Here is a 72,089-nt window from a genome sequence, read left to right as displayed (position 1 = left end):
GCTCTATTTCAATATAACAACAACCTCTCTCGTTTCGTTATTTTCATCCAATTAAAAATTCAATCCCAATCCACTTTAGTCAAATAAAAACGTCAATCTGAAAAAGAAAACCGAGTGGGATATCTGAACTAAATTCGGGTAGGTTTCGGACAGTGAATTAATCAGTTTTTAATCCCTGTGTTTGATGATGAAATTACCGTGGAATAAAGGTCATTTTCGGCCCGATTGTAAAAATCGGTAGTTCAAAGCAGAAATCGCAGTAAACGCAATTTGAAATAACGTAATTACAGTCATAAAAGGCCCTTTGTTTCGGTTGTAACAGCATATGTGCGGAAAAATGAATAATTCATTAACCAAATCAGCAAGTAAACTTCTGAGGAATAAAATGCGGGTGGTAAATTAAGTTTAACGAGCTTCAAAATTCAACATTTCTCCTGCAAAACAAGTGAGTTTTACCGTTTCGGTCAAAGCCAGAAATTGGATATTTATTTTTCCAAAATTGACTAAAACGACTGCGGCATTTGTCCCGATATTGTGCTTTCGGGCCGAAAGCAATATCGGCCGGAAACGGCCGTTAACATAAATTTTGCACGAGTTCTGCCTCCAGAAACTTCGGGTTTCTGCTTAATTTTGACGCGGAAATACGAGGCCGCCTTTATGTTTTATGTATTTAAAGTCGAAATTAAGTTTCTAGCGAAATTGTACCCAGCTCGTAAATTTTACCCGGACTCATTTGCCCCGCCCTCAAAAGAATTTTAGAAAAATTTGTTAGAGTACGGGACAAAATTTGGAACCTAAACTAAAAATTAGGTTGAAATTGACTAGAAACTACTATAAAAATTTTACAAAACTTTGAAATGTTTGATACATATGGCTCTCCTGGCTGAAAATTTATAAATCACTGCACTTTTCATGCACCCCCTGTATAGTAGCGGTACTGACGGACTGCAAAACTTCCAAAAATGAGTTTAGTAGTTCCTTACAAATATTTTTGCTTTCATTTAAATTTTTCGTAACTTTCACCGTTTCTGAGTTTTTTAGCAAAAACTGATTTGATGCGACAAATTTTCAAATCAGTTCAAATTGTGGTTCGAAATTTGAGAACCCTGTAACTCGGTTATTTTTTGGGACTTCGGGGAGGTTGAACCACTCAAATTAACCGTCTTGAGCTTCTCTTTCCAGTGGTGAAGAGTAAAAAATTCTATCTTAAAAATTGCGTATAGGGGTGACAAAAATAGTAATACACCTTACTTTTCTTGCACACCTTGTATACAGGAAACAAAAACGGACTTGCAAATTAACGGTGCTGAGTTAAGGAGTTGATTAGAAACCTTTATGATCTCATGTTAATTTTTTTTAACTTTCACCGTTTCTGAGTTTTTTAGCAAAAACTGGTTTGATGCAACAAATTTTCCAATCAGTTGAAATTTGAACACGGTTTAGGACAGTCAGGGACAAAATTGCCGGTAAAACCCACTTGGAATTGGAAAATTACTGTTTTAAGCACATTTTTGAAATCCCCAATAAATTTCCTATCTAATAACCTGAAAAATCACTACAAAATTTAGTACAGTCAGGGAAAAAAGCTGTGTCAACAGTTGAACTGCCAGAAACACAGTTTAAATGAACAGTCGGAGACAAAATCGCCTGTAAATCCACTTGGAGTGAGAAAATGACTGTTTTAAGCACATTTTTGGAATCCTCATTAAATTTTCTATTAACAAACCTGAATAAACACTACAAAATTTGGTACAGTCAGGGAGAAAAACAATATCAAAGTTTAAACTAAGAAACACGTAGTAATTTACCTATCACAAGATAAAAATCACAGGTTAGTTACAACTTAAACGAGTACGACACACACTTTTTTAAAAGAATATAACTTGATTGTTATACTCTTGCCAATTTTCTTTTTTGTTCTAGATTGCCCGCATCCACTCAATCAGAATGTTTTTAATATAATGATCACCCAATTATCGTCAGTGCTCCTCCTGGGAATTTTGGTTTCTTCAACCTTCGTCCAAGCTTGTCCAACTTTCTGCATCTGTAAATGGCGAAACGGCAAACAAACCGTGGAATGTTTGGGTGGAAATTTGCTAAGAATCCCTTTGGAAATCGACACGGCCACCCAAGTGCTCGACGTTTCAGGTAACAACCTCCAGCGCCTCGTAAAAGAGAATTTCCTTCGTCTCGGCCTGATTAACCTGCAGAAACTATTCCTGAGCCGGTGCTCGATTATAATCGTCGACGACGACGCCTTCAAAGGTTTAACCAACCTGGTGGAATTGGATTTGTCCGAAAATTTGCTGACTATGTCGCCGATTGCCGCTCTATTGAGCTGTCCGTCTCTAATGAGGCTCAGTTTAAGTAAAAACCCAATAGAATTGCTGGAGCGATTGGCTTTTAACCATTTGAGTTTCCTGACCACGTTGGATTTGAGCCAATGTCAGATTAGCGAAGTGGACGAGGCCGCTTTTAAGAGCTTGTACAGTTTGGAGTGGCTGGATTTGTCCGGAAATCGAATCAAAACTTTCCCAGATATGCGACTGTTTCCGATCAAACTGAAAGGAGTTCAATTGCACGACAATCCATGGCAATGCGACTGTAATATTCGTGTGTTCAACGACTGGTTACGAAGAGATGTTGTGCCAATTTTGATGCAGCCAGTGTGCTCTGAACCTCCAAGATTGAGGGCAGTACAAGTAAGAAGCTTGGAGGAGCAAGACTTGGCTTGCAGCCCCGAATTGAGCCCTGCAAGTTTCTACTTTGAGTCCGAAGAAGGCAGAAACGTTACTTTGATTTGTCAGGCAAGTGCTAATCATCTTAAATTTTATCCATATTTACGTAAATCGTTGCTAATTTGTGATTGGTCAAAAAAGCAGCCAGATGAAAACTGCTTTTTTTAACCAATCACAAACTGCCTACTGTCTTGCTCCTCCTACTCCAATTAAGCCAATTTGTAATGGTAAATACACTAATTAAGTCGCATAACAAGTAAATCACTTTTATTGTTACGATTTTAAATTTCAGGTCAAATCTCAGCCTCAGGCTACCATAACCTGGAAATTTAACAACCAAGACGTGAATCAGGACCATACCATTGAAACCAATCCCCAAACCCAGGAAAGTACCCTATTCATTTACAATATAACCAATCAGAGCAACGGTACCTTCCACTGCATAGCCAAAAACCCAGCTGGTACTACCTGGGCAAACTACACCATCTCAGTCAGAACCAAAACTGTCAAAACCACTCGACAACCAATCAGAATCCAGGAAAATCATGATACACCGTTTGATTGGTTGTCCCTAGTTTTGGCAGCAGCGTTAGTGTGCGCGTGTCTGTGTTTGGTGGCGCTGGTGATGGCGATAGTTAAGTGTAAATCACAGTCTAAACGGCGTGAACTGGACAATAAAGATGGAATTGTACCAGTGACTGTGCCGAGAAAGTCGATTTTAAAAAAGAGTGGAGGTGGGGGTGATGTGTTGGGGGGTGAAATTGGACACGCGCAACTTAATCCGGACATTTTGAAAGGGATAGGACGGTTTAGTGGACAGTCCACTGTGAATTTAAGACAGGTAATAATCATTACAATTACAATATCAGAAAACACAATTTGGCGCTATAATTTGGATGTTTGGGCAGTTACGACCCCGAAACTTTAACTGAGATTAGTAAATTTAACCTTAAAACCAGGGCTGTACTGGAAAATGTTTAGAAAAAATGTTAGTTTTGGTTAAACTGGAACAACCAAACAGAAAATAGCAAAAAACATACTAAACTGTCATGATATACAATTTGACTCATAATTTGGGTATTAGAGACTAGTAAATTGAACCTAAATTCAAATTCAAAACTCTTAACCTAGAATCTTTTAAGTATTTTTTTTTTAGCAGCCTGTACCCATCATGGTAACCCCGGCCAACTTAAGTAGAAGAACAGGCCACCATCAGCAACCATACCTAAAACCGACCTTAACCTCCAAGTGCCGCCCAGTGTCTGCCCCAACTTTCGAAAGGTACGTGGAGGACAGGCGATACACTGCAGATGGTTACCTCCAAACAAAACATTTCGGCTTGGGGTACTACTCGGAGAAGTCAACTCCAAGGAGGAATACTCGATTTCGTGACGAAGACTTAGTAGATGATGTATTGTTGTGAATAACCTCAATAGATTATCTTTTGTTTAATTTGAGGTTTGATTTTTATGAGTGAGTGAAATGCAATCTTTTAAAGAAATATTTATTAATTGAAAACCAACTTTGTTTCAAAAAGTAATAACTTTCAGGAAGTTTGATTGACCGAAATTGTTAATTATTTTCTTTGGAACTGTCCAACTTTCGAAACGAACTTTTTTTAGGAAAAAACATCTCCGAGAGGCCGTTAAATATAATTAATCGTGGAATTCCCGGTCGTCAGACGCAGATGTTTGAAACAAAAACTATTTCAATAGAAATAAAACGTCGCCTCACTTTGACGACAGTTATTTAATAAGACTTTTCACTTGAAAAGGCCCTTTTAGAGCTCGAAAGCCCTTTAAGTAAGTCTGAAAATGGGGCCAATATTAGAATAAATATTTTCAGTATTGCCAGCTCTTCAACTCAAGCAGAAAAACACTTTAAGGCTAATAAATTAATAGCATTCCCCCTACCCCTCACTCTGTTGGAACAGGGTGGTTTATTCAATCAGGGGTGGGCAATTTAGAGCGGCAAACTTTTCTGCTAGTAAAACTGGAGCGAGAGAGGGGGGATTAATAATTAACGAAGGTAGAATAAAAGCTGGAAACTTTTAAAATTTATGGAACCTCACTTTAAACCGGTATTTAGCTAACAAAATTTCTTTATTACCTTACTATTTCATTAACAGTTAGTTTTATGGGTTGGTAAATCACCCCCCACTTTATCATTAGCGTGGTTAGAAGGGAGAGTTTTTCTTCCTTCAAATTGATGATCTGCTTGTGATAAATCTGTTGTATGAATTGGGCATAAACATGCCAGTCAGGCTGATATAATCGATCGATAGGTTTGCGTTTGCCAAGACTTTATTCGTGTTTTTATTTATACAACAATTCAAGATGTTCCAGTGGAAAGCACTTTATTCACTACCATAAATTTATCGAATCTTAAAAGTTATCAGGGCTTTAATATCTAACGTCAAACATTTTCCTGTTAGGGCTCTAACGTTACAAGAAAGGTAATTATAACAGTTCAGGAAGCTTGAAAATAAATCTCCCAACGTCGGCAGATTCTTTAATCCAAAATGATTAATAACCTATAAGTTATTTTTTGGTTACTTTTCAAGCCACTAAGCCTAGAGCTGGCAAGAATTTTTATATTCTGCGTAATTTGGTGATAATTTAAAAATGTTACAGTGATGACACTAAAGAGATTGAAACGTATTATAAAACAATAATTTAAATCTTGGACATAAAGCCTCAGTGTGTTAAGCTCCTCCAACATGACTCTGTCCAGTACAAGCAATTTTAAACGATTGTTTAAGAGCCTTTTAAACTGTTTATATAATTTTGGGAATATGGGATAATTAAAAAACCCTACTTTAGACACCTTTGGACATTTTTAGACACTTCCAAAAATGGCCCAAAAGTATTTCAAGACGTTTGAGGAATACTACCCCGAAACTTTGGTACAATATTTCAAATATTTTATTTGCAAATTTCTATTGGTTTTCATTATGTTTTGTGATGGATTTACGTTTTAAAAAACAAAGTTACAAGTATCTTAAGGTTTTTTTGGAATAAATATGCCTTTGGAACCTTTTGGAGCAAAAAAAATAAAAATTTTCATAAAAATGTAATTTTTTCAATTTTCGAAAGGTTCAGAGTGGTTATTTCACCTAATTTAAGGTCCTTTGGTGTAAATATACCCTTTGCTGTGGTATGAGACTATTGTTCTGTGTGTGTGAACTATATTTTTTTATATAATATTATTTTTTATTTTATTATAATTTGCTGTATAAACCACACGTGATTTAAATCAGAAACTAAAAAATAAATGAGTGATTTTAATGGAAAGTGTTCTTGCCAAGAAACTTAATGGAGACTTTAACTTATAAGGAAAGGTTTAATGGTCCGTATAATAGAGGCCTTTTGGTAACCTCATTCCTAATTTTTCCACATCCAAATAATAAGACAAACGAACCGAAAGTGGGTTGTAATAAATTTAGGTGAGTTTCATTATGATAATCATAGATAATCTGCCTAAAAAATTTAAAATGATATAATGGGCGTCATCACTCTTTCAGGTTTTTCTAGCGGATTTCAACATTAAAACGTGTACGGCGCTGTTTTTCTAAGGCTGCAACAAATGACCTGAAAGGAAAACACAAAAGAACGTTTAAGCTAAACAACCCCCATATATTTCAGTTACGTCCCCCAGGGAAAAGGTTATGTTCGTTTTGCAAAAATATATATAAAAATTTGTTTTGAACGATCGATTCTTACAAGCTAGGGGGGATAATGTTGTCGTAATAATTACTGTACAGGGTGTCTCGTAAATTTAAGAGACTGACTCATTAAGTCACCCATTAACCGTTATTCTTGTGCTGTAAATTCCAACTTTTTTCCCGTTTAAGGAAGAGGTGGGTGAAATAAATTACTTTCGAAACAATCAACTTTAGAATTCGAAGATCGATACTTGAGCCGCGTTTTCCAAACTTGCTAATACACTTTAACCTTAAATTAAACTTTTCAGAGTAAGAATGATGGCTTTTTGGTTTCGAGTTTCTTCATCCCCTTCCCCATTTCGCACTTGCTCTTAAACGTAATGAATGTTGACTGTACGTTACTCGTCAAAAGCCGCAAATTTACATGCTCTCACTCGACCAAACATCAGTTTAAAATTCGGGCTCTCTCACTGACATTTCGGTGCCTTGATGCGGCCTTGTTTACCGAAATTGCAAATTCAATTTCGAACATGTCCGTTTCGGTTCGATTGCCATCACGAAACGCCCGCTTATAACGGAATTTAATTCCTCGATTTCACCAGTGAACCGGTTTTGGCCTCTTTTTCCAAAAAAAAAAAACAACTAGACCGCTTTAAATCATTTTAACGCCTCAATGTTTAGAAATAAATGCTTTCCAATTGTGTACATCATTAATGGTAAGTCCATATTTGCAGTACTGTTCCTAGTTTTTGTGAAACGATACTATAAATTGGCATTAATATGATATGTAACTGATTGTATTGATTTCAAGCCAGTTATGGTATTTTATAGGTTCTTGGAGAAGATTTTGACAGTTTTCAAGTTCTTGGCAGATTGCACTGCACTTAAAATAGACAGATACACGTCACAACTGTCCAAATTTGACTCATAAAACTATAAATTGACATTAATATGATCTGTAACTGATTGTGCTGGTTTCAAGTTAGTTTAGGCATTTTATAGGTTCATGGAGAGGATTTTGATAGTTTCCAAGTTTAAGACAGATTGAAAAAACAGATACACGTCACAACTATCCAAATTCGACTCATGAAACTATAAAATGCAATTAACCTAATTCAAACTGATTTTAATGCTGTTCATGTAGGTTTGTGTTGCTTTTAACGAAACAAAAGATATCTGAGTGTGTCGTACAAACGTCACAACTGTCAAAACTCTACTCATGACGCTATAAAATGGATTTGATACTGTTTACACTGATTTTACTAGACTCTATCCAATATTTTCCAGTTTTATAGTTTCATGGAGAGAAAATATCCACTTTGATCAATAGGGATAATGTTCTTAAAGCAGATGCAGGAGAATTGTTTTGCATTATAAAACTAAACACTTTCTTGTCCTAACTGGACAAAAAATGAAGGGTTTAGATGTGATTAATCCCGTCAGGGCTATGCTGAATTGTCATAAAAGCAAAACAGAAATGGCGATAAAAATGTGATAAATGATGCTCTTTAGGAACAACAAAATCTTTTTGTATCTTGGAAAAAATCCCGAAAGGGCTATTTAATTAGATCGAATTGACAGACCGAAATGAAATCCCAAGGACCAGATTTACACTGGAAAATAATGTGGGAAGTCGATTTAGCGGGTCTTAAACACACACACCTGAGACTCGTTCCAAACCGAACGCGATATATTTATTTACAAAAGGGCTTACGTAAGGTCGTTTTTCTTTTGCTCGTCGATATTGATCTGATCTAACTCGAGGTCCTTTTCCCAGGTTCTTCGAGGCAAATTGTTTCCACATACACGCAAACCGGAGCGAAAGATTAGACAGTAAACTGAGTCAATAACGCCGCAATGAAAGCCTTAAAGCTCTTGTTGCAACAAGATTTACAGTCCCTTAGTTGCAACATAAGCCTGTTGGGAAACAAGCTTCGGATTCCATAATTAATTGCCGTGATTAAAGAACAGCCAACTTAATTTCCTATTAACCTGCAGACGGTAAATTGCGACCGAAATTATACACTTCAATTACGCCAATATTAGTATACATAACCTAACTCAAACAGAATTGCAATGACGTCACTGTTGAATTAAAAGATATTGTGTAAAATAATGAATTCCTTTTTCACTGAACGAGAAAAATATGCAGCTTAGCAAACATCAGCGACTTAAAACTAGAACTGCTCCATTTTATAGAGCAAGCTTCGGCAAACACGAAAACTCATAAACAACCGTAATGCGCTCTTATTCAAATAGAACGGTGAAATCAAATAAAAGGGCTGAAACTTCATTTTTAAGGCAAAAACATATTTACCGGTACCACGAAGGGCGTATGAATCACCGGCTCGAATATATGTGACTCATTATGGTTGTGAGTAGGACTGGAGTGTTAAAACAGTGCGAGGGAAAGTTGAAGTAGGTGAAAATGATGGAACAATGGACGTATTAGGTGGATTTTTATGCTTGGCACGTAAAGGAATTTTTTTCCATAAAGGCCCAAACACGATTTTGGTTTTTGAAGTTTCGCTCGAGTTGTATGGGTTTTGAATGATAGGGCTTTCAACTGTTTTAGCTGATAATGTTATAGATTTATATGGTTCGTGATGATGGAGTGTACAGAAACGTGTTTCACTCAAGTTCAATGTTGGTCATAATTTTGGTGGATACGATGGCCATTTCACACACCAAATTGTTTGTTAATTGCGTCTCTGACATTTCCTACCTAAATGTGATACGAATTGAGTTATCCAAGCTTCCAGACAGTATCCTAACTCATCCCCGGACATTTTCCTACTAAAGTCTGGACGTAATTCCCTTTTAAGCGAGAAATTCCCCTAGGCAGGATCTCATTATCTCGCGGAATTGAAAGTGTATGGGTAGCTCATCAAAACCGCAAAATTAGAACGACAGTCCGGGATCTTTATGATTTATGAACTATTCTTAAGTTGGCTAAAAATATTCAAGTGGATTAAAAAGCTAAAACTAGCTTAACAAGACCTTTAATATTTGATGTTAAACACAAAGAGCACATCCGAAGGTAAATTGAGTTTAAATGCAACACCCAACAATTTTGAGCTAAACTTTCCGGCTCTAAAACACCACAAGGGAGCTTTAAAATAATTACCTTTGCGTATCTAGTCAACCAAAATGTGTTCGGGGATATTTTACCGCCCTGGAAAGAAAAACCAGCTTATGGAGACCGTTTAAATGCGAATTTAGGATGGTTTTCCCGATCACGTCTCCTCAGATATATAAATTTTAGATAAACCTTACGTGTGACAAGATTTGTTCCGAAAAGATATTTCAAATGTTGCCTGTTTCGGGGAAAAAGGGTTCGAACCTTCCCGAGCCCTTTTCGAAACATTAATAATTCACTAGATTGATATGTGTATGGACCTTTAGTAATTTATGTTTACTCTCCTACTGACCCTAGGGAAATAAAACTAACAAACACTGGAATGTTTTGTTTGATTATTATTAGAAAGCTTAATTGCAAAAAAATGTTTAACATAAATGTGAGTAAGTGACTATTTTACTTTTTTCACTGTTTTACTTAACAGATCATATTTAATATACACTTTTTCCGTCATTTAAAGAATGTTTTGAATAGATAATAATAACCATTACCTACCCGTGAGTAATGAGTCATTACTTCCTGGTTCGGTCCACCAGTAGACATCACCGATATAAAGCAAAAATCAAAGTAAAATGGAGTGACGTAACAGTGATTGATTTTCTCTCTGTTTTTTTTCTGTCACAGTAAATCCCATAGAGGTACAAAACAACGAAACAGACTTGAAAAATTGTGAATACTTCTCATAGTCGTATTCTACACGCATGTAATACCTATTACTCTCTCAATGATTTAAACTTTATTTTCGTGAGTAATAGATAATGCATGATTATAATTTGGTCCGATTTAATAAAGTCCGTAATTAGTATCAAACAATGTAACTTTTAATTGAAACGCATTTGTGCACTCTGACCGTGTGAAATCAATAATTATGTAAATTAGTAATAATTGTCCGGCAGGAAACAACTAAATGAGTGTCGTACATTTTGAAATTGTGGAATAATTTATCATTAAATATCGTGCATTCAGGTCGAATTTATCTATAGTCTTAAAGACGTCCGTAAAAATAAAATAAATAACCCCCGAGGGCATCAGATCTATTTAAGACGGTTTATTTTCAGGATCCGACGAGCGAAGCCATTACAGCTAAGCCGGGAACGTATAACATCGAAACGGCTACATCACTTCTGCACTATTAGTGTTACACTACACGATAATGCCCGAAAGATTTATCAACGGTCGACCTTATATAGACGAAAAAGAAGGGAAAACGTTATTGAAGGGACGTAGACAATCTGATTTTCAAATGAAAATGTCACGTTGGTATTAACTGTAATCGCATTAGTGGGAGAGATCTGTGACCTGGAATAATTTACTTAAAAGTTTTTTGTTAAGCTGGGTTTTGTTGAGAAAATTACGTAACGAAACGTAATCTTGTTATGGATAATTTAAAGAAAAATTACCATCGTACTGTCTTAAATTATGTGTGATTTCGTTTAAGGGTTAATTACGAAAACGTGTATGTCTCAACGTGCCTATCATTCGAAAATAGACACGCTAAAGCCATTAACCCTTTTCTTGGTGATCTAATTTTGAAAACGTGTTTTCAACTCACCCCTTTCTACAAAGTACCAGGCTGTTTATCTTTGAAATTTAATATACGACAAGTAGTGTAATATATTGCCAATCTGTTTGTTGTAGCTGATATAAATGGCTGTCAAAACGGTTTTCTTTATACCACCAACTGAAAGAATGTTATGATGGATCAGATGTCAAAAGAAGGCCATTTTAAGAAGTATAATACACATTGAACAAGATTAAACAGAAGGCGGTTTTTGTTTGTTATTTATTGTTTTAGAGAATTCAACTTTTTGTCACTTTTCTTATTATCTCATGTTCCAATTTTGACAAATCTGAAGATATTATTATTTAAACAATTTATAATTTACATTTTACAAACTGACAATTCGAAAACTGTTAAACTGTAATTCTTGCAAATTCTAGGCCAATTTTGACATTAGTGACAGATATCACGTGATTTTTGGAAGATAATTTAGCTAAGCAGTCACGTGACCAACGTCAAAATAATTGTCATAAATGTCAGAAACACGTTTCGTATCAAATACTGCAAGAAAACTTTTCTAAATCCTGATGAGCACAGTTGGACAGTGAGAGACAAAATTGCTTCTCAAATCCACATGGAGTAAGAAAATTACTGTTTTAAGCACATTTTTGGAATCATCATCAAAAAAACACTACAAAATTTGGTACAGGGAGAAAAGCTGTCAAATTTTCCTGGTAAAATAAAATATTTACCTTACCGGTATCACTACTTATAGTTAAGCAAACTTTCACTTTAACTCTGTAACACAAAGCTTCGGGGTATATTTCTATAACTGTGCAAAGACGTAACAGATTGAGGTTATAAATATGGTAAATGGCGAGTCGTATCCATACAAATTATGGATCAATGAAAATAAATTTGGTGGGCCTCAAGCCATTTTTCCTGTTCGCCGTAAAATTGAAAGGTAAATCAAGCCGGACTTTAACGCATCCCTTTAAGGGCGATCTATTTGGTTTGTCAGGCGTTTGGTGCAAACACGAACGGCAATTTTACCGTTACGAAACTTAAATAATGACCGCAATTTTACTTCCGGATGTACGAGATTTCTGCCATTTTTCCACGCCCGTTTAAACCAGCTAAGCTTTTAATAAAATACACTATCCGATCGGATAACGAGATTAACTCTATTTTTTCCACTTTTTGTGTCAAATTTCAGTTAATTGACCGAAAGAGTTCAGTTCTAATTTTTTACAAGATTAACTGAAGGTTATTTCATTTCAGGCAACAGTTGAAATATTTTCAACACGTTCTGTTTGCACCTGCCTGAAATTTTGCATTTCTTGAAACAAAGAAAATATGAACATATTTCCTGGCGGTGAAAAAGGAAAAAAGCTTCGTATATTCTTCCATTGTCAAGAATTTTTAACTCTGGAAAGCGTATCCTTTCATATGGAAGAAAAATAAATCTTTATTAGGGAGAGAGAGGAAAATGATTTATTTTTTTCTTCCCATTCCTCTCCGCGTCAGGTTTTGCTACGACGACTGCAAAAATAACTCTGTACTCCTTGATCCCCTTTTAGGTGATTTATAAATTTTCGTTCGACATAATGGAGAGGAAGGAGAGAGTGATATATAATCTAATTTAATTCAATTTGCGATTTGCGAGAATATTCCCAGTTTGAACGGCAAATATTATTCATCGGGGGAACATCAAAATGCTGAACAAACAGTGAAACGTAAACATCGTTATTCTATTTGAAAATCGCGTGACATATTTTCCTTTCGTGCGTATATATATTTACTACGGTAAAATAAAAATTTCCGTAATTGGCGCCAGCACAACATGAATTTTAATGTGCTGTGATGATTTTTTTTGATGGTTTAATCGTTGTGGCTAAATTGATAGTGAAATAACCCTCAGGGTTAAACAAACAGACATTCAATCTATCAACAATACAATAAAACCAGTAATTTTTACATGGAGGTTTTAAATAAAAAATCAGTTTTTAACAATAAAATGTTTGTCATACTTTAATAAATTATGTGGTAGTGAATTTGTTGCTCAAAAGCTTTTATTTCATAATTTGTTCAGATATGATACACACTTTGCTATTTAAACAATTTTAGGATTGTTTAGGTAAGTTACGTTTTTTCAGTTCACATTTGCGTAAATTACAATAAAAAACACATTACATACTAATAATTATTACAATTTTGTGTTAAAATTATAGAGCCTGTTTTGTCTTGTTGTTTGCTTGAATTTAATTAAGTCAGTAAACTAGAGCCTATTGTATTGTGGAAATTTAATATAGCCAGCTAAAGCTGTTTATCACCCTTTTCTTAGTGTCGCTGAGGTTGAATTTCATAACCTTCAACTTGTTTATATTTCATAATTTGACTGCCATTTTTAGTATATTAATCAAACCAGTGCTTCGAAGACGTATTAATTGGAGTTTAACCTAAGAAAGTTTCTTCTAAAAGTCCAGACTGGATTGATTAATAATCATTCAAAGAAGTTAGATTGAATCCAACTTTTCGAAAACAAACTGGAATATTAATTATTATTCTCACTGTTTCGAGCGCCTCTCAAGGCAAAAGTTAAAAACTTTTACAGACTAGGAAAGTTTTATAATTACCATTAAAATTAGTTGCATCAGCTACTACCTTCAGATTAATTATTGTTTTTTCTAGAATAGTAACTAACTATAGGTATACTTTATCTCAGGAGAACCATTTCTGCGTTTCTGAGATATTAAAAAAAATTAGAGTCAAATTTGACGCCCTCTAGTGGCCAAACGATACAACTTAGCTTTGTCCGGTTAACGTCACGTGATAGCCCCATTCATTAGCTTTCTTTAGTCATCTGGTGTGTCTATACTGAATGTTTTAAATAAGCGAGTTAATAAGAATTTTTTGAATAATTGCACAAAAATTTACTTGAAAATTAGTTTTTCTGAGACCGCGTGCTTTACTGGATAACCGTCGCCAATTTGGTACTATTGCAGAAATTCAAAATACAGAGAAAAAAAAAATCGAGAAAATGACTTCACAACGGTCACGTGACACTGGTTTGCTTTTTAAATATGTTGATCAGATGACACATTATCAAATTACGGACGTTTAAATTAATGACGAATTTAAAAATTTTAAACTGACATTCATTTCACATGTAATAGAAAAGGTACGAGAATTATTACGTCACTAGCCTTTTGGGAAGAACTTTATTCTCAATTAATCTATTGCATTATAACCACACGATCCATTGTTACCAAAACGGGGCAGACGAATGCATTAAACTAATGAAAAGAGAAGAAAAAAGCGTCGAGACGCCGAGGCGTCCCGAACTACGTTTCCTCCAAACCTCCATTATAAAAAGTTCTCTCCTTTTCAAATTGCAACCGCTGAATTAAGATGTATGGAGGTAAAAAAGGAGTGCGTTCTTTTCTCTCTCAACTTTCCGAGCTACCGCTATAATGGCCAAGTTTGTTCTATTAGTTTCGCGGAGATAAAACACGTTAATAAGAAAGGATTTTACGTCGGGAAAATACAGAGAGAGCACCAGGTGACAACCTATAAGTTATTCAGTAAATAAGCCTTGGATTTTTATCGACCCTGTCCAGTTTAAGCTCTAATTTAACGACAAAAACGTGGTTTTGTTTTAAAAGCCAGATTAACAGATTAAAGTCCTTTCCAGCGTTTTTGCAATATACATTGGATAACTCATAACTTCAGTGTTTACGATGGTCACATTTTCATTGGTTACAATCATATACACCATGATTGTGAAATTTTATTTATTATCAAGGTACCTATTTTACGCAATTATACATCGTTTTGTGATGTATTTATCTTTGTCTCCTTTGTGCGTAATAAAGAAACCCTCATCTACCCTAAATGGGAACACAAAAGAAAACAAATAAGGGTGTATTGTAAAAGGGGTTCAAAAAATTTCTCAACCCACTTTGGCGGTCGCCGACAAAAGTTTACCAATTTAAATATGGAAATTCTTGATTAAACTTTGTTGTTTACCGAGCCTTTGAAATAACAAACGATTTCAAAAATTTAGTTAGAACTGCGGTGAAGCTGATAGGGTTAAAAAGTGGGTGGAAAACTTCGATTGCCTCCAAGGGTGCTGTTTAAGATATTGAAATTTACTTTTACAGTCATTTTAGCGCGTACTTTATAAGTAAATTCCACGTTGAAACAAAGTTTAAGAAGATTATAGGAAAATTCAGGAAGCGTGTCGGGGAAAAACTTCCAAGGCTCAAGCCCCTGGAAAACTAATTACGTGCCCGAACGGACATGGACGTATTTAAAATTTATTTGACAGGCGTCTTTTCTGATATCGTTAACATCTTCCCCTCCCAAAAACCTTTTAATTCCAAAAAAAAATTAAAAATCAAGTCAGGACAGGACTTCCGTTTGAGAAAGTACATTAATCAGAAAATGGTCCGTAAGTCTCCGGAGATATGGTTTTTTTCTTTTTTAGAACTTTCCGTTTGCCAAGCACGAAAATCAGACTTTTGCCAACTCGGCGGCCAAAGTTTTAAATACGAACCCTGAAAAGTCGAATTGTTAAGCTAAGAACTTTGCGTATTTGCTTAACGGGATAGCAATTTAATGAAAACTACCCTCTGAAGAAAAATGCTTTGGGGTTCACAATTTGATAGTGTACGATGCTCATGTTTTTAGTAATATAGTTGGCTGGGTAAAACGAAGACAAAAAATTGGAAAATAAGTAGTTTATATTGTAAAAACCTATCAACACTGGAAAACAAATTTAAAAACATAAATTTTCTACAATTTTTGCTAGTTTTAGTACTGATATTTTTGTATAACAAGTACCCTCCCCTAATGAGTTATCTACTAACATTTATGTGCGATATACATATTATTCTTAAATGTTAGGGTAACTACTGATAATACACTAATGACGTACAATCGGAAACGTCATCTCAAGATGTATTGTAATATAAAGATTATTGCTTGAGGGTTGTCTAGACAAGTTGATTTTGTTCTATTCAGCTACAATTTTTACAATGTTAGAGTACATTTATGTAGGACCCTGTTGTGATTTTGTTCTTATATGTACACGTTACATAACCGCACTCTTTTAAGTCATTTGAGGCAATTTACTACGAAGAACACTGATTGCCCTCTCACTTCACTAGAAAACGTAATCAAAGGCAGTGGAAGAAGGGTTTTTGTCCTAAGAATTAAGGATTTGCGTCCAATGCTTTTAACCAAAGATAAAGGAGTTTCGGCAACAGTTTTGCCAAACAAAAAAAAAATAGAAACCTCCAAACCCCTCAGGACGCAATTTAACAATGGTGGCTGAATCCATAAGGGATTAAAGTGCTCGCAACTTTCTTGTCGCTTAGGGAACTTCGAGTTCTCCACAGTTTTAATTTTGATAAACGGCCTTATAAACTTTGATCGGTTTAGTTCCACTACACTACAGAGGGCTCTCCTTCGTAGCCTTCATCTGGACTTTCAGTCAAAACGTCGTTAGCAATCTCCAAAGGGGCATTAACACTCGCGCTCTCACTTTTCTGTACACTTATGCTAACGCTATCGCACTCGTCCTCGGTGTCGGTTTGAGCGCTGGCGCACTTTTTTGACACACCCGGTATATTGGTGGCTGGCATACACGGTGGCCAATTCACCGAGCAACAGGGCATCGAAGGGGGCGGCGCACCCTGCGTCATTAAAATTGGTGATGGTACCTGTCTTGGTACTGGATAACCATCGGCGGTGTACCTGAAATGTATGTTCATAATTAAATTAATTGCTTTTGAACTGGAATAGAAAGAGGGCTCTGCCGTCAACTGTCAAAAACTTGTTCAGAGGTTACCCTAAGAGAAATGAATCCTTGATTGAATTTCAAACAAGACTTTTTTGACTTGCAGCAATGTTTTCTTATCTCATTGCTCGATTACACTAAAAAGACCATTCGGGCAGTGAATAACGGTTTCCAATGCAATTTTTCGACTCTTCCAGCACTAAAACCCGATCCAAATGAAAAGGGATAATTTAATAAAATATTTTTCCATTCCGTTTTAAATTGGTTTTCGGCCAGTTTGTTTTTATTGCCGGCGGCACTTCAATTACGCGCTATTTCGCACCAACGAGCGGAATTTAATATCAAAATTTTACGATTTACCTGAAGGAATTAACACTCGAAATTCCGAAAAACTTAAAAAAAATTACCGAACGTCAGTGGCGTGGTAGTGATCGTAGGGGGTGTCCACGCTCCTGGACAAAAACTCCACCTCCCTGGAATACCTTTTCAATGGATTGGCGGCCGAATGACGTTTGAGGCGGTTGCACGGTAGAGTTCTATAGTAGGCCTCGCTGCAAGTGGCCCTGCAGGGCATTTTGGGTAGGCCGTAGTCCACTGGGTACCCTTGAGCATCAACCACGTGACGTAAGCCTGAAAACCAAAAAAATAATAAATGACAAATAATCTAATAATCACTAACTTGAAAATCCTTGTTTGTAAGACTATAAGCTTCTAGAATATTTTAGTAGTTTTTAACTGCTTTTTAAACCTTCTACAAGTTTTTAAAACTTTTCAGGTACTTCTGGAACCTTCCAAGATTTTCTAGAGTGATTAGGAAGGTTCTGTAAGCTTCTAAAATATTCTAGTAGTTTTCAACAGCTTTTAACACCTTCTATAAGTTTCTAAAGCTTTCCAGGTATTTCTAAAACCTTCCCAATTCTTTTAAAATGACTAGGAAGGTTCTGTAAGCTTCTAGTAGTTCTTAACAGCTTTCAAAACGTTCTAAAAGTTTCTAAACCCTTCCAGTTACTTCTGAAACCTGCCAAATTTTTCTAGAGGGGCTAAAAAGGTTCTGAAAGGTTCTAGAATATTTTACTGGTTTTCAACAGCTTTTAAAACCTTCTATAAGTTTTTAAAACTTTCCAGGTACTTCTGGAACCTTCCAAGATCTTCCAGAGTGATTAGGAAGGTTCTGTAAGCTTCTAAAATATTCTAGTAGTTTTCAACAGCTTTTAAAACCTTCTACAAGTTTCTAAAACGTTCCAGGTACTTCTGAAACGACATTTAAAACGTTTTAATGTTCAATGGAAATAAATATTTTCCTAAAACATAATCCAGTTAAAACGAGGTGTACGAAAATAAATTTGCTACATTTCCGTCAATTTCAACTAGTAAAATCAGCAAAAACTGGCTCTTAAAATTCGATGAAAGCATATCGAGCACGTCATAAAGTAATAAACGTGAAAAATGAAGCCGGTCCCGTCCATAAAGTACGCCCTGGGCTTTGACCCATTTCCATTGATCCTTTCCAAGGCCCTAAGGGCTCGCTTTATAGAGCCGGCTTTATATGGACAGGGGTTTGAAAAGATATTGTTGTATGTTTCCGGCTAAACATATGTTGCTTTCTGTCAGCATTTTGTCCCACCAAATCCAGAAAAAGTTGCATCAAACGACTTAAGTTGTGGAAAACAAACTCCAAACAGTTTAAGTTCACGGATTAGCATATATGAAAACTTATTAGAACTTTATCAAGTCATTAAACTTGGTAGTTTCGTGTAGTCAAATATTTCCGGCAACCACCTGGGGGATTCTCAGAATCTGGCTTTGAGGGGATTATAAAGGTAAGATAATTGCTTAGATACACCCTGAAAAGGGGTTAGAAGGAGCGAAAAACAAAGAGGTGGGGTTTATTAGAACGAATTGGAAATTTAAAAACAAAACTACTGGAGGCGGGCTTAACTATGTTTGGAAAGTTTCGGGAAGAGTGATAAAACTTGAAGGAAATGCAAATTGGCCCAAAGGCGAAATGAGCAATGTTTCTACTAATCCGCTTATCAAACTACCGAGGAGGGGCGTAAAATAATTTGGTCGCTATAAATTGGGAAAACTCTGAAGATTTTGCTTAAATTTATCTCCTCTGCTAGTCGACATAAAGGAGAAGCTTATCCTGTAGCTAACTAGAATATCAAACCAAATATATAAAAGAAAAACAGATGATTTTTGTGCCTGGAAGTACATTCACAAAATGTTAAATTATTCGCTCCCCTTTGGCTTAAATAATAAGAAATTACCCTCTGCCCTTAATTCGACTTAAACATCATCCCCAAAGACGTAATCCGACTTGATGTATACTTTTTTCACGGGGCCACGACTAAAATTCGGACCTTTTTCCCTTATTGCTTTATCGACCTCAACCTTCCTCCCAAAATGAGAGGAAAAAAAAACGAAGAAAATAAGCGGAATACCAATGAAATATATAAGCCGCTTTGTGCGCTAAAACTGGAAGGTTAATAAGAACAGGACAAGAAAGAGGAAGGGAGTTGCAATTTCCACAACCTGCAAAATGAGGGTTGGTTCTTTATATTAAACCTTCGAGGGTGAACAATTCGGTTAATATGTTTGCTTAATTGCGTCTCAACAAGCGACTAGGGCTCCCGGAAAGTTTACGCTTTCCTCAGATTAGCCCTTTGGGCTGTATACAAGGTGTCGTTTGTGTTGACGCTCGAAAGTGTAATAAAGTTGAGTCCTGTAGGCAATAGAGCTTAAAATAGAAACAAATAAGTTTTTAGGGTAAACTCTTCTATTATCACAAAAGCAATTAACAATAACTAAAAATTTAACTTACCTATACTATTTGGATCAGCAGCATAAAACTCCCCCCCGCTTCGAATACATGCCACTCCAGGACCTAAATTCTCCTCCTCTCCCACCAGTTGCATTCCATCTTCTCCATCACCAGCCCTTCGACACCCTATACTTTCAGTACCGTTGATTAAGTCAGGGTTTTGCTCGATTTGGTATCTGAAAACCACATCCCTTCATTAATATTATCCTTCAAGGGTGTACAACTAGAAATGTGAAACCTTCTTAAAGACAAAGGACTGACAGCTTGGTTTCTACTGACTGACTGATTTCTCATGGGTGATAGACTGGACAGTTCATCGCAGGTGCGCACCCCATACAAAACCATTTCTTCTGATTCATTGGTGCAGGTGGTCGTTTGAGTTGTAGGGGTTAAGTTTTGTTTCACTTGCTGGTCTAAAGGTGAAGAGGAGATTGATTTTGCTGCAAATTGCAAACTACGTTAAAACCTTGTATTAGTTTGCAATGAAAACTTACCCCAAACTTTGTCACTAGCAGTTTGGTTTTGCTGTAAATGTAAGGACACCTCCTTGGTCTGATCACGCTTCTGCTGTCTCTTCTTCTTTTTGTGACACTTCACCAAACACGCAATCACTACAATCATCACCAAAAGAGCAACCACCGAAACACCAATCACAGCAAACATTAAGTATTCCAAAGGAAACGACACTATAATCACTATGGGTTCCTCCTTCAGCACTATTTTTATAGTGAAATTACTTTGGGCACTACCAGCAGCGTTTTCAGCGTGGCAGACGTAAGTTCCATTATCCTCCACGTTGGCATTGTAAATAAACAGTTCACTTTTCTTGTTTTCCGCCCCTTCTTCAATGAAGTAGATCAACCGCATACCTGGTGCTATGTTGGTGTTGTTTTGCAGCAATTGACCATCAAACCACCAAGACACCTTAAAGACAAAATTGCTTATCAAAGTTTGTTAGTATAACCAAATCAGACAAACGACATAAATAATTCAAGGTGCAATTAGTTATTCCATATTTTTACATTGTTTATTTGCCCCAACTTAAGTTGGGGAAAAGACTGAATACAAAGTGGATAACGAAATTTATTATGGAAAAGAGCATGATTTTTCACCCTGTATGTATAAACTATTGTTGTGATAAACTTACAGTGGCTTCGGGTACAGCACGAATATGACAGAGTAACGATACATTTTTGCCTTCGTTCAGCTCCAAATAGAGGGTGGTCGGCTCCACTTTGGGTAAACAGGCCAATTCCTCTTTGGGGATGTTTTTCACCAGAACATTTTGCAGTCTGGGCGGTTCAGCACACTCCGGATCCGACGATAACGGTTTGGTGAAGTTAACCAGCCAGTCCCTGAACTCCTGGATGTGACAGTCGCAGGTCCAGGGATTTTTCTGCAGTTCCAGCCCTTTGAGAGTGGTGGGTAAGGTTTGGGGCCCTTCTATTGTTGTTAGGCGGTTCGAGGAGAGATGCAACCACTCCAAACTGTGTAAACCTTTAAAAAAAATTTCTAGTTTTAAAGGTCTTAAAATGACAAATGTGCAGCTTAACCACGAAGTCGAAATATTGAAAAACTGTCAAGTTTTATGAAAATTGACTTACTAACTATTCGCAGTCATTCTAGTCAATTTTCCAGACCAAAACGTTGAAAATCAATTTTCAATGTAAAAACGTTGAAAAACAGTCAAATTTTATGAGAATTGATTTACCGAACTATTTACATTCATTCTAGTCAATTTTCAAGGTTAAAACGTAGAAAAACAGTAAAATGTTATGAAAATTAACTTACTGGACTAATTGCAGTCATTTTAGTCAATTTTCAAGCTCAAAATGTTTAAAAGCAGTCAAATTTTATGACAATTGACTTACCGGAGTATATGCAATCGTTTTTAAGCAATTTCTAAGGTGAAAAATTAGTTAAATATTATGGAATTTCCTTGACTTACAGTTTTTAGTCGTGCAAGTCAATTTTCAAAGTGAAAGAGCTGAAAATGGTCAAATATAATAAAAACTAATTTGGCCAGGCTATTTGGAGTAATTCTAGTAATTTTTCAGGTCAAAACGTTTAAAAATTACATTTCCAGTCATTCTAGTCAATTTTCAAAGTCAAAATATTGGATTTTCATGTGACTAATGAAAAGTGACTTTAGTATACAATTTTGCTTGTATACTAAGACTTAAGTCAAAGGCAATTTTGACTAGATTAAACACTTTGACATTAAGTAAATTGAGAATTTAAGACAACTAGTGATGGATTATTTGGATCGATTATTCAACGTCTTTAACAACACACGAACAAAGCCAGAAACAGCAACTTGCTTTCGCATTTAATTACTTTCAGGTCTGTTTTCAATGTTAATTAATTAGGGTTTCCAATTTCAAGCAAATCTTTGGTGTAATTACTTTATCGGTGACATGGAAAAATGTCTAGTTGGGTTTTCCTGCCACGAACTAAGTCGTTTCCACGTTACCTGCCTGCAAAGTTAATTCCGTTTGATAGAAGTTGAAATTTAAAATTCCTGAAGCTGGAAAGATATTAAATTTAAAATCCGTATCTATGCGAGCATTTTAGCGAATATCCGCAATCTCAAAGCCCGGTCGTGTAAAGATACGTAGGCGAATGATTGAAAGCCTCTTTACATCTTTAATAGGATTCGGGCTTAAAGCGGAATTTCCCACCTTTTGCCGAAGAAATTATCCGGAATCGATTTAGATCCACTTAACCTATCTGACACCTACCTTGAAAAGCGGCTTCTTGAACCTGGGCTATTTCGCAACCGCTCAATTCCAAAGTGTTCAAATAGGTTAAATGGTTGAAAGAGAGTCGTTTCACCACTTTGATGGGATTGTTGCTCAGAGTCAGTTTCATCAAGCTGGTGCAATCACCCAAAGCCGACGTGGGAATCGTCTCCAAGTAGTTGTGCGACAAATCCATCTCCACCAGGTTGGTCAATCCTTTAAAAGTGTCTTTGTGCACCGATTTGATACCACATTTAGGCAGGTAGAGCCTTTGCAAGTTGACCAGTTGTTTTTTCACGAAAAGTTCCTTGCCAAGTTTGCCCAAATCGTTGTCCGTGAAGTCGAGAACTTGTGTTTCCGGATCGATTGTGTCGGGGATGTCGGTCAAACTTTTCGACAAGCATTCCGCCGTTCTTTTTCCGTTTTTCCATTTGCACGTGCAGGATAAGGAACAACCAGAAACTTGCCCGACTACCACCATAAAGCAAATATGCCAAAGCGAAATATGCATCCTTGTGTTTTGCTGCTAGTTCATTGTGACCACCTGTAACAAAACACTCATTTAAGTAATAGTTCTGAAACTTCTCACCTCAATTCTCCTTCAAACCGTTATAATGACAGTTTTGTGATTATTTGTAAAGCTTGTTCAAGATTAAAAACATTGTCTACTGCATTCAAAAACGATCCAAAATCAACTTTTCACACTTCCACAACAAACGTACGTAAACTTTTTCTATTTGAGCTTCTGAAATCCGTTTTGAGCTATCGAACACATCAAATTAATCAAAGTGCAAGGAAAGCATCTCAAATACACGCTTTCCTACTAGAGTTGAGCAACTAACTTAATAATAGAGTCGATAGAGCATTGTAGTCAGCAGTTGACCTAGATTGAGCCGGAGATAACCGGACAAAAGCTTTTAAATAACAAACTAAAGAATTTTTAACACTCTTTACTTTTTTAATATTTAGTACATTTTTGAAATTTAATATCTCTGAAACGTGAAAAGCTAAAGCTTCCCTTGCACAGCAAGTACAAATGTATGTAAAAATTGTTCTACTCCAATAAATATTCATACACAGTTTATTTGAATGTGTACGTTTGCAATATTTTTATTCGTTCCAATTTTTTTGATATTCCAATTAAAAACACGGGTTTTAAAATACCCGGTGATTTACTGTTTAATTAGCGCAACGTGTATTTGCTTTGGCCATAAAATACCGCTTTCCACTCTAAACTGGACCGTGGAAAAGCGATTCGAATACATCTATTTGAGGGTGTCGATTAGAATGTAAATACTGTTTTCGAGTCGATCTGAATGGAGTATGGAGAAGTGACAAACCCTTGAACGTTGATAAGAGTATTGTGCTGAATGGATTCGGGAAAGTGGATTGAGTTGGTGTACTAGATTACTTAATATGATAATTAATTCCATCAAATTATATTACATATATCGTACTTGTATCCTAACTCTATTTTGACTGAGGGAGGCTCCGTTATTTGAGGAGCTACAAAAAAGTGTAAATAACGTTTTAACTACTATTGCTTAAGCAGAGCATTTCTTACAGAATCACAATAAACTGATTATTAATTAACTTTTTCATCCGTAACAAATCTCTTACGTCCCTATTTGCTTGTTTGTCCGCTCGCAATATTCCAATTACAGCTATCACTACGGTAATTTCAGTTTTAGTTGCTATTAATTGCTTACTGCCCTTAGAAAGGACCGGGCCGAGAATAGCCGGATGTTTATTTAAACTACCCTTTGAATTCAGACTAATTAGTACCCGAGTACGTTATTATTAACTCGAAAATATTCAAGATATAAATGGGGGAATGCTTAATAGGTGTAATTATGGATTTCAACAATTTTGCATTGAAGATCTATACTCAAATCTGTTTTGATTTTAATCAATCAACAACCGAAATTGGTTTTAACACTTCCTACTGAAAATACAGGACAAAAACTGTATTATGTTTAACTTACTGGCTACATAACTAACAAAAACCACAACAATCTTAAGCGATCTGGAATATCGAGTCCATTAATTACTCCCCTCTCTCCTCTCTATTTGGAAATAATGGGGTTAATTTATAGAGAGGGGGTAGGCTACATTCTAGGTCAACGACTCCATCTATACATTTTCGATCTAATCATTTATCATTTTCGCGGAGTGGCTGCGTTTGATCCGGTTCAGAATTTTGACAGCTTTTGATAAATGTCATTTGCTGCTCCTGGATAATTGAATTGATTCAAATGAAAGTAGAATTTTTTGATTTAAACTGCGTGGTTGGACACTGGAGATTCATTAATCTATCCAGTACAGTCAACTTATTTCTAATTGAAGACTGGTTTTCTTGCACCGAACAGAATTAATGTGATTCGATTTGTCCCCGAATGTCGTGGCTTTACATTTCCCTCCTTCTTCCCACTACATTCTGGATGTAAAAGAGTGTTTTTCATCATTTCCAGGGCTTGTTCCTTTAACGTTATTCCCAGATTTCGGTTTCGGCATCCGATTTATGTCCTGTCGACACGAAACTACCTCGGTATAAATTGGCCCTCACGCTTTTATTAATAGATCTCGTATATCTAATAACGTCAACGCATTAATCCACTGCCTTCGGTTGTGATAACTAATTAGGGACTCAGCCGAGTTTGAATCAATAATCATAACCGAAACTGGAATGCACTTGTTAATTAGTTTAACCATTGGAAACGGTTTGATTTAATTTGTTTAGTTTGACAGCTTCGTACCACACTATTATCATATACAAGGGAGATACATGTGCTTTAGGATGACTTTTGATTTGTCTTTACACCAATAAGTGTTAGGGTTTTGTGTGAAAGGAATAATTTAATGAAGTTCACAGGATATGGATTTTTTCATTAATTTAGTTTCAGTGTTTTGTCATACTGTTGACATTTGGCAAGTAAAGCTACAACAATACACTAGTTTGAAGTAAATCAATGTATCATTCATGTATTCTTATTCAATGACTCCAATTCAGTCTGTTGTATGACTGGAGTGGGTTTCGAAAGGGTGTATCAGGTGAAACGAATCAGAATTAGAAATACTAAATCACAAAAAGACTTCTGATTCTATCAATCTTTTTGGAAACATAAAAAACATGTTTAATACCCCCCCATTCTTCCAATTTTCTTGAAAAATGAGTAGTTATAAAGTGGTTTTTGTTTTACAACTGTTAAAAATTAAGTAAAAAGATTTGAAAACTGTCTTGAAAGTCTAATTTTAAGTCAATAAGACAGTTTTCCGTGTTAATGATTCAGGATAGTTTAGGAGAAATTAATGTTAAAATATCGACGTTTTAATGAGTTTGAATGCAGAAAATGTGATTTTTCCTAAGTTATCACATAAATTCGAGGCTAAAAACCAACATTGTTGGTGTTTTGCCCAACAAGTGTACGGTTTAACCGATTTTGGCAGGATTAAACAAAGTTTGAAGCGGAATTGCGTGCACGAGTAGAGCGATGAAGGTGGGGAGTTTTTGAATTTTCTAATATTAACCAAAAAATCAGTTTTTAAGCTGCAACCTTAATTGCTTAGCCCAAATCATGATTCAAAAGTCACGTGACCTCCATGTGCTTTTGTAATCATAGTGTCATGTGATTTTTAAAGCCGAAATCAGGAAAAATTGATAAAATGTATAATCAATTTTCTCTTTGTCATTAGTTTTGTATGAAAAAAGAATCAATAAAAATGGTTAAATAAATGGTTTGAAAACTGTCTTGAAAGTCTAATTTTAAGTCAATAAGACAGTTTTCCGTGTTAATGATTCAGGATAGTTTAGGAGAAATTAATGTTAAAATATCGACGTTTTAATGAGTTTGAATGCAGAAAATGTGATTTTTCCGAATTTATCACATAAATTCGAGGCTAAAAAACAACATTGTTGGTGTTTTGCCCAACAAAGTGTACGGTTTAACCGATTTTGGCAGAATTAAACAAAGTTTGAAGCGGAATTGCGTGCACGAGAGAAGGTGGGGAGTTTTGGAATTTTATAATATTAACTAAAAAATCAGTTTTTAAACTGCAGCTTTAATTGCTTTGCCAAATCATGATTCAAAAGTCACGTGACCTCCATGTGCTTTTGTAAACACAGTGTCATGTGATTTTTAGAGCCGAAATCAGGAAAAACTATTAAAATGTAATTTTTTGTTTGTCATTAGTTTTAAGTGCAGCGTTTTGTATAAAAAATTAATAAAAATGGTTGGGTTGCTAAATATATAAAAATGTATATTTGAAGACAAAGAAAGTTTGCTTTCTCTCAGTAACTCTCAGTAGTTTTTATGGCAAAAGAAAACTTTAAAGGAATTAACACATATTTAAGATGCAACCGAGTGGCTGGGGCTCGTTTAAGCAAAATCCATTATAAATAAGGACGCTAGTTTGGGCGAAAACGACAATGTCTGGAGGATAAACGTGCACTTTGTACACGGTACACTTTGCGCCATTATCAAAATACCCGAGTTGACAGTAGCCGAACTTAAAGGAGCCCCTGCTCGGTTTGGGGGTCACGTCCACGCCCAGGTAAAGGAAAATCTTGTAGGAGAATTTTATTGGAAGACGTTTCCGGAATGCCTAAAAACACAAACAGATACATCTATCTACTAAGTAAGACTTGCAATATGGTTTCCATTCGAGCAGCAAATAAAAGAAGCTAATAAATACGCTCTATCTCTCTTTATATGCATTGGACGGCCATTCTTGGCAGCCATTCAACTGGCTGTTCGATAAGCTATAATGGGACAGATCGAACTATTATATTGAAAATGAATCTGTCGAATGAAAAAAGAGAGTAACACAACATCGGGGTAAGCTTGGAGCAATATCTGGAAAGCGTCTTTTGTCCAGAGGCTTAGTGCGACCGACTGGAAATTAAGACCAAGCTAGACGGTTGCTTCCTGATTTTTTTCTCTTTCTTGTTGATTAAGTGATAACCGGCAATCTATGAGGCGAAGTTGTGTTTCCAATTCGTTGATTTTGAACAGTAAATTTATTTCAGATCAATAGTTCAGTTAAAGGAAAAATTTTTGTGGCTTTACACGGTCCTAATCCATCCTTTGTTTCCCAAAAAAAAACCCTCAAAACCAAGTCTTGACTTGCGGTTTTTTTTTGCATACAAGATTTATCCTTCGGGGTCGTCGCTTTTACTTTAGATGTAAACTTTCCGGTCTCGGCGATTTATTCCCGGCCTCCGGGACTTGCCAGTTACAAATCGGCCCTACTGCCAACATTTGTCAATCGAATCCTCTCTGTGCTTTGGCCCCCGAGTTTTGCTAAGGCCACTGTACCGCATACATCACCATCCCTATTCAGGTTTATGGATATTTGTCTACCACCACCTTCGAGATTCTAATCCCTTCTGTAAAATTCAGGATTCTACTTTAAACGTGATGAGTCTGTTACAATTTTCAAGTTGATATAAACATAATATTAAATTTGGCAGCGGCAGGAAGGAAACCGTATTTTCAATATCGTACATTTCCGAATTTAAGTGTAAACCAATAAGCCGTCGGCAGAGATAAGCTGAAATTGCGTTTTGATACGATCTTCAGATCTCGTTTCTATAACTTTGTTTTGCGGTACCGTTCGGAAACAATAAGGATTTTTTTTACCTTCATGATAAAAATTGAATCTTACAAAAACGAGTAAAGACAGAAAAGAAACAACATTTTGATTTTAAAACAAATTTAGGTATAAAAGTTTTTTCTCTAAAATTATTCGGTTAGAACACCTACATTAACCACCGTTTTATGAAAGCTTTACATCAAGTCAAACTTTTAATATCCTAGACAACCTCGTTTAAACTATTCATACTTAAAACAAAAAAAAAACTAAATTTCTCTTTTCCATCTTGACGCTCATTTACTCCATCGTTGTATAATCCGCAATGGGGTCGTATAACCGAAAATGGCGTCCGTCAACTCGTAAAAACCCGCCCATTTTACGGTCTAGATGGGTTTTACAACCCTCCACCCTATTTCGTTTATCCTTGAAAGACTTTTTCTAAAAAAAAATATGGCAACAGTGTTTGCCCAAACTATTTTCCGCCCCTTTGTGTTGTTGCATCACATTTCTAGGAATTCATGAGATTCTAGACTTTGATTGATTTATTTTGTTGCAGACAGTTCTGGTTTCGCGGTAAACTCCTATGAATAATTGATTTTAATTCATTTATTATTTATACAGGGTGAATCACGATCTATTACAAAAAAAAGTTGATCCAGACAATTATTTAATTTAATACAGTGTGTTCGGGAAAAGGAGGGTTAGAGAATTTCTTTCGGTTTATGAAATATTTTGATTAAAATCGACTTTAACCCAGTTGATAGTCGAAAAGTGGAGTAGGGTGCCAAAGAACGTTTTTCGTCCTTATAAGACAGCCACGCCCTGAAAAGTACCTAAAAATTACAAAAATCAAGGTTAACTCAAAAATGGTACCAGTTAGCGCTATTTTGACACCGGATTTGAGTTTTTGAGGTCCAAATTCGTCTAAAAGTACTCTAATCTAAAATTGCAAAAAACAGCAATTTTGACACAATTTTGGTGCACTTAACCATCAAATGGTTAATAACACTCTTTCTTTGACATTTGACATTGACATTATCATTACTATATACACAATTTTCTAATTCTAAAAGAAAAATAATTTTTTCAAAATATCTCAAAGACATTAAAAATGTTGTTCTAAATGTTATTTTATTAAGACCAGGATTACGCAATTTTTTCCCCATTTAACTGTTAACTAATAGTTTTCAAGATTACCATAGTGGCCCTCGTTATCCTGGACACACTGTATGACAAATGAATTTTGGTATTGAGCTTTTACAGCTTTTCCTATTGTATTTTAGAGCATTTCTTCTGAAACAATGCCATACAACGACCTATAAATCAAAAACTTGGACCTATTATAGTTGTCTACACTTAGGTATGATGGTCATAATTGAATACCGAAATTGGGGTGAAATTAATTTGGATTCCATGCAAATTGGAAGTCGATTCCAGGACCTGAGCCAAAGTTGATTATTCGCACCCCATCTATTAAGCTTGTAATACAAAAGGGGGGGTTGGGGAGGGTTGTAATAAATTTTTGGCTCATTATCAAAACAATGCAAACGGATTATGTAATGGTTGTTTCCGCCGGATTATCAACTCTATAATATCCGTTTTAATAGCCTGAAAAGCGATTATTTTATTGCTTTCCATATCGGATCCCTTTTTGTATATTTTCCATCGAGGAAAAACTGCATAACCTGAAAGGTTTTGCGTATTCAGAGGCAATATCGAAACTTTTGATATATTAGACAGTTTTATTTTCTGGCCGGACGTTGAAAACATGTTCAGTTGATTTATACGCGAAATTGAAGTTCTAAAGGAAGATGTGTCATGACCGCTATGAATTTATAGTGGGAAACTTTTCCAAATATCCAGGTTCAGCTTACAAACTAGCTATTTCGTGCTGATTGCGTTTTTTTTGCAGTTTCCATATTGGAATTTTCGACTAAAAAACTTATTTGCTTACCTCTACGACAACCATATTAGTAATTGGAAATCCAGTTCACAATTTTATTAACGTCAGCCTATTGAAATATTAACAAACAGTTATAATTAAAACGGTATTGCGCCTCTATATTTAATGTTTAAATATTTACATCTCCTGTTTTTGGTAACGCCCTTATCACGAAAACAAAACATTTCTACTGATTAATTTTGCTGGAAACTAATCATTATTGAAAATTAGAAAGTTATTATAATTTTAACAGCAAAATAATTGCAACATTTAAGTGGTTTACATAACTTGAAAGGGTATGACACACTTTATTATTATTTTTCAACTTAGTATTCATTTAATCACCAAGCACGACAGTTTTAAGCTAAATTACTCGATTTTGCTTTCCTTAAACTATCATAAGCCACTAAGTTTAATACCATGAAGGGTTGCTCGTAATGTTTAAGCGAAAGTGCGGCGAATATAAGCAGGAATCATATAAATTTTAAGGCGTTCGCTGAGCTTTTGCGCTTAATTATCCGAGCGCTTTCAAAGTGTTTCCAGTATTTCCATTTCAACTCGAGCTTCGGACGGATTATTATGTGTTGCCTAATAAATTTGGAAACGTAAAATAAAAACCAAAGTTTGCTAAATTGAGTGTCGTAGACCTTTCATTGTCATAATTTGCAGGTTGGCGGCCCACCCTTCTTTCTAATAGAGGCAACTAAAGTAATAACTTTCACTTAATTAAACTGGTAAATTTCGAGTTTATTTACGCGAAACGTTTTATAGTATCAATTACACGGATGTAACCCCCATTAATATTGCGGGTTTTGCGTTTTACGCCGAACCGGGAAAATCGAGAGCGGTTTAATACCATTTTCCAAAAGCTTTCTAGCGTAAAATGTTGTTCTGTAATTTCATTACTTTTGTTTATTTTAATTAATGTGTTACTGAGTAATACTAAAATCTAACTACCCTAACCTAACCTAACCTAATTTAAGGTTCTTTTGTATAAATATGCCCTTTGCTGTGCATTGGAACCCCCATGGGTTGATTGAGTACACCGTTTGGCCGCTAGAATCCGTCAAAGTTCTTTGACCATAAAATCACATATTTTGGGACACACCTTGCTTTGACCCTAAATTACTCCCTTACTTGACAAGACACGTCAAAATACTATTGAAAACAAAAGAAAGAGAAGATTTCAAGCTTTCCAAAAATGTCCCAACATGTGTTGATTGATGACACCGTTTGGCCGCTAGAAGGCGTTAAACTTCCTTTACCATAATATCGCATATTACATATATTGCAAATATTTTTTAGTCAGATTTCACGTATCTCTTATTCCAGCCGAGTTCCTGGCAAAGAAATCGTTAACATGTTAAATTTTAGGTCTACTAAATTTTAGGATTCTACTCTGTTAGTTTTTGAGATATCAAAAAACCGACTTCACCAGCGTCTTTTCTGGTAAATTTTAACATAAAATGACACCGAGACGTCAACTGTAACTTGACAAATAAAAAAGTTGTATTTTTTGACAGTTCCAAGCCGCCATTTTGAATTTTCTGTCAAAATATTGACTTGCACCTCATTTTAAAGGAAATTTTACGTAGTTTCAAGAAATGACAGACAAAATGGCGTTCCAGGCCGCCATTTTGAATTATCTGTCAAAATATTGACTTGCACCTCATTTTAAAGGAAATTTTACGTAGTTTCAAGAAATGACAGACAAAATGGCGTTCCAGGCCGCCATTTTGAATTTTCTGTCAAAATATTGACTTGCACCTCATTTTAAAGGAAATTTCACGTAGTTTCAAGAAACGACTGACAAAATGCCGTCCCAGGCCGCCATTTTGAATTGTCTGTCAAGATATTGACTTGCACCTCTTTTTAAAGGAAATTTCACGTAGTTTCAAGAAATGACTGACAAAATGGCGTCCCAGGCCGCCATTTTGAATTTTCTGTCAAAATATTGACTTGCACCTCATTTTAAAGGAAATTTTACGTAGTTTCAAGAAATGACAGACAAAATGGCGTTCCAGGCCGCCATTTTGAATTTTCTGTCAAAATATTGACTTGCACCTCATTTTAAAGGAAATTTTACGTAGTTTCAAGAAATGACAGACTAAATGCTACTGAGAACCTTCTTTAAACCTTCCTTAAACCAAGTGTTTGTGACGCTACAGTCAGAAGTCACTGAACATACTATAGTTTAAACCTTCACCAGGACTGGAAAAATTATTAAAGCTACTCTTCGTTTAAAGCTGTTAGATTAAAACTAAAAGCTTCCTTAAAGGTTTAAATCACTTGCCAAGATAATATCAAAAGTGTATTCGTCTGGATAATTAATAAGAAATAATCAAAGGGATGAAATTGCTGAGTTGAAAACGCAGGAGATCAAGCTGAATAACATTCCGGATCGATGAAATTTAATATCGAGGAGGAAACGACTAATTCCGTTTCGGTTGGTTTGTTTACTAACACTGTTATTGAAAATACGAGAGGAGCTGGTCCTGTTAATTACCTTAATTAACGATTTGCCAAAAGGCAAAATGATATTAGGGGATTTTTTCCCATTAATCGCATGCAAATTTGGCACCCCAATCAAGCCATATTTCATTGGAAACGAGCTGGAAACACCTTGCTAGCTGCACTAATTTATAAGCAAGAGATAATGTAATAAGCTCCCGGGATAATGGTTGGAAACAAGGCTATCTAAGTTTGGTCGTTTCCAAAGTTTAACAGTACAATTGCAGGCAGTTAAAGTAGAAGGAATCCTTAGTAGAAACTAATGAAACATTTTTTGATTATTGCAAACTCTGAAACCAACCAAATTGACTGACATTGTACATTTGCCATTTAACAGTCACTTTGTATGGTTTTAATAGGCTCGGTTAATTGCTGTACAAAATAATTAGTTTCTTGGCAGTTGGATACTTTCCCTAGAGGCGGTTGTTTAATTTTCAGACTCGTAACTTTTCCAGTTGCCGTTAATTTCAACTCGGGTAGCTGATATTGGCAGTTTTGTGCTTATTTTGTTCCTTTTAGCAGTTCTGATTGTCGTTATTAATGTCTGATATGCTGATAAAAGCGACCTGGGGCTTCAAACGTTCATATTTCACCACCGGACGACGTGTTTTGACCATTTCGGTATCTAAAAAAATAAAATATGAAACCAAAATAAAGTGTTAAGGGCATCAATCAATCACCTATTCGAGGCAGGTCTGGTGTCGAAATGTTAGTCCAGTTTACCGAAACCGAATAATTTACGAAGTTTTTTCTAAACTCTGGAAACAATAGAATACTTGTTTTGTTCAAGTTTATATAAACACAATCATATAATGTCATTTATTACGTAAATTATGTTAAATAATAAAAAATGGAGCATCATAATAACAGTTAATTAAAGTGTATCATATACTTTTTTAATAAACAGCCAGATTTTACAGTTAGTTTTCGTAAAGTGTTGTTCCAAGAGAGATAATTAATAATTTGAATTAAAATAACTTATTTGGGTCTTTGTGGGCTGCCTCAAATATTAAATTAGAGCATAGAAAATCGACCCAAAACAGAAACTCAGGATCATTTATTTCACTAGTTTCTATTGGAATTTCAATTAAATCCCCTTTCGTGGGATTTCAAACCCTTTTCTGGTTACAACAGCTCAAAAAATTATATTACATCTTGTCGGTTGATGTCCGCAGAATTCGACCCGAAAACTGAACCCCAAAATATGAACAACCGACCGTTTTCGCGGTCAAATCGTAATGAATTCACCGTCGAAATCTCTACTCTGCAAAACCATTATTCAACTCAACCGAGTTTCAAATAATTTAACAATTTCCACGAACCGCATTTAATCGGTTTGGGATTGGCTAGCTAATATTCCAGGCTCGGTCTCGACTGTTTGATATCATCAACCGGGAATAATATTCCCTTCGGTTTAAATGAGCAAGTCACAAACCGCATGAATCCTACATTTCAAACCGCGTAAACAAAATATTTGGAAACATAATTCAAAAGGGTACGACTCTCTTTTATTTAATAGCGTCATACGTTTGTTTGTTATAACTCAGACGAGTACGACACTCATTTTGTTTCACATTGACATTTGAAACACTAATGACAGATAAATATCACATTACTTGATTGCTTAATTTCATCATCACTTTAGGAGCCATTTTGGCCTTTTTACCGTAAAAAATGTTCAGAAATAAACACTTCAACTTTTTCTACCAATTTCACACTTTATTTCGGACTATTTTAGTGCTACTAACTTAAGTCTTACTTATAATGGCTCGAAAAATGGTTTTTTGGGCTCTTATTTGCAGTGAACTGTCTTTGGATATGAGTATTGCCCAAGGACTGAGTTGACTGATAACTTCGTTTGGACGCTAGAAGGCGTTAAAGTTCTTTCACCATAAAATCACATATTTTGTGACACTCGTTGCTTTGACCCTAAATTACTCCCTTACTTGACAAGCTACGTCAAAATGTCATAGAGAACAAAAGATAGATCAGATTTCAAGGTTTCCAAAAATATCCCCACATGAGTTGATTGATAACACCGTTTGGCCGCTAGAGGGCGTCAAATTTTCTTTACCATAATATCGCATTTTGTAATGTAAATATTTTTTAGTCACATTTCATGTACATCTTAATCCGTCCGAGATCCTAGCAAAGAAACGATTAAAATGTTAAATTTTAGGCCTAACTCTGTTAGTTTTCGAGATATCAAAAAACCGACTACACCAGCGCCTTTTCCGGGAAATTTTAACATAAAATGACACCGAGACGTCAACTGTAACTTGACAAATAAAAAAGTTGTACTTTTTGACAGTTCCAGGCCGCCATTTTGAATTTTCTGTCAAAATATTGAGTTGCACCTCATTTTAAAGGAAATTTCACATAGTTTCAAGAAATCACAGACAAAATGACGTCCCAGACCGCCATTTTGAATTTTCTGCCAAAATATTGACTTGCACCTCATTTTAAAGGAAATTTCACGTAGTTTCAATAAATGACAGACAAAATGGCGTTCCAGGCCGCCATTTTGAATTTTTTGTCAAAATACTGACATGCACCTTATTCTGAAGGAAATTTCACGTAGTTTTAATAAATGAGAGACAAAATGGCGTCCCAGGCCGCCATTTTGAATTTCCTGTCAAAATATTGACTTGCACCTCCTTTTAAAGAAAATTTCACGTAGTTTCAAGAAATGACAGACAAAATGGCGTTCCAGGCCACCATTTTCAATTTTTTGTCAAAATATTGACTTGCACCTCATTTTGAAGGAAATTTCACGTAGTTTCAATAAATGACAGACAAAATGGCGTTCCAGGCCGCAAAAGTAGTAAAAAAAAACCTCTAATACCCAAGGACGGTAAGCAGTAATTTACCAAGAACACTTGTTCTTTCTTGGAACCAAACATAAATTTACTACTTTAGAAATTACACAATTTGAACAGATTTTGAAAACATTTTAAAAATCATTAGAAAGACCGACTTTCAAATTATAAACCATAATTCAAAAGGGTATGATACACACGTGTTTAATGATTACTTCCCTACTTCCAAAATCGATTAATAAAATTGATTAAGCTAGTTTCCATTATACACCTTTCAACCCAAAATGAAATATGTCACTGATAACAATCACATTTTCTTTATTACCTTTATACTGACCTCTCAATCCAACAGTATTAAAAGATGTCGACTAAAAACTTGTTGCTTACAGTGCTGACAACCATTTTGGCCATTTCTCCTATAACAGTATTTCAGAAAAAACCTTTTAGAGTCCTGTACCAGTGCTACATTGTCACTTGGAACATTTTTGTGCTAACCGCGCAGATTTACGTGAATATTCTAAGGAAAGACTTTGTGTTGCCCCAAAAAATTGTTTTCACAATTTTAAGTATATCTGAACTATTCCTGGACTTTAGTATTAGTATAATTTTGTGTAAGCACAGCCGTGTTTTATTGAAACTTCTTGCATTTTTGTCTAATATTTGGTGTAGTAAATGTGTGGTAATTTGGATGTTAGTTAATGCCATTCATGCTGTATTGGCTTTGTATATGGCTACTATATCCTGGTATTTTCTGGCAATTGTTTACTCATTTTTGAGATTCAACTCAACCCTAATAGGACTCACGCTGATTTTCCGCCTTACTAAAACCCGCGTAAAACAATTTAACCAGGAGATAATTAAATCCAGTACTTTTCAATTGCAAACATTGCTCCAAGCTCAGAAAAAGCTTTTTGCGTTAGTAGATTGCTTGAATCAACTCTTTGGTGTGATAATATTTTGGGCGGTACTAACAGCAATCTGTCTAGCTCTAGACTATATTTGTTTCATGATCACCAACCCCCAATACCATAAACAAAGCTTTCATGTCATAGGATATTACCTTGAGGTGGTGTACTTTGAGGTAAGTGATACAAACTGATATCAACAAACATTCAAACTTAAATTTAGGTCAATGTTTGCGCCCTAATCACATCTGCAAACCAGTTGGGTGAAGAAATTGAAGAAACTATCTACAAATGTTATGACAGGAGTTTACAAGGACCTGAAGCAGACTTTACCTTAACTATGGCTCATCAAGTTTATGTAAAACGACCCAGACTGAATGCTTGGGGATTTATTCAAGTGGACAATTCTACTTTTGTGTTTATTATTTGCGCTCTGCTAAACTACACGATTGTGCTTTGTCAAACTATAATGCTTTAAAATTAGTTTTAAATATTGTTAAAATAGCATTTAAATTCATATTACATCATTATGATACATAACATAATCCTACAAAGTATGACACACATTTCACTACAATCAATCATAGATAAACATCACATTACAAAATTGCTTAAAAAGTCACAATACAAGCAGTATTACAACATGTCGACTAAAACCATGTTCTGTACAATTGTTGGAGCACTTTTTGCTCTAGGTCCTAGTTTGAAGAGAACTTTAAACTACTCTACCAGATTTACATTGTACTTTGGTCTTTGTCTACTTTCAGAGACAAAAAATAGTGCTGTTGCAAAAATTCATTTTTATTCTTTTGAGTGTTTGTAAGATTTGTCTGGATGTTAGTATTACAATAACACTGTTTAGACGAGGTCCCACAACTGTTTATTCGGGGCTGTAGTGTTCTGCTTTGTCAAACTAATGCACATTAATTTAAAATGTTATTCCTGACAGTTGGTGCTATTTTATTTCTGATATTCAGGGTTAGAATGTATGATGGAATATTATTTATAGTGGTTCCAGGAATTTTGAATTTGGAGCATAATTTGTAAGGGTATGACACTTAATTTTGTATTTAATGGTTGTAGTAAGTGCATTATTACAGTTTCTGGTAAGTAATTTCGTTGATGCTTTTTTAAGGTTACTTTCTAACATTCCTATACAGTATCTTACCTTCTTCCCTCGTAAGTGTTTTTCAAATTAACCAAAGTAGAGCAATTAAACTTCATCTTGTAACTTTCAAAAATCATGTATTTTTAAACAAGTCATACATTATAACTTGAAAGGGTATGACAGTAATTTTTTCATTCAATTTAAGATTATTTTAAGCAGATTTGGAAATTGACACTCTAGGGAAGTAATTATCTAAGAGTTCGTATTGTGCCTTCGATTCTCAAACGTTGGAAATCAATCACCAAGAAACTCAAGCTTTCCCTCCCTTCCTAAGCGAGGAGGGGGTTAAAATTACAGTTTGGCTAAGAAGAGCAAGGAATAAAAAGATTTACGACTCGACCTTAAACTGTTTGAAGATGCAAACAAGTCGAGGGACCGTATATTTCGTATTACTTCCAATTTTCTTTGCGTATTCTCCCGGGCCTACTCGAGTTGACGAGACGCCTTTAGGCGTGAAATAGGATATCGCACGTACCGGGTTTATGTCAAATCTTTGCCGTAGATGTTTTCTGGCGATTTGAGGTCTGGATAAATCGTTCCAGGAATTTTCAGGTCACGCCGCCAAATGTTCCACCATTTCCGTAGGGCGAATGCCACCCCCGGTAAGGTGTGAAGGCCGTTTGTCATTTCATTCCACCCTTCAACCAACACCTAAATTTTTGTAATTATTTACTTAATAAAAATGTGTGTCATACCTTTACAAATTATAACATTTTCCAACTTATTGAACTATCAATTTGAAATTAAACAAAAAAAAACATTTGTATTTGTGACTAGCTTTTTCTGGGCTTTCAGAAGGGTTTTTCACCATTTATTACGTCGCAAAGCGGGACTTTAACAAATTGCTTACCCGCGTTTTATATACAGCGGCCCCCTTCTAAAAGTAAACCAAAAAAGTTTTAAAACGTATATAAGCCTTTGACAGTGAATGTGATGTTTGTATTTTGTGTGCGGAGAAACGAATTATTTGCTTTTTCGCTGGCGGAAAAGGTTTAAAAGGGTCGTCGACACGCAAAAAAGGGTCTCATTAACCAAAAGTTGAATTTGGTTGTCAAGGAAATTGACTTACTCTAGCGATTTGTTCAAATTGATGTTTGTTACTCTTTTTAACGCTAAAATATACATTTTTTTGCTTGAATTGCCGGATTATTAATGCGAAAGGCAATCTGCCGTCTCTGTTTAATTATTCCGGACTGCAGAAAACGATAATTGCGATTGGCTTTTTAGTACGCTCTCCGATTTTTAAAATTCCACTTTAACTGATTATTTAACGGCATAATTATAGTTTTTCAGATGGAATTTAAAACTTTTAATTTTTTAAAAGCTTTTTCTACTTAATGGACAGTCAATTTTAAAAATCTGCATGCAGGTTTTCATAATTTTAAATGTTAATGTTAAATTAATTTTTGCAGGTTTTTTACTGGTTTCCAATTTTTACTAGGAAAAGTAAAATGCAGTGTGACAGAAAAATTTACTAATTTTACCGGTAAATTCCAATTTGACCAGTAATTTTACGGGTCTAACTAACTTTTGTCTAATCAGTAAATTTTGACAGTTTTGAGATTAGTCACAGATATCACGTGGTTTTTGAAAGACAATTTAGCTGGACAGTTCCGTGACCACCTGATTTTTGCAATTTTCGACCACAGTTTGATAGTAAGGAAAAACATTGCTTGTCAAATTCACTTGGACTGAGAAAATGACAGTTTTAAGTACATTTTTGGATTCCTCATTAAATTTCCTTTTCAATAACCTGAAAAAACCCTAGAAAATTTGATACAGTCAGGGAGGAATGTGATGTCAAAGTTTGAACTGACAGAAACACAATTTGAAAGGACAGTCAGAGACAAAATCGCCTGTAAAACCCACTTGGAGTGAGAAAATGATTATTTAAAGGATATTTTTGGAATCCTCATTAAATTTTCTATCCAATAACATACAAAATTAGTACAAAATTGGGTAGTCAGGGAGAAAGCAGTGTTAAAATTTGAACTGTCAGAAACACAATTTGGAAGGACAGTCACAGACAAAATCGCCTGTAAAATCCACTTGGAGTGAGAAAATGATTATTTTAAGCACATTTTTGGAATCCTCATTCAATCTCCTATCCAATAACCTGAAAAAATCCTAGAAAATTTGATACAGTCAGGGAGGAATGTGGTGTCAAAGTTTAAACTGACAGAAACACAATTTGAAAAAACAGTCAAAGACAAAATCGCTTGTAAAACCCACTTGGAGTGAGAAAACTACTATTTTAAACACATTTTTGGAATCCTCATTCAATTTCCTATCCAACAACATTAAAAAACACTACAAAATTTAGTACAGTCTTGGAGAAAAGCGCTGTTAAAATTTGAACTGTCAGAAACACAGTTTGAAAGGACAGTCAGAGACAAAATCGCCTTTAAAACCCACTTGGAATGAGAAAATGATTATTTTAAGCACATTTTTGAAATCTTCATTCAATCTCCTATCTAATAACATAAAACACACAGGTACAGTTAAGGAGAAAAGTTTAAGCAGACAGTTTTTTGATGATGATGTGGGAGAAGATATATTCCATTTCCTGACTAAATACGATCCAAATTAAGCTTGTTTAATCAACTGTCTCAATTAGTATAGGTGCGTACCTGGAATAATCGCTAAAACAGCCTTGCCGAAAGCCTCTAATGGAAACATTTCCATTGTACAAGGATTTCAATCGCAATCAGCGCATTATTTCGTTCATATTCAGTGCTGGCACAATTGGGTCAAACAATATGAATTGCGGGGCTAAACTGCCCTCGAATTAATTATTCGAGTACTCGAAAGTGTCGATACTTTATCGGGATTTTTCTCGTTTTTTAATTAGTGGAGAGTTGCAAAAAAATTGATAACCAATCAGGATGTAGTGGTAGAAAAACTAACGGTTATGACAGTAAAAAAAAAGTGAAAAATTACCCCTAAAGTCGTAATGAAAACGATTCAAATTCTATGGCTCGGAATTAATTTTTCCGACTACGCTAAATTCCAGATTACGTTTCACGCCCTGGAAAAGAATAAAACCACTTGGGCGTAAAGTAAGATGAAAAAATTCAGCTCGGTGTTATTTCCTCCGGAATTTACAGGTGAGTCCGCTAATAAACCGGAGTGAAACCTGAAAGTGTAGAGGCGTCGCTTTAATTCTTGCAAATTAAAGTGCCACGCCATTTTTGCGGTCGAAAATTAAATTGCAAATCCTTCAAGAGTTAGAAAACTCCCGACCCTCGTCGCTCTAAAACCAAACTGACTCGCATGAAAACAAAACTTCTCATTATCGCCTTTCAGCGTTGGAAAAAAGCCGCGACCTGGAGATTTAAGGACGCGATAATAGGTCGTCCCGGGCACTAATTGCTCACTTCCGAGGGCCTGGAAAACTTCAAGGGCCGTCATTGAACTGAAAAATAAGTTTCCAGGTCTTGCGGATGGGATTTTTAGGGGCGCGGTTAATGAGGAACGTCAAGTTTAGGGACTCATCATAGATCGGGAAAAGGTCGTAACTGTTCAACTTAAAGGAGTTTAAAATAAATTTTAAAAATTAGAGCATTGTTGCCAGATAACTTTAGTTGAAAATGGATGATTTTCATTTTTAATGTAAAAACAATATTTTGTGTAAAAAATTACCTTAAACTCGTAGATTTATCATAAATTGAACTGAGAAACAGTATTTAATTTATTTATATGCCAAATCCAGTATGAGGTACAATTGATTGCGTATGACTACTATAGAAGCGTTCCTGATAAGCTAATTGGTAATTAGAAATATCGTTCTGACTCGTCGTCAATAATTGACGGCAAGCATGATGGCGCAGAGAGCATATTGGAAATGTTACTTGGAAATTCATGGAATTAATGGACCGAGCCCCCGATCATCTATATGTAAATAGAGGGATAAAGGGGGGGCAATGACAGGCACTAATTTACATTACCAGCCCACGCTCCTGTTGATAATTATAATTATTAAACATGTAACCGATTTTTTTTTAAACTTTCACATTATTTGTTCTGAAAGAATAGTTTAAAGTTTAATCGAGCTTAAACAACCTGATTTAGTGACTTTAAAGTGCAAAGTGCCGGTGTATATCTCAAAGTTTTGTCAGTGATTTGCCGACCCAACTTTCACGACCATCTTTCACCTGAAACTACTGAACTTGAAATTGCGTAGTTGGAAAAATTTTGCCGGAAAAAAGAGAGGAAATTCCAGACTGGATGCGTTTAATTAAAACAGCAATTAAAAAGGGATTAACCTTTTGGACGTAATAAAATAGTTTTGAAGCCCCCGGATTTAGATTTCGAGTGGGAGCTTATTCCAGTTATCATCCATTTTTGACCCGTTCGAATTATATGCCCACAACTGGAATGGAATTGTTTCGCAAAACTCACATTCCAGGAATTTAGATGTTTTCCATTGTTTTTCGAATAAATAATATGCTAATCATCTAGCACTCAACTGAATGACACATCCATGTACTCTATACACATCAATGCTCAACCACTGACTTGACAGCGGAGCAGTCAAGGTTCACTCTGTCTCTCTCTGTTGTATAGGTGGTGGGTCTGGAACGAATCCGTTTAAACCCAGCCGCCTTTGATTTGGAATTGTGCTAGGTTACTTTCTCAGCTGTCAATGGATTGTAGTTTTTTTAAGTTTTTTCTTGAATTTTCATTATAAAATTGTTATTTGATATGAAAAAGTGTGTTCAAAGTGTTTTTACGGACTGTTGTCCTGTAAAAAACTAATAGTTAACTAATACTGATAGTTAACTGACTGAAGTGAGTATCTGTTTGAATTTTGACTATTTTTGCCTTTAAATCTTTAAAAAGTAATGGAAAACCCTTTCATAAACATGTTAACTGCTAGTTTGTATGTTAGTCAAACCAAACTTCAATATTTCGTGCAAAAATTGTATAATTATGAAAAACGAGCGGCGTAAATGTGACGTCACAATGACGAAATTTGGCAAAGCCTTAAATAGGACGAATTGTCAAATTACGACATAGTGACGTCAGCTTATTTTGAGGAGCTTTCATTCGAACTATAATATCAGATCTAAAAATCACATTGCACCATGATTACAAAAGCACACGGAGATCACGTGACTTTTGAATCATGATGCGTTTGGATGTATGCTGTAGTTTTAAGCGCCATCTTGTTTTGTCAGAATGAGTTAAAGTGAGAGAGACATTGTAAATATTCGAGTAAACGCAATGAAAAATTGAGTGTAATTTTAATTTTCAACACCCTGTAGATCTAGAACTTTAATGCCATCATTATTTATAAATGAGACATCCTGTACGTTATCTTCAATTTTTTCAGTAAAAGTTTGGAAAATTTTCTATTATTTAATATAGTAAATTAACCCTAGCCTAGCCCGATCACGTGACCTAATAAAATACAGGGTGTCTCAATTAAAATAACCGAGTAATGTTACTTTAAATATTCTGTGGACACTTTTCCCAACAGTTCTTCAAATTCGACCTCAAATATGTCGAAAATAGTAAATATTTTTGTTTGCAATATTTAGGTCAATGAATAGCCCTAATCTAGCCCTATCACGTGACCTAATAATATACAGGGTGTCCCACAAAAAAGAATTGATGATCTTAGGCTTTAAAGTAAAAAAATCTAGTCCCTCTACTTCGTATTGGTTTCTACGACTGTAATGAAAGCCTTAAGTGTCCCTAGAGTAATCCCATACGACTGGCATCTTCTTGCCGAACGCTAAACCAAAACGTAATGGAAAATAATACTGGTTTTAAGCTCGTCTATATTTCGGTCGATTGTCTTTTTTATACGGGCCCACGTTACCTAAACGAGGACCTTTCCTCCCCTTTTGCCCTTTAAAGATTTATTATTGTCTTTTTCCTAATCTAGGAAAAAAGAAGAAAACACAAAACAGGAGGTTAAAATTAACCCCAATTAGTAATAGTAGTAGAAACCGCTGCGGTTGGCAATTTCAACTTTCTCTGCAATGAAACTGAGCTTTAGGACCGCCATTTTAAGGGGTCATTATGGCCTGGCCGTGCCTTTATGATGGCTGATTTAAGCTTAATAAAACTAAACTTAAACTGCAACGTAGGTACGAAAGGGTCAAACCTAGTTAAGGTTGGCGTAACATACCGTCAATTAAGGGTTGTGCTGAATGATTAAACGACGGAGGTTTAATCGATCAAGGGCCGGCAAAGTGGACATTGTTGTCATGAACTGGGCAATGTTAGGCCCTATTTGCATTGCCCTATTGTTAAGCTGTCTTGCTACTATTGTCTCAACAGTGTAAACAACTATTGAGCCTTAGCTTAGTATAACAGGGTTATCCAACCAAACCGTTCATTATAACTTAAATTCTATTTAAGTTATAATGATCTATTTTTTTTTATTTAGTCTTGGAATGAAAATGAAGCTTCTAACACAAAAACAAAATTTCAGATAATTTTGTTGTGTGCTATAATTTAAAAATATTTTCATCTTTCAGTCACTTTCGGTTTAACTGATGTCAACTTGCTTATTTGAAATGGTGCACCATCTATATTTTTGCATTTTCGGCATCTACGTAGAATTCTAGACATATTTTATGTATAATGTCTTATACTAATCTGTATCCATTTCTAAGATATACTATTTTATGTGAAATTTGACATTTTAAGTCACCAAATCAATTTTAATTTACACATATTAGAAAACAGTTTTTCAAGGTTTTTAAACAAGGGTTGTTCTAAAAGTAACTGCAAAAAAACGTTTAAAAGAATGATAAGGGGTAGTCAAAAATTGGTGTCAAAAAGTCAGGTCTAAAAAAGGACAGACTAATAAATATTCACATTTTTTTGTTTTAAGCTGGAAAATTGACTTGACAACTTGATCAACAAGGCATTTTGTATGTTTTTACATTTGAAAGTTGAAAGATGTCTTAAAAGGTAGATAATTTGATTAAATTTACATTTCAGATATGAAAATTTGACCAACTAGAGAATTTTCACTATTTCTTGTTTCAAGCTTTCAGAATTGACTTGAAAAGTTGATCAACAAGGCATTTTTAATGTTTTTACATTTAAAACTTGAAAAGTACATAATTTGATAGAATTTACATTTCAGATAAGAAAATTGACTTATTTCCACCAAAAAGAGAATTTTCACATTTTATGGTTTTAAACCTCACTGGATGGCTAACTTTATATACAAATTTAAGTAACTCCATATAGAAAAAAATTAAAAGAGCGTACACAAAGAGACAAATTGCGGAAATAAAAACGTTATTAATAATTTCCAGGGACCATCATTCTTGTTCCGGTTTAACCGAAGGCAAAACTCGCATGAATAATGACGCCGACTTGCCATAAATCACGCCTTCCTTATCTACATTTTTCACTTCGAAATTCGGTCTTGTTTTCCGGATATTATCGCCCGCCATTGCCGGAAGATAACGCCGTGTTCGACGGATTCGGCTGTAAATTTTTTTAGGAATATTTAGCGGCAAAGACAAGATTTATTCACCCTTACCCACCCTCACCCCTTTAATAGGCTAATCAATAGTTTGGTAATTTGGAGGGAAATAAATTTGTAATTATGATTACGAGCTTGTAAATCAGTAATAGAATTAATTTGCAGATAAGTGGCTGTGTAGCTGACAGTTAAAGGGGAACGTTCGAGATTTATACCTGTAATTTCCTGTGTTGAAGTTTCTCCAGTAAAATATTAGGCAAACATTGCCATCGCCTTTGAGCTTAATAAAATCCCCCCCAAAAAAAACAAGTTTCCTAAATGAAACGACAGCAAAAAATTGAAAGTTTGCATTTTAACGGTTCGTTTTGAAATCCGATTTTACTTGAAGGAATTCTTTGCTTGAGAACTGTCCCCTTTGTTTCCTGGTCGCTTAAGTTGTCCCTTGATCCTCGGTAAAGTCCTCGAGAGGCGAAAACCCGATGCACCCACGACATTTCCAACATTTTAAACGTATGCAAATGGCTATATCCGGCTTTTCTTTAGTTCAGTAATAACCTGCCGGGCTTAATAGGATAGTCTCCCGCGTTCTTTGACAGTAAGTTTTCCACCACTCGAGGCGAAAATCTTTTTAAAGACGAAATTCTCGACTCGATTTGCATTTTAACGCTGGCCGTTATAAAATCGTTTTCATTGTCGTTTTACTTATGTTTAAAAGCTTTTTTTTGTCGAGTTTAATAACAAAACAGCGATAATTTAAAATAAACAACAGACTGGTTAATACAAACAGTGGTAACTCAAAATTTAATAAAATGCGTGTCGTACGTGCAGAAATTATGAGTGTTATGTTTCTGCAATATCAAGTTGAACTAATTAATCTAAATACATGCTTTTCCCGTTTAAAATATAATTATTCTCCCCTTCTTGTAAGTTTCATATTGTGAGTGGCCGATATCTCGAAAACCGGCATAAAACTTTCAAAAGTACTTGTCGGTGTACGTTGGCGCCAATCTCCCAAATTTCCCGGTAGAATAATACTGTCAGATGTAGGGTTGGGGGGTAAGAAAGAGGAGCCGTTGTTTATGTTGTTCAATTTGTTCGGGAATTTGTAACTTTAGACGACTTCTTAAACAAGGTTTTGTTCTTTTGGGGCTTACGCCAATTTGTTAGAGGCCGGCAAATTCGGACGTCTGCTTGTTTGTTCGGTAAAACGATACGGTTAAGTTTGATTAAAATTGTTTACATTTTTTCGTGTTTCTGTGCGTTTCTTTTATTAATTTGGACTGTCACAAACACAGATGAGAATCATTTAACAGAAAAATACAACGTGTAGAGTGATAAGGAAGAGGAGTTTCTAAAACTTTTTAAACTTTACAAGCACAAACAAAACGTCTTGTTCCTTTAAAAGTGGGTCAAGAGTATGCAACTTTCAGCTAACTTAAAGCTTTCAAGTACGATTTGTTTTTCCACTGTCAACATAGAAACTCACTCATTTTCCTTACCTTACAGATTTACGCGAAATCGCATTAATTACCTAGGGAAATTGAGTATTAGCTGGGTAATTATCGATATTTCCTCGACACCGTCGACCTTTAACCCAATTCCGGTTATTAACTTGCCTGGAAGGAATTTCTGGTCCGGTCAACATACAACCCTTCCGTTTTAATTCGAAATAATCGAATCAAACCCAATATTAAGGGGAAATGTGTGATCAGAAATTTGGGAGATGTCAGTCATCTTAATGTTGTTACTTGAAACCATTTTGGGAACCTTTAACCATTTAGGAAATAATTTGATTATTTCTACAATTTTTAGGTTTTATAATTGCGATTTTTCAACTTCAGTCAGTAAGTTTAAAGGGTTTTTTTTGTGCTTGTGCAACTCTAAACATATTTGCATCTTTTCTCATTTCAAATTTAGTAAAATTATTTATAATAATTTTAGTCAAAACGTTTCAACATTTTGTCTCAATATCGAGATATTAATTTACATAAAAGTTTCCGTTCAGTCAGACTTGGAGAATTTAAATTGTAGATTGTACCTAATTACCTCCAACTGGATAGCAGAAATATGGAAATTCATTTTTAATTTAAAACGTAAAAACATCCTCCACTTTGGAGATTTCTCCCGTGAGACAATTTCGTTTCAGGACTGTAAATGTCGTCCATTAATTGGGAAACTTTCCTATCTTAAAGGTTTTGACTGATATTGAAAAGGGCGACCCTTTCAGTCCCTCATAAACAATTCAGACCCACTAATTTGCCAGCGCTTTAATGTTTCACTGGAAACTCAAACATGAGTCATTCAACTGGTCTTTGGCAAACTTTAAGGGATTACTAACGTGGTCAATATCTCAAAAACAACATTATGATAACGGTGATTTACGGTTTACACTCTAAACAAACCTAATCTAGGAGGTTGCCTAAAGTGCACGTGTGCCCTAAATCCTTAGGGATGTACAGGAAATTACACAGGACATATATTACTCGTAATTTGTAACTACACCGTTAATTAACTTTTATTAGCAAAAGGCCAAACGTAGTATCCTGCTGTTTTTCATTCTGCAATCGACAGGGTGGTTATTATCGAGATATTCAAAGGATTCTCATCATCAGGAAAATAAATCAGAACTACGGTTTGTTGATCTTACCCAGAAAACCACATGGAATCTTCAGTTTGCTAGGTAAAAGCTTTTTGGCAATATGGAATTGGCCAGTAATGACCAAGCCGGGCCCTTGAAATGTTTGGCAAAGTGACTACGGAATTTTGAGAGCAAATAACCGAGATATTTGGCTAAGGGGCTGTGTAATTAAGTCGGCAGACTGAAATCCTTCCGGTTGATTTAATTTGGAGCCCTTAATTCGGGCCAATCTTGCCATACAAACGCAAATAACTAGAATTGAACCCAAATTTTACAACGAACCGTAAAACGAGTTTTGTAACTGTTGTTATTTTACAGTTTTATGGTTGCATTAGTTATTGTGAAATTGTTAGTACAATTTTCTATTAAAATTTTGAGTTAGCACTTGAAATCGACCACATAAAATTTAATATTTTCGATGTGAAGTGTTATGGTCTAGCCGGAGGTTAATAAACGCAAATCCAGAGGCAAGAACAAAACTATTCAATTCAATTACCCGAGATATTGGAAATGTGGAAAGCCACCTGGGAAATCTATAATCCGAATAAGCTTAAAACAATTTCTAAAGCTGTACGTATTCGGGCGAGTGCATGTAACGTTCCAAATATATTATTTGCGATATTTTAGCCCGAAAATAATATCGAGGTCCTAAATTATACGGTAACGTTTCCGTATCCCGTTCTGGAATTTGCCCTCGTATCTAAAATCTGATAAACGGCATAATGTTACAATTCCCGCTTACGGTTATATGCGTTCTGTCTCGTTTTCATCCAGTTGACAAAGGAATAGCCTTCAAACTCTCTTGGATTTAAATGAACGTAGAAAAAACCTTGTAGCTGGATATAACATTATTTTGAGTGCTGTTTCGAGCCTAAATGAACCCTCGTTAAGTATTATGGAATTCCCAAATGTTTAAATGTAACGACGCAAACAGAACAGAAAAATACAAGATTAGCAGGATCTTGATCCACACTTTAATAACCTCCCTTATCGCCTTAATTCTTGGAGGCTTTTTTCCGGCCATTGGCGGCCTTTGTTAATTAATCCAGAATATCCCTTCCCCCTTCCATGATTCCCGCCGACACCTTCCCTCGAAATTAAATACTTGTATACACATTTCGGGCTTTGGATTATTATCTTTTTGCTCGGCCCTTATTCTCCTAAATCACTTCGGTAATTAGTTGCGACCTTCTCTCACTCTCGTTCTCCCCTGGAAAAGGTTTTCGTCGTGACCCTTGTCATCGCATCCTTAAATGGAAAGAATCCAGGATGAAACGTGGCATTTTGGGTCAGTACATGGTGGATCCACTTCATTACATCATTTACGAAGGTGATTACTTTGGATTTTTGTCAGAGGAATAGGTATAATTAGAAAACTCCCCACCCTAATCAAGCTTTTTCAACTTAACTTAAAATGCGAACGTAGCTTTCGTGTAGGTAACCTGTAATTTTTCTCCTCAAAATGGCAGAGATATATAAACTTAACTGCCGGGAGAACTAGGTGGAGTATTGATTTCAGATTTGGACCATTTTACGAGCACTAAGATTAGCTCGACAATGTAGAAAATTCAAATTGATATTTTTCACCACTGTTAAGGTAAGTTAGAATGCCTATATTTCTTCCTCCACGATGGAAGAGTTAAAACTAACTTGATAATGGTTGGTAGTTCTCCTCGAAACTTCAAATTTGAATGTTATAAACATTCAGTTTTGCTAGTATATTATACAAGTAAAACTTCCAGGATAACCAGACAGAAAAGGGGAAATAGTGATTAAAGTTGCTAACGATAGGAACCTGAATAGAAAGTTTCATTTCCGCATTGATCTTAATAAATCCTGTTAAGAAGTTCCCGCTTTAAGTTCTAATAAGATTAAAGCCTGAACTTCCATAGTTAATCCCACGAAAATTATTACTAAATAAATACGGTTTAATGACAATTTATGCGTATAATAGTGCGGTATCAGAGGAATTATGAATATCCAAAACCATAGCGGAAGCCCATAAACTAAGTGAAACCAGATACAGACCATATCACAAACTGGAAATGAATTAATGGCCGTAAATTATTTTTCTGGATGTTCCATTGGTCCATTCCAATCGATTTTTTAAGGTTAAAACAGTAGCGTACTTTACTGAGCAAAGTATGGTTTGTTATAACAATATGGGACTTTTATGATCAAATCCAAAACTATACAGTCAATTTTGAGTTTATTTTCACACTCTATCAAATTTAATTACAATTTTACTTGAAACAAGAAAATTTGTTATGACAATTATATATTTTAAACTTGATTTTGAGATACTATACGACTCAAGAAATAACCAATTTTTTAGGTTTAAAAAATCCCCGCAGTAAAATCGAATTTTCTTGCCTCGAGGAGACAACGTTCCATTTTTATCAGAGACAAACCCACCGCGAAAAAAAATAAAAAGAAAAAAGAGTCGTAACAGCGGAAAATATTTCATCCCCCGGATAAAAACCCCCGGAGGCTGTAGAAAAGGAATAAGTTCAAACAAATGACGATCATTATCACGATCTCTTACATTGTAAGTATTAAATATTACGGCGTAATCATGTCTGTGAGGAATTTATTCGGGAAAGAGAAGAACCGTTTTATATTGAGTAATCCAAATGCAAAGGCAAAACAAATAATCTCCTTCGAGTCTGTCGAGGGTAAAAATTACTGTAATTTGGTCTTCGCCTTGTCTTTTACTTCGGCTTCATTGAACTACTTTTTCTGTTTTTTGGATCGATTCGGAATTGCAATTTCGACTCGGACTCGATAAGGTAGAAATTCTTTTGTCTTCCACGTCAAACATGCACTTATTACAGTTTTCCTTTTCCCGATAAATTTCCACCACGTTCATACCGGATCTTCCATTAGGGACCTAATAAAAACCAGAAATACCGATAGGGACTTGGGGGCGAAAACAAGTTACGTCTGTGTTGTATATAAATTATTTAGGGTTTCACTTGGCGAAAATTATTATCCAGGGGTAGAAAAGTGAAAAATTGGGTTAGGGTCAAACCGAATAATTAAATAGAACGGTTCACAACATGTTGGTGGAAGTAGTTTCCAATTTTGTCTTTAATGGTAAGTCCACATGTGCAGTATTTGCCTAAATGTGTTATTATTATTCTAACAGTGCATAATTGATTTATTTTGACACTTACAGAGGGGCCCATTATATTATTTTGAAGCCTTGAAAGTCTTTCTTAACTACCGTGTATCGTGTTGATAGTAAAATTAGTTTCAAATTGTTTTTTTTTAGTAAAAAAGACACACTGAGGGAATAAGTCTGAAATCAACAGTTTCCCATTAAACAGTTCATAACTGATTTAATTTGACACTTACATGGTGGCTCAAGATATCATTTTAAAGCCCTTAAAATCTTCTTTTGACCACCCTGTATAGTATTTATAGTAAAATTAGTGTGAAAGATTTAACAACAAAGACAGACTTCAGTAAATAACTCTGAAATGAACAGTTTCCTATTAAACAGCTTTTTAAAAGATTGTTTTTTGTAATATTATATATCTTTAATTATTCCATTTTATAAAAGCAGTTTCTTGACAGGTTTCTAGTTGGGTCTTCTGTCTCACCACACTAAGTTTATTTAAGTTTTTATTTGGTAAGTCAAAAAATCATTATGTTCGTAATTCGGTTAAAACAAATTTTCATTCTAATGGTAAATCTGATTATAATGGTTAGTAGTAATATGCCAAATCAGACCTTACTGACCTAAAAATGTATGGAAATCATTGTAGTCAAAAATGACACGTCTAAATATGAAATTACTTTTCTTAGTTAAAACCTAACCATTTATTTCATGTTTGTAACATAATTTATTCATTTTTTGACCTATTTTTAAGCCAGGAAAAATTAATCAGAGTTTTAAAGAAATAGAAATAAAAGGGTGTGGTCGTTAGCCGTTCGCGCTCCATTACAGGGTGAATTATATTGTAAGGCCGGTGCATATAAATAAATCTTGCCGTAACTCGGGACAACGAAAATCCAGTTAAATTTAGGAGCCCTGGACAATGACATTACTTGAACACCGGAACGGCGTTTAGTTTAAGTGTTAAATTATTGCCTTAGACTGCGACCTTTATTGCTTGTCCCATCTGTTCGTTAAACTTGGATTTATTTAATGGTTTGCTGATATCTCGGTGATTTATGTACTACCACAAATTCCATTTCTGGTTTGGTACATATCAAACCCATTTTCTAGGTTAGGTAGTTTATTTGCAAATTTTAAATTCCTTATTCCGACCTATAACTAGGGTATAATACAGCCATATACATTCACATCGTGAACCCTATCGATTTTGCAATTTTCTCCGGCGATTTGGGTATAAGAGGCTTCGCTAATACCTGCCTTCGAAGAGAATGCTCAATCATCCCTTATTGAAGTTTAATAAACAATGAATTTACGTATCTCTTTCGGCTTTTCAATAAATTTTCATTTTGGAAAGGGGTCACGTTTACCGTAGCTGGGTATAAAAGTTTATATAACACTCAATATACTCTTTATTATTCATGGAATACGTGATCAGTAGTTTATACAAAGGAAACACACTTTGATTTTTCACCACAATTCAGCTGTATACGATTTACATTTCTTCACAATGTTTCATGTAATGTTCTAAATTAATGTCGCACCGTAAAATACTTTGTGACTCAATGAAGTGGAATTCCGTCTAAAATATTTTCGCAAATAGTCAGGAAACTTTGAATACAAGTTACCGATAAACCGGGGAGGGTTGAAGCAGAGTTTTACATTACTCGCGAAAGTTTATAGGTTCTACTCTTAAGCAATCCAACGAGGAATTTCCAGTTAGCCCGGAAAGATCGAGTTTAGAGCTCGGCAATATATTTTTACCTCTCGCTTTATATTGTTTCTCCCTGTTAATGCTTTAAAACGGAAGGTATTTTCGGTCCCCGGGAAATAATTACCTCAGAAAACAAAATACTTTCTCTATTTTTCCTTTAAACACAACAATGTTTCAAACCGATGTAAATTCGAAGGAACAACATATTTGCGGTGGAAACCTTTTGCGGTTTTATTTACCAACATCCAGCATGCACATATGTAATACAGTTTTGCCTCCCAAAGGACCTCTAACGGAATATATTATCACTTATTTCTCGGCGTGTCTATAGGATTTTCCCCAGGCCGAATCCCGAGTGGTGCAATCTGCGGCTTCGAAGATGCCAATCTCGTCGCCCTTATATCCGAAAACGCTTCCCTAAGAAGTTACAAGGCCCTAAGCGAAATTTAGAAAAGGGTTTTCCTTACTTAGAAACGAATCTCGTTCTTGGCGGGGCCATCCGTTTCATTGTTTTCCCGTAATGTTTTATTTGTCTGACTAAAAGGATTCCGCTGTTTCAGATAATTATCTTTAGGGAAGCGCAAGGAAATTTATTGGTTAGTTTTGTGTTTCTTAGCTCGCTGTTGTGTGTCCGGATCTATAGTTTCGGTCGTTAAAATCTTTCTAGTTAATTACATACCAAACCAATTTGTTTTGCTTAATTATACCTTCAAGCTTGATAATAATAAAACGAAAAAATCATATAAATGTATTTTAAGTTTGGTTTAAAAACTGGTGAATCATAGTCGTTCAAATTATGAAAACTACTTCCATTGTTAATTTTAAATTATTAGTGTTATCTTTTATAAATTAAACTAAAACTAAAATTTTTCTTGTTTTCAGCTCAAACAGAACAAGAAGTGTCTAGATTGCGTGCCAGAGCCCTAAAACTCCATTACGAAGCCTTTGACGGTGTTAGACAAGCTCGTTACTCGTACAACGTTTCGGACACTTAATTTCCTGGAACGTACAATTTTTAAATTACAACTTTGGTAAGGGAAACTACACGCGTATATCACATTAATGCAACAATTAAAGTAACACTAAATAGTTGAGCGGCCCTAAAACTGTCACTAGAAAGGAAATTAATGGGCAAACAGCCCGAGCTAAGAGGCTACAATGGTTTTATAACTCATACTGGAAGAATTTCCAAGTTGGGGGGTGGTTTCGGGGATGAGAGAGAAAAACTGGTTCGGGGAAAACTTGTTCAATTTGTCTGCCTACGCTCGGACAGCCCTTAAAACCAAAATTAATGGACCAGTTAACGTATTCGTGAAAACATTCTTCGAGCCCTTAAGGGTGCCCGGTGTAGTCTTCGTTGATTAGCCGGTACCGTAGTAGTTTTGTCCTTTATCTCTATTTTAGTTGGTCGGAAAGTTCGGATCCTGTTAACCATTGTTTTGCCCTACATAAACTCGGGTTGCATAATCTATTTTAATGACATTAGGAAGTTTGGCAGTGAAATGCAAATATCTGCCCGGATTCATTACGAAAAGGAATTTTCAACTCCCGACCGGATTTAACCGAAATTATTATATTGCCGGTTACAGCGATCTGGAAAGAAACGGAAGGGCAACGACATATGGTCGTACATCACAATCACAACCCTGTCCTGTTTTGTCTCGTTTAGGGGAAGTTAGGAGCACGTCGATACTAGCACGTTCAGTTTCGGGTTTTTGCCTCTATTGTGTCGCAGTTCGGGATTTTACTCCAATGAAAAGAAATGTCGTCTACAGACTCAATTTAAAGATTTGTAAAGAAACGTGTGTCATATACAAACAAATTATGAAACTAAAGCATAAAGTTACCACGACAAAAATAGGAAATAACTAATAGCAAATTGTAAAATAAAAATGCCAAAACTATTATTTTAATGTGCATAGCTTTATGCACATACCTTTATTTTGATGTCTTTAGGAACTATACTACACTATACAGGGTGTCAAAGTTAAAAAAAATAATATAGTTTTTTTTGTAAATTTCTCTGCTTTTGTCGTACAGGAAACAACTTTTGCAGGAATCTCTTAAGAAACGCAGTTTTTTAGTGTCGTTTTTCGCTTTTTGACAATTGACAGATGACACTTTGAAACACGTCCAGCATTGACAGAAACTGCACCAGTAGAGCAATAAATTCAATTTTTAGTAATATCAACGTCCTTAAATACTTTTCTAACGTATAAATAAGGTTTTTGTGTGACGATTGAAAAATGACACTTTAAGTCGGAAAAGTGTCAAAATCCGTACCTCATGGCGGATTGCACCCTATGTGTGATTTCCTTTACGTTACTCTACCTAGGCTAAGTTGTGATTTGACTGTGACATTTTGCACATAACCTGTGTGCACCTTAGAGTGCCTTTAAATAGATCGGTGACAGACAAGTGTTGGTGTTAGTGTTTCGTTTAAACCTATAAAACTGCCTTATTTGACTGATAAAGTATTGGATAGCCAATAAAATGACCTTTCAAACTATATAAGTATACAGGTGTGGTAAATCCAAAAGCGACCATAGTAAAACCGTGTAACGGACAGAGAAACGTAGGTAATTGCATGCGCGGGAGAAAGACAGAAAACAAAAAAAATATCAAGTAGGCCATATTTTTAGCGCGCTGTTGCCAAACGCCGTAAGTATTCAATACCCTCGACAAACTTACTTACGGCGTTTGGCAACAGCGCGCTAAAAATATGGCCTACTTGATATTCTTTTCGTTTTCTGTCTTTCTCCCTCGCATGCAATTACCTACGTTTCTCTGTCCGTTACACGGTTTTACTATGGTCGCTTTTGGATTTGCCACACCTGTATATAAATATATAATAATTTTTAGAAGGCTTCAAACTTGACCAAAGCTTTGTATTCAATTCTCAAAAACTGTTTCGTTTAAACCTGTACAACTGCCTTATTTAACTGACAAGGTATGAGCATTTATATGTCGATGGATAGCTAATAAAATAGGCTTTCCACCAATATGCAATATTATTTAATTGGTTAAATAGTTTGGCCGCTAGCTAGTGTTAAGTCAATTAGGTTTTCAACGTTTTCTTGTCCCTAACTAACTTCCACGTTATTGAAAAAATGTGTGCTTTTAAAACGTTTTCAAAAGCCTTGGAGTACTATACTTCAAAAATTACTTTAGTAGTTATAACCAAAAAAAACATGTATCCCTAATGACTTGGAAACCATTGCACCATTAAAAAAAGTTAAAATCCTTAACTAAATCAGAACTAAGAATTAACAAGATATTAACAGTTACTAAATAATTGACAATTTCAAAATTGTCAACATTGTATTTAATTTACTTTTAAACTTTTAAAAAACGTTTTTGATCATAAATTATTAAAAACCTACCTTTTTTGTAAAATCGCCAAAAGGAATTTTTGATGTAGAATTCCAGTTTTTCAGTGACGTAGGCAATTAAAAAGCACTTTGGCAACCTAAATTTTCCTCCACTGGTAAAATTAATTGATTTACACTAAAAAGCTGCGTTTCCTATGAACTTGCAAAAGTTGATCTCAGTTCAACAAATTGTTTGCAAAAATCGATTTTGTCTTTTTAAATTCGACATTCTATATTTTGTGGGGGGGCACTTAGAAAAGTATGCCAAATCAGGGACATCCTGTATAACATTCAAAGCAACACTTTTGGTGTAAATCGTATCGAATAGAATTATGAAAAGTGTAAAACAAACGGTGAATCATATTCACAACAGTTATAAAAGTCTTATTTATTTAAACTGGCAATCCTAAACGAATAGGAAACATTGAATTATGTTAAATTCTCCATGAAATATGGCGGTGGCATGACAAGGTTATAAATCATTTTGGTGTTGGTCCCAAGTGGTTACGACACGAAAAACGCCTAAATTGGAGCTGATTGCGTTTTCGCAAAAATTAAAACTCGTTCGCTCCAAACTCCAAAAACCTGCCGTCGGAAATTTGAGCGTAAAAAGAGTGAGAGTTGGCGTAAACAAATTTAAGAATTATTGGCCGGAACTGACACGGGAAGAATAAAACGGAAGATAAATCTGCGCTCTGGGAACTATAGAGCCGGGCAGCTCGCATTTTTAAAGCACTACGTTAAGAGTTAAAAACGATTTTAATGGCGTATTTTACATACTTTACGGACCGAGGACTCGAATAAATCATAAGGAATATTCGGGGCAACCGGCTTGGTGTCTTTTAAGCTTTTCCTTGCGCTTTTTTTTAGCGATTTTGGCTTACGTTGTCGAGATAAGAGGGTTTTACGAAATCCTGACAGCCCCACATTTAAATTATCTATCTCTTCCCCCTCCGTTTTCAGTCGCGGTTGTTGGGTAAATGCGTTTGCCTTTTTGGGATTACCGATATCTGTCTCTATCAGAAATTAAATTTTTTAATCTGTTTTCCCTTGATTGAAGGTCAAACTAGTCCCAATTAGACGGCAACAAAACGGTACAAAGGCAAAATCCGAGCACATCATAAATTAAACAGCGTCCAGTTTATTTTCCGGGGCTACAGCTTGCAATTTTCTCTTCATAATGCGATCCCTTTATGAGTGCATCTGGCACGGTTTACATGTCGGGACCGAAACAGTTTTACACATCGTACCTTATACGAAATAATTTCAGCGTGTTTATGCATGCACACACAAGTTTAGTTGGAACGGAGGGTCGTGATTTAAGCGACCGCCATGTTTTGCCAGCATACGAATGGCCCATTCGCTTGGAATTATTCATAATTTAATTGAGACCTTGGATGTTTCTGAAATATTTGCTGGGAATCACTCAAATACCATCTGGCTGTGATTTAAAAAATTAATCAAATTACCTAAACTACCTAGAAAAACTTAGCGAGGGATTTCCATTAAATTTCCTCCTCTTTCCCATGAGCTTTCAACCGGGCAATTACAGGCATGTGCGGAGCTTTAAATGGCTCTCGAGCTTATGTGAAATATGCCGTTTCTACGCCATAATGGCCTAATTTAACTGAGCTTAATGAGGCCATTCAAAGTATTCCCTTAAAGGGTCACTTTAACCATTTTTCCCTGATACTAGCTCGGTGGAAGCTCTAACGCTTCAATCGGAAATGGTTTTAGTGTGTAAATTAATTTGTAGAGTCTTACCCAGAATATTAAGTCTATTGTGTTCGTAAAGGGTTTAAACATTGAGAGAAACTGGATTAACTAATTTACACCCTTTAGGGGTAGGTTATTGCGATATTTTTAGTTAAAATGAGTTATAGTCGGTTCAGCGACTTCTGGCAGTTGCGTCAGATTGCGATTAAATGTCATATGGATTGATTATAGTTTTAGGTTATAACTTAAGGCAGGGCAAACATTATTATTCAGCATCAACAATTGTTATACAATTCTTAGGTTTAGAACACTTTCAGAGGACTGTGTCACTTTTCAGAAGGTTTTCGGTACAATTTAGAAGTTTTTGGCAATTTTAAAATGGTTTTAGAGGCTTCCGACGAATTAAAACAGTTATGGAAACGTTTAGACACTTGTAAAGGGCTCTGCCACTTTTAAGAAGGTTCTCAGTAGTACTTAGAGGATTATGGAACCTTCAAAATGCTTCTAAAGGCCTCTGGCAAATTAAAACAGTTATGGAACCGTTTAAAACACTTGTAGAGGGCTGTGACACTTTTAAGAAGATTCTCAGTAGCATTTAGAGGTCTATGGAACTTTAAAAGCGGTCCTAGAGGCTTCTGGCATTTTAAAACATTTGTGGAAACCTTTAAAACACTTGTAGAAGGCTCGGGCACTTTTAAGAAGATTTTCAATAGTACTTAGAGGTCTATGGAACTTGCAAAATGGTCCTAGAGGCCTCTGGCAATTTAAAACAGTTATGGAAACGTTTAAAACACTTGTAGAAGGCTCTGCCACTTTTAAGAAGGTTCTCAGTAGTACTTAGAGGATTATGAAACCTTCAAAATGGTTCTAAAGGCCTCTGGCAAATTAAAACAGTTGTGGAAACGTTTAAGACACTTGTAGAGGGTTCTGGCACTTTTAAGAAGGTTTACAGTAGCATTTAGAGGTCTATGGAACTTTCAAAATAGTCCAACAGGCCTCTGGCAAATATAAAACTGTTATGGAAACGTTTAAGACACTTGTAGAAAGCTCTGGCACTTTTAAGAAGGTTCTCAGTAGTACTTATGGAATTTTCAAAATGATTCTAAAGGCCTCTGGCAATTTAAAACAGTTATGGGAAGGTTTAAGACAATTATAGAAAGCTCTGGCACTTTTAAGAAAACTCTAAGCTACCTTAAGGAGTTGCAAAAGGTTCAATAGACCTCCGACATGTTGGATTTGACAATTTTAAATCTGCACTATTGCGAAAATTTAAATAACTGAAACTTTTGCAATTATTAAGTTTTGTTTTAGGTATTTGATTTCAGGCCAAAACCGCCTTTTTGGTTTAACGTTATTCGCTAAATTAATAAACTAAAACTGCAGTTTACGTAAACCGCAGCATTTCTCGAAACGATGATGAAACCTCCGCAACTTTTCCCCGGCCGTAGTTTGTTTGTTGTACCGAACAATTAAAAGCTCTCCAGTTTATAAGCAAACTTAGTTTTAATTGTTTTTAAGCTGCCCGAGTACGTTGTAATTAATTAATGTCTTTACTCACACTTTCGACACCAAAACTGGTTTCCGTAAAATCCTTGTTTTAATTAAAAACACGTCGGACAGACGAATCGTCCCCGTCAGTTGTTAGCAAGATTTCTACGGTCTTATTCTTTAATTAAAGCCCCGCGAGCCATGTTAATGAAGCAAAAACGAAATAGAGGGGGCGCGAGAATAATCTTGATAAAATTCCCGGGCACTTTTATGTATTTTCAGTAATGGGCGAAGCGCAGAAAGTTGCACGGCATTATTTCAAATAAAAATACAGCTCTAAGGGCAAAAATTACCAAGCTGGAGGGCGCTTAAGCTTGCCGAACTTCATTTAAATAGGTTTCAGCTTTATCTTCTCCAGCAACCTACTAAATATTACGAGCCTATTATGGCCTTAATAGGATAATTTGGATGGCTTATTTATCTCAAGCCATTTATGGATGTTTTTTAATGCTTTTGGTTTGATTACGAGACACTGTCAGAGAAAAAAACAAAGTGACCATCATACCCTATCAAATTATGAGCGTTAATCAATTCTATTACAATTATTGCGAAAACGTGCCATTTGAATCCAAATTTCCTAACGAATCAAAATAATTACCGCCAACCAATTAAACGTAATTTGCCCTTGTAATTTTAAATCATGCGTTGCATTACCGAATTTAGTTTCCAACATAGAAAACGCGTTTAGTCCATTAGAATCGCATTAACATGGCCGCTACATTAGCAACTTTGATAATTGCTATTAATTCCGCTTTAAATATTCATGGCTTTTTTCTAGAAACATTAACTTTCGAACCTCAAGTAAGCCTTACGGCGTTGCTTAGCGTTTTTCGATGGAAATTTCTGGTGTAAATTGGCCAATAAAAAGTTTTAGCCACCACAAAGGAGACGAACATTAGTCACCCGAAAGATGGCGCGGCTTAAAGAACCGTTTCAGTTCAATTCAAAGCCTTGTCAACGCTTTCTCCATTCTTTCGTTTATTTTTCCGAAGGAAATATTTCGAATATCGCCTCGACGAGCCTGAAATGTATTGCGACACTTCCGAAATTGTTTATTTTATTTATCGGCATATGACGGCCATATTTGAAAATCGAGTATTTCTTCCATTGTGTTAACGGAGACACCGTCACTGGATATTAAAACGTAAATCTGAAAGCGGGAAATGTTGCTTTTTCCGGTTGTTGCCCATTTGTAAGGTTTACAATGTGAGAGGGTATGATTGACACTTTTTCATTTCAACTAGAAGATTTCACACTTAATATAACAAAAAGATACTTTATGTACAAAAAAAGATGATGGACATGATTAAACGTGCACAGGCTGTTCAAAAGACAAAAAAAGTGACCGCGAATTTTGAAAATTCCGTATCTCCCACCATTTTAGAAGTTTCAACGACTGTTTTCGAGATATTTGATTTTAGTATTATTTTTTGGAATTTACATGTTAAAATTTTGAAATTCCGTATCTTGGGCATTTTTGCTGTCTCAGTCAGTGTATAAAGCTCAAAATATCCGTCAAGCTGCTTTTTCACGTCGTGCTAACCTCAACAGAACTCAACAACAGAACTAAAGTGTTCAAAAAAACAAAAAGGAAAACAGTTAAGTTTGAAATTAAAGTTGTGCCAGATACAACTGCGTTTACCCGTTTATCTACCTGGATGTAAACCTAATCCAGTGGTACACTAACCGTTTCCCAGTTATAAATTAAAAATGAACATTATTCTATATCTCGGTGTTTTTTGGGGTTTTATTAAAAGACCAGCACCAGTTTTGATGGTTTGCTTTGCCTTAAATGATCTAACCGCTAAAATGATCTCTCTCTCTCTCGTGCAAAATTATATAAAAGTCAAAAGTTATAAAATTCCCATCCCTTATTGCTCTATTAGACGTAATGATTTTATTAATTGAAGTGAACCAATCCGAAGACATTTTGTCAAGTAGTAAACCTAATTAAGAAGGATGAGCTCGTCTAGACGTTAAACGGTATTAAGTGACAAAGGTGAAAGCTCACTTAAACAAGAAAACAGATTTCTTCGTGACGGGTTTTTGCGGGCTTTGAAGTTAATGGCCGACCATCGAAAGTTACCTAGGCGAGACAGTGACAAACCGAAAGGGATCCGAAACGAAAGCGAGTCATAATACCCTAAAAGAGGGAGTGATAGAAAGACTGAAACATGAGAAATTAGCTGAGTCTTAGTAACAAACTTTAAAATGTATTGCTGCAAGTTTAAGTTGTCTGAATTTAAGTAAGATTATTAAAATACAATTTAATTAAATCAAAGGATTTTAGTAGAGTTAAGTACTAGTGTTTTAGATAGTAGAAGCCCAATCCGACTTATTTATGGGTGATAAATCTTTAGAGCTAAACAGAGCCGGATTTGGAGCAGAGCCAAAACCTCCCCAGGAAAGAAGGGTTTGGTTTTATTATACGTTTGCTTATTGAGATTTGTCTTCAATGAAAAATTGCAACTGCCACTTGGCAAATTTCCTGAACAAATTTGAGACAAAAAGCGCAACTCCAGCACTTTTCCACTCCAACAAAGGTGAAACTAGTCGCTTTTAAACTTTGTCGAGTAACTTTGTTAATTTAACAATAACTTCGAGCAGCGGCAGCAGCAACTTTCCGAATATCACACTATTAAATTTCCGATTCTGCCTTAAAATATTTGTACTTGACTGGCGAGTAGTTAAATATGAAGTTTTTGGGCGAGAAACTTAAGCGGAATTGACATAAGTTTTAATTAAAAACCTCACGCAATTAGTGAAGAAGATTGTTGGAAAGTTTTACGGATTTTAAATTGTTTTTTACTGCAGCCTGAAAGGCCATTCAACTATCCCGAATTCGAACCTGGAGTTGAGAATCTTGACCCGTAAACTTTGCCAAGTTTGATTTGCTTAGTTGACAAAACGAAGAGGTAAATGCCGCATAGACTGTTTGATTTTGTGTAAAATAACTTTGGGGAAGTCAGGCAAGTTATGTTAGTCGAGTTTAAATTTTGTTTAACTCAGTCACACGGTTCTGCAAAAAATTGCTTTCAAATCAGATTTGATAAACACCATACTCTAGGAATAATATAATATACTTATTACTCACTAGTTTTGATTATTACATAATAACACTCATTACTTATCAGTAATACGACTTATTAAAATTAGTATTACTCAAAAAAATTGCTGTGTGTCAAAAACCATATCAGAATTGACAAAATTTCTTTTAGAACGATCCATAAAGCTTCATTACATTGATTGTAAATGTGTATTATACATTAGCAAAACAGTTTGGAATATTAATGCACATTTAATAGGTTAAGAGAATTTACATTTCCATAAAATACACAACAAGGTACCAGCAGGCAAAATTTAATATATGCAACCAGACAAACGCGGTTTCTATTAAATTGAACACGTATTTGTCGCTCTAATTACTACTCTCCAAACAATGGAAACGAGTCTAAAAGAATTGGACACAATAGAAGAAAAACCCTTAAAAACTGTAACAAAGGAGTACTTAAAAGTGTTTTTTTTATGCGATTCCATTGGATAAAGTAACTTTCAAAGTAAATTAACTATTAGCATAAAACGATCAAAAATTAAATTCGATGAATGAATTAATTAAACAATTGAATTTTACTCCGTTTTATTTGCCATGAACCAATTCGCCGTTTTGGATTTTCATTAGGGCATCGTTATAATTGTAATGGAATTTCTAAATTTAGCGCTAATGAGGTCAGATTAACTGCATATTATGCATCGACAAAACCGCTAAATGTAAATTAGACCGTAAAAACTAGTTTAAAATTAAATTGTTGCATTCCTGATCGATGTACAGGATTGTTTTTGGTTTTTTACGTGACTTGGGCAAGTTAATGTGATTTACATTCTACCGTCTTATAACAGAATCAAATAAAATCATCGTAGACCCTTAGGACTATATTAGAAGTCGATTCCATGCATGATTAATGTCTTTTTTGTTCCGGTTTTTGGGAGTTCTTTTCCAGTCTTCCTCATAAATCCGACCGAAATGTAAATTGACGAATTCTTTTATGGAATATTTGAGGGCTTAGCGCCCCAAAAAAAATTTGAATATTTCCCGGAACGTATGGGATTATTTCATCATTTTAATGTATGCCAGAGATCCAAGTTGAAATTTTCAACTACCGAGAATGTCTAGGCCAAGTTTGGCAAAACTTTTAGGTCGTTTTCTTTGGCGCCACAAAAACCCGGTTAATCGATCGAGTTTCGCGAGCCAAAAATCGTTCGGCTCACTAACCTTAATTAAAACCCAGCAAAAAGCGAACGGCTAACAAAAGTGTAAATACCGGACGTAGGTTTTTTACCAAAATAACGCCCTAGGGAATTACCCCCACGTGAATGGATTACGGATATGCCATGAATGATGTGTCTAAAATTTAGTTACTAATTAATGTAATTTACAGCGATGAGGGCGGTGAGTTTTGTAATATTACTGAATTTTGCATACATTTACTGACACGTTAAAATAATTCTTCCTAAAGGAAACTGAACTGGATACATCCAGGAAAATTACAGAATATTTCCCTCGTTCAATTGTCAGTAATTTCATTTCTCTGCTATGCGGTGTGCGTTCTTGCCAATACATATTGAACTTGTACATGATAAGAAAAAGTAGGCTTATGAAAATGTTTACGCCCGCAAAGCAAACCGTTGAAGCTTAAATAAATTTCTCCAAGACAGAACGAAGCGGAATTTATCGCGCAATAAATAAAACATAAATGATATATACTTTCAAGGGTAAATTGAACAAACAATATCAAAACGTAAAATGTACGGCCACTCGGCTCTCCTTTTTATCCTTAGTTTCGTTGTGATGTCGTAGAGGGAGCTGTAAAAATGCTTTTGGTTGCCCTCTTTTAAGTATCTGACGTGTTTTGGATGGTTCATTTTGTCTGTACTCTATGTTCCAGGAGAAGTGAGAGTGGAGACATTAACTGTCTGTCTTAGATTGGTTCTTAAGATTTTCTCTGTTTTTGTTGAACCAGGCATCCAACGAGGTGCGTTTGTGGTACAAATTTCAGATTTCTAACTTGAGGCGTTCCTGAGAAATTCAAGAAAAACTAGAGTTAATATTGCCCTGCTCGTTCAACGTCACATGATAGGCTCCATTCATTACCTTTCTTTTATCATATGGAGTGCCGATACAGAATGTTTCAAATAAGCGAGTTATTGACGATTTTTTGGAAACATTCACGAAATTTTGACTCAAATTTGGGATTTTTGGGTCCACTATACTAATAGCAACCATATTGAATTTTGCTCAATCAAAGTGACCTTTTTACTGGAGAACATGAATCTGACGTCCATTTTGATCTAACTGTCACGGTTTTGGGGATAACCTTGAAACTATGGCAATTTTGACAGTTTTTAGGGCGTGGCACCCTTAAAAAATAATATTTTGAGAAATGACACATCACGTCACATTTATACCATTAACCTAAAGCTATCTAAGTAGTCATAGACAAATTTAATAAATCCATTTGAAATGTCAGAAATACAGTTTTTTATTTTTTAAGTCAAACAGTGTGCTGTTCAAAAAATATCATATTTACCATTGGGGTATATACGAGGTAAAAACTTTACACCCCCAACTCAACCAGTTTTCGAGATACTCAATATAAAAAAATATATAATCAGAATGTTTCAAATAACCGAGTTATGGAGAACTTTTCGGATAATTGCACACAGACAAGTAAATGTGACAAGGTGTCACGTGATCACGGTTCGTTTTTTAAATATGTTGATCAGATGACACATTGTGCAATCCACATCCATCTAGCCCTGGAACGAACTTTATACACGGTGAAACAATGTTGATTGTTTTAAAACTCACACCCTTCATCGCTTTAATTAATCGATGAACTAAAATGATTTATTGGTAATTATTTGTATTAAAAATAATTGATTTGACTCTCATAAGCATGTTTACAATCGTATGAATGAACAGAAACAGGGGAGGTAGAGAAAGAGAGAACATAAATTAAAGGAAGCAACTAAGCCGCAACATCTATCAGAGGGGAGTTGACTACTTTCGTTGCTGTTGTGTTTTTGGCATATTGGCCCAAACCACCCCCCCCCCCAACTCCCTGTGGTAGAGGGAAGATTTATATACGTTCCTAGCTTTTAATCAGCGTGACTCTTATGTCCCCGAGATTGGAATTCCATTAGAAATTGCAAAATACCGAGAAACTGTGTTTGACTTTTGGTGTTTTTGGGAAAATGGTGGGGGGATCCAAGATTCGTTGCAGTCTGGATTAATTAAATCGCGCTTATCTGGTCAAAATCTCGCCCATTATTTATCATTGTCCGACCGTTTTATTCACAACGGACTGATAAAGTGCCAGTATTAATCTGGAAACAACCCCCTTCCTCCACCTCCTTCACTCTCCCGGGACTGTACTTAGCTAATTCATTTATTCGACGGCAAAGTGAAATTTGGGGATCGAAAATGGGAAGTGTTGCTTTAAGATTATATCGTTACTGCAATCTAAATTGTTTACAAACACTGTCAAGTGTACAAACTCTATTTTAAATCAATTTTGTTTTTGACAGTTAATAATTTAGTAACAAACTAGTATTACTTTACAAAGTCAGAATTACAGTCATAAAGATGTAAAATACAGCGTGATGTAATTATAAATGAAACCTAATTAAATCGTATTACTAACAAATCAGGCAAAGTGACGGTAATATCAAACACTTGATGATGAAACTCATTAAATTCGCCTTGGAAAACAAATCAACCCCCTTTGACGTCAAATCCAATAAACCTAATTTACGAAGCCATAGGAATGCGATTATAGGTCAAGTAACAATGTTACATAAATTGTACGGTTTACGCTCATTTTCCGTCTGAAAACCAAAAAAACCGAAAACAAATAAACGTCCAGTTTTTCCTATTATTAATCACGACAATAAAAAAGATAAAATTACAAAACCGCCTCATTTTTTGTGTTTATTTTTTTTATGGAGCAGGCAAAGCGAAAAAGAGTTATTACAAACACCAATTGAGCTGTCACGAAAACAAGCATATATCAAATAGGATGTCTGTTTTTGTTGGTCAAACATGTGGTTTTTGTTGGACTGGAAATTTTAAACTTGAACTTGTAAAGACAGATTTGGCGCTCTAATTGAGGCAAATAGCGCTAAACTGTAAAATTAATTTTATTTGTTGCAGACCAAATTGCATTTTAAATTAAATCGTGGTCAAAAAATTGATTTGCACCAGGAATTAATTGGATTGGTCCCAAAATTGGATTTTAACACCAAACACCACTATAAAAATGAATTGTGTCTCGTATAATTAAAAATTAGTTATTATTAATAGAATTGAATATTTTAAAAATACAAAAGTCCAACAAATATCATTAATACAAATTCTGCGGTATAAGAAGTATACACAAAACAAAAATTGATTACTTACAAAGGAGGGATTACTTAAATAAGTCTTCCAACTTGAAATTAAAGCACAAAAAAGAGAGTGGAAGGGAAAACCAATAAAAAGCTTTTATAGATTATCCCTGTAGGATTCCGGTCACGTTTCCGGTACGATTCTTAGGAAGCTTTTATATGAACAAGTAAAATTTAAAACTACCAATCCCGATAAAGGGTTTTCAGGAAAGAAACAGTTTAAAAGTAGAACTTTTTACGGGATATGGACACGAATCCTGCAGGACTGCGTAATTCCCTATAATCCGCTTTGGCCGAGTCTCAACTAACAAGAGGCCCTTAATGGTTTAAGCAATTCTGGTCACGTGACCCAACTATTAATTTGGCGAATATAACCAGAAATGTCATTATCAGTATCCAAGAATTATGTAAAAAGTTTGTGAATAAACCAAAAAATAGGAACTCGTCCAACAACAACGAGATTTATCGAAACTGCATAGCAAAGTTGTTCTTTGGACTGTAAACTTGATACTCATGTAAACTCACATAAAAATGAAGAAAATGGAAATGTCGTCTCGGGGAAACTTTTATGGAAATTCGTCTGGCAGAAATAAAACCGTATGTTTCGATTTCTCTTCTTTAAGACATACGGGCAAAGTTCATCAGTCCGAAGCAATTTCAACAACCTTCTTCTCTTTTGATTACTGGAAAACAAAGACCTGGCCATTTTTAGGTTAGTTTATGTTTTGTGCGCCTTTATAGAATTTCGGTGTTACGTGACCGGAATTTTTAGTCGTAATACTAGATCTATAAAAGCCTTTTGAGGATGAAACCAAGACTTTTGTTGTTTGAACGCTGCAAATGGCAAACGTAACAAAATGGACTTTTAAGTCAATTTAGATGGATAAAGGTACAGAGTTTTCTAATTTCCAGATCAATAAAAGTTGTCAATTTGGTCCATACAAACTTCATTGGGTTACTTGGGTTGATGTGTGTCAAGTTAAGGAAAAAATTGTTGTTAAGCCTAAAAAACTATTTTTTATAATTTTTCAAAGTTTTGGAATGACAGGCTTGTAACTTAACTGGCAAATTTGTCAAAACTGATCATTTCTACTGTTTTGATAAGTTTCCGTAAAGCAAAAGCAAATTTAAAGATTTTCCAGTCTATAAAGGAAATTGGTTTTATGAGACGTCCAACTTTGCCAACTATCGGTTCAATCAGTGATGTAGAGAAGGAGAAAATACAAGAAGATAGAGGGAGCATTCGTCTCAATACGATAGGGTAGTGGGGGGTAGCTCTAAAAAAATGTTTTTTTAGTCGCATTAAAATTATTAAAAACACCTTTAAAAAAAACATTTTGTAAGGGTTGAAACTTGTTTACCGCATAAAAAGAACTAGGTTATGTAAACTCACTTACCTAAACCGGTTTGCTAAACCTTCAGCTAAACTAAACCACTAGAACCACACAAAACTTCACTGGTTAATTAAAGTTTAGCCGGAACTTAACGTTGACCGCACCAAACGAACCGATTTGTGTGACCGTGATAAAAAGAGCGGCGTCGCGACGCCTCCACATTCGAACTAAATTTCGGAATTGGCGGTATCGGAGACGTCCCGACTCCCGGACACTGCGCAGAATCTGGATGTGGAGAGCTGATCTAGAAATTTTCGTTATGCAGGTCTGTTCCGCGATTTCAGGAATTTATATCCAGAAAGATTGTTTGTTCTCGATGCAATGAATTTTTCATTTTTTCTGTTTTATTCTGGGTTTTGCGGATGAATGGACCCCCTTACAACATTTCAGGATATCAGAAGTTGTTATTTCTCACGCAAGGGACAAACAGCTTTTTTTACTGCCTTCCCTAAAAAGTAAAAAAGCTCCGGAATCGAAACCATAACAATAATTCTTGAGTATCTTGGAAATGAGAAAACAGTGCCAATGGTAAGGTCGGCTTTTCCCTTCTCCACTACGACCTTAATCCTTTGAGCTAGTGCGGCCAAAAGACAAAAAAAAATTGGAGAAGCGTCTCTGACAATGGCGTCGCCGGGCGTGTTTTTGATTTATGTGCCGTCCGGACGTTTTGTAGATTATCCTTGAGTTATAAGGGGGGACTTTGACGATTAAGACTTTTAGTGGCGTCCATTTTGTCTTCCAAACACCATAAAAGCAAACTTTCATTATTTTTCATAATTTGTCGTTATATGATTGTTGTTTTGTTATGTTGAAGTTACTTTCAAAAGTTATTAAATGTCATAACTTGTTAATGTAAGACAGTAAATGTGACTGGAAACTGTGATATTGGAAAAATTTGATTAATGAATCTTTGAAGGCCCAGAATCACGCAGTAATATTCCTAAAACTATTAAACATTTTGCTACAAAATTAATAAAATGTTGTAATTTTCCGCAATTACTGCACGTGTGTTCTTTTACTATTTTTGTAGGTTTTTATCTTGTCAGATAACAAAAACAGATATTCCAAGCAATAGTGGATAACCACATAAATTGCTTTTCGTTCAATTGGAGTCACGTAAATAACATTTTACGGTTCTGTGTCTTTCTGTGAAATTCAAACTTTTTTTGTTGGCTGGGTCGTTCCAATTTCGGTTAAATCGGCGGATCGTGGAAAAAAGCTGGACTAAACTAGTAATTTACTGCTTTAATTTGCTTACCGACACTGAATTGATTTGACATACAATGTTGCAAGGTTTAATTGGCTGACCGTTGATTGATTGCGACGGACGCCACTGTTTTCCCTCAACTTGTCATACCGAGTGTTTTGAAAACAAACGATCCGTCCCTGTTTTGGCAGCCAACGTTAGCCTGGCTTAATCAAATCTCGACGTAATTGTGCCTCTCCCGCGAGTTTGCGAATGAGCCGCAGTGAGAAATATTGAATAATATATTAGATTCGGTAACAAGGCGTGTTATTGCGTATAAGACCGGTTAAATCTTGCCACGAGTACATGCGAAACCTGTTTAATAAACAGGAAGACGTCTTCGAACGTCTTGAAATATTCAGTAAGAGACCCGGAGGTTTTTCCTCTGTTGTCGTTCTAATGAAAACAGTCTGTCAGTCGTTGTTGAATAAACCAGATCATTATTAGTCGCTCCCCCACTTGGCTTTGAAATATGTCGTCTACGAGGATGGGCCTAATTAAATTTCGGGCGGGATGGATTTCAAACCTCAAGATTGAGACAACACAGTACGGCTAATTGCATACTAAATGACGTTAACGAACTGAGAGAGGGTCTTTATTAACACGCTACGTACGTATATGTGTACGAAGGTGATGCAAAGCAGAGAATGGAGAGTGTGCATCGCATACAACCCACTACACACTGCATATTACCACAATACAAAAAAAATTACAATCATACACCAGCAAGTTATGCTATATCATTTCCAGTCAGTTCCAGCCTTTTTCAGTCTTGTCGACAAAAAAAAATAAAAAAAAAGTGAATGATTGTAATGTGGCAGTAAAGGACCGAAATGAGGTCGAAGGAAATTGAGCCCCATTTAGGCGGATGACAAACATCGTCATGCGGATTAGCATATCTTTGCCATATCAACCTACATATCCACTTTACGAATTTAAAGAAGCCCTTTAGGACCTTTTTTTACTGATATTCCAAACCTCGATCTTTTACTGCTGACTGAAATCTTCTCTATTTTCTTGTTATTGCTATTATAGACCCAGAGAAGTGGAGTAAAGAACGTTTTAAAAGCAAACAAACTCCCTTCATGAACTACCAAGGACAGAATCAACAAGTGTAGTTGTGAATTCCACCTAAGAAACTATTTCATTAAACTTTATTGGAAATATGAAATTCCTACGAGGCAGGAACGCCATCCCGAGGATTATTCAAATTCCTGCGCATACTTCCTACTCAATATCCACCCCAGAAAGAATGTACAAGCACAATTTACACGTTTTAATAGTGGAACGGGTTTTAAATTGAGATATAACACTTAAAAACCACAATTTTCATTCGTTTACGCACTTTAAAAATTCAGTTTGACCCTTAACCGGAAAATTAGTAGGGAACTAGTGCGGTATGTTAATGATTACGACAGCTTAAAGCAACAAAAGCGTTACTTAAGACTGAATTGATTTATTCGCGACGTGAAACGAATTTGCTTCAACCCCAGACCCGAATAACCCTAAATCCCTTTTTAAAGGGTTTTAATAATTTATGACACTGATTAATAGTCTATAGGCGTTTGCTTAGCTAGTTTGAGGATTAAATTAAATCGTTCAAGTGTGATTGTGCTGTTTGATAGTTTATTTTAAAGGTTAGAATGTTCGTTAAATACAGTCAAAACTTTAATTTTCTCCTTAATTTGAATTACAACGTCAATCAAGAAACTTCTAAGAGTAGAAAAGTCTTGAAGTTTCACCTTGTCCTAAAGTTTTGCTCTACAACAACCTTTCATAATTTCAAAGTGTATGATTGGCATTTTTACATTAACTTTCCGGTAATAGAGTACCTAGGGCTTGTATTATTAATTAGTTAATTATAACCAGTAACTTTTAATAAACCCAAACTTTCATTAAATTAGAATCTGTACAGTATTGATGAAGTTTCAAACCTCGTGACCTTATTAAGATCTGTCTTGAACTTATTTACAAACAAATAGGGACATTTTTACGTGTATCATCCTTTGCCTTTTGTGCTTTACACAAATCTCTTCTACTCGTTTTCTTTACCCCCGCACACATCAACGGAAAATATGGAAATCCTTCTATACGGGGACGTTTCCAATTCCAGAATTGAATTTTCCCTTTGCTTTTCATTTCTCTTAGCGTTTTCCTGTGCCGACAAGTGCAAATTCCGAGTCCCGACGCGGAAATACGTCGGCTCTTTGTGACGTTTTGAATATCGTTGCTGACTCTCGTATGAAACTGGATTTTCCTATCAAAATATTCAGAAAAAGGTCTTTAATGGATACGATCTATTTATGTTGTGAAAAATAGGGATTTACACCATAACATGAACTTATTGATGGTGACAAGTGAGTAAGCTGTTCGAACTTCGTGAAAGTAATTGGGTTGCGTTTACATTCCAGAAACGATCCGAACGAAAGTTTAAAGATAATTTGGAAGGAACAAAACGGTCTTTTGAAGCCATTAAGTTGGTTATTCCGACCACGAAGCAACCGAACCAAAATCGGTTTAGCACTTTTCGGGGGGCATTAATGAATTGAGTCTAACGCCACTGAATTGCACAGTAGCCAAAGGTTGTAACTTCTTTTCCTGTAACTTTGCTTAACCAGAAATGCATTTTTGTATCCTCAATGAACGACAAACTAATATAGTCCTAATAAAGTTTCGATCAACGTAATCGTCGACAAAGGGATAATATCCTTATGCGCAGTCCCAAAGGCGTTAAATTACCATAATACGGTCCTAACACAATTTTAGACACAGCGCCTCCGTTACTGATATGGTCTAGAACTAATTTGAGTCAAATTCTGAAGTATCAATCTTTATAAGCTTATTCTGGGGTAAAAAAAAAACAACTAAAATTATAAACAATTCTTTTATATTTCAGTAGAACAGTAATATAATTCTGCACATAGCCTACTAACATCGCTGTACACAAGTTTCAAAACCCTATACAATCACAAAAAACCATACAAAGAACAATGATAATACTAAATACATTTAAAACTGTTCTTTATAGACTCCTTTTTTTTAGAAGAGAGAAGGGAGAATGCAACCTTAGCTAACAAATTGCATTTAAAGGTAAC

At 35.4% G+C, this 72,089-nt stretch overlaps 4 protein-coding genes across 5 annotated transcripts in view; 2 read left to right on the top strand and 2 right to left on the bottom strand.

Annotated features, from left to right (window-relative positions):
* LOC145735335 (uncharacterized) overlaps positions 1-4,190 on the top strand; it is an 8,850-nt gene extending 4,660 nt beyond the window's left edge. Inside the window, exons 2-4 of one of the 2 annotated variants that reach the window (XM_081989180.1) lie at positions 1,924-2,807; positions 3,031-3,579; positions 3,898-4,190. In XM_081989180.1, coding sequence (XP_081845306.1) covers positions 1,924-2,807; positions 3,031-3,579; positions 3,898-4,161 — 1,697 coding nt within the window. In that variant the 3' untranslated portion in view covers positions 4,162-4,190. Of the gene's footprint in view, positions 1-1,923; positions 2,808-3,030; positions 3,580-3,894 lie in introns of both variants that reach the window. The other variant, XM_081989179.1, reaches the window with a different exon arrangement.
* An 11,579-nt stretch (positions 4,191-15,769) lies between these two features.
* Positions 15,770-67,919, bottom strand: LOC145735478 (uncharacterized). Its single transcript, XM_081989393.1, has 8 exons — positions 67,752-67,919; positions 22,411-22,954; positions 20,817-21,166; positions 20,164-20,593; positions 19,908-20,109; positions 19,670-19,845; positions 17,253-17,475; positions 15,770-16,802 (listed from the first exon to the last, which is right to left on the bottom strand). The coding sequence occupies exons 2-8, from the start codon at positions 22,919-22,921 to the stop codon at positions 16,493-16,495; spliced, it is 2,202 nt and encodes a 733-aa protein (XP_081845519.1). The 5' UTR covers positions 22,922-22,954; positions 67,752-67,919; the 3' UTR covers positions 15,770-16,492.
* Positions 35,606-36,790, top strand: LOC145736052 (uncharacterized). The gene is made up of 2 exons (XM_081990274.1): positions 35,606-36,355; positions 36,403-36,790. The coding sequence occupies exons 1-2, from the start codon at positions 35,636-35,638 to the stop codon at positions 36,655-36,657; spliced, it is 975 nt and encodes a 324-aa protein (XP_081846400.1). The 5' UTR covers positions 35,606-35,635; the 3' UTR covers positions 36,658-36,790.
* Positions 67,920-71,864: 3,945 nt separating the features above from the next.
* Positions 71,865-72,089, bottom strand: part of Tomosyn (syntaxin-binding protein tomosyn) — a 34,727-nt gene continuing 34,502 nt past the window's right edge. The window contains 1 exon segment of the mRNA XM_081990064.1: positions 71,865-72,089. This exon segment is cut by the window's right edge and continues 1,108 nt beyond it. The gene's annotated coding sequence lies outside the window, so the exon portion shown is untranslated.

The sequence above is a fragment of the Ips typographus genome, linkage group LG11 (assembly GCF_016097725.1).
Source record: "Ips typographus isolate SLU linkage group LG11, UJ_Ityp_2.0, whole genome shotgun sequence".
Lineage (NCBI taxonomy): Eukaryota > Metazoa > Arthropoda > Insecta > Coleoptera > Curculionidae > Ips > Ips typographus.
The sequence above is the reverse complement of the archived record's forward strand: the minus strand, read 5'-3'. Positions and strand labels throughout refer to the sequence as shown.

Coding starts and splice junctions, on each gene's coding strand:
- LOC145735478 (XM_081989393.1), bottom strand. CDS start 22,921: ATGCATATTTCGCTTTGGCATATTTGCTTTATGGTGGTAGTCGGGCAA. Junction 21,167..22,410: donor TCAAGAAGCCGCTTTTCAAG/GTAGGTGTCAGA, acceptor TTTTTTTTAAAG/GTTTACACAGTTTGGAGTGG. Junction 19,846..19,907: donor AGTCCTTTGTCTTTAAGAAG/GTTTCACATTTC, acceptor TGTGGTTTTCAG/ATACCAAATCGAGCAAAACC.
- LOC145736052 (XM_081990274.1), top strand. CDS start 35,636: ATGTCGACTAAAAACTTGTTGCTTACAGTGCTGACAACCATTTTGGCC. Junction 36,356..36,402: donor TTGAGGTGGTGTACTTTGAG/GTAAGTGATACA, acceptor ACTTAAATTTAG/GTCAATGTTTGCGCCCTAAT.